At 32.2% G+C, this 72,089-nt stretch overlaps 2 protein-coding genes and 1 pseudogene across 2 annotated transcripts; 2 read left to right on the top strand and 1 right to left on the bottom strand.

Annotated features, from left to right (window-relative positions):
* The first annotated feature begins 7,208 nt into the window (after positions 1 to 7,208).
* Positions 7,209 to 9,411, top strand: LOC105804146 (UDP-glycosyltransferase 92A1). The gene has a single exon (XM_012636638.2). It carries the CDS (start codon positions 7,470 to 7,472, stop codon positions 9,009 to 9,011), a length of 1,542 nt encoding a protein of 513 aa, XP_012492092.1. The 5' UTR covers positions 7,209 to 7,469; the 3' UTR covers positions 9,012 to 9,411.
* A 22,191-nt stretch (positions 9,412 to 31,602) lies between these two features.
* Positions 31,603 to 34,583, bottom strand: LOC105804147 (protein PHOTOSYSTEM I ASSEMBLY 2, chloroplastic). Its single transcript, XM_012636640.2, has 5 exons — positions 34,243 to 34,583; positions 33,442 to 33,542; positions 33,083 to 33,248; positions 32,430 to 32,522; positions 31,603 to 31,941 (listed from the first exon to the last, which is right to left on the bottom strand). The coding sequence occupies exons 1-5, from the start codon at positions 34,316 to 34,318 to the stop codon at positions 31,811 to 31,813; spliced, it is 567 nt and encodes a 188-aa protein (XP_012492094.1). The 5' UTR covers positions 34,319 to 34,583; the 3' UTR covers positions 31,603 to 31,810.
* A 4,530-nt stretch (positions 34,584 to 39,113) lies between these two features.
* LOC105801102 (DEAD-box ATP-dependent RNA helicase 11-like) lies at positions 39,114 to 59,452 on the top strand (annotated as a pseudogene).
* The last annotated feature ends 12,637 nt before the right edge of the window (positions 59,453 to 72,089 follow it).

Below are 72,089 nucleotides of genomic sequence, written 5' to 3'. Positions count from 1 at the left end.
GTTGTTATTATCTAGTTGATGCTGGATACACAAATTGTGAGGGTTTCTTGCACCTTTTAGAGGACAACGATATCATTTGAACGAGTGGCGTCAGGGTTATCAGCCTAGTTCTCCGCAAGAGTTTTTTAATATGAAACATACCTCAGCACGTAATGTTATTGAAAGATGCTTTGGGTTATTAAAACTTAGATGGGGAATACTTAGGAGTCCATCATTCTATCCTGTAAGGGTGCACAATAGAATTATTATTGCATGTTGTTTGCTCCATAATTTTATTCGAACCCATATGAGTATTGATCCTATTGAAGCGGATGTGGAAGAAGGATTACCTTGTAATGTGGTGGATGACGATGAACCGAATATCGCAAATATCCATCCATCAGATGCTTGGGCTACTTGGAGGATGGAACTAGCCAACCAAATGTTCAATGAATGGCAAGCATCTAGAAATTAGTTAGGTTTAGGGACAAAATGAGTTTTAGTTAATTTGTTTATGTTATTTTATGTATCTAGTTTGTGAAACTTTGGTGGTGTTTGAATTGATTTTTGTATTGTACTAAACTTGTTGAATTATACTTTAATTTCTTTTCATTCAGCATGTGTTATAATTTTAAATTTAATATTGAGCTTTTGATTCATGATATTGAACTTAATTATAATTTTATAAAGTGTTCACCTTTTGATTCATGATATTAATAGTAATTAATATAATTTGTTTTTTTCTTAAGATAATTATGTCGGTGTTCCGAATCAAATGCTTCTTCTCAAGCTTCTCGAGGAACCAAAAGAAAATGGGTTCCGTAAGAAGATGCGACATTGGTTTCTGCATGGTGGACTTGCACAATGTTGGAACATTTAATGTCGATCTACGGGTTCAAAGCGAGTTATTTAAACGAGTTGGAAAAAATGCTAGAAAAGGCTTTACCAAATGCAATGTTGAAGGCGAAACCTAATATTGAATCGAGGATTAGGTTACTAAAAAGGGAGGGGTCAATCGTGTATGACATGCTTAATGGCCAAAACAATAGCGGTTTTGGTTAGGACGAGCATAGGCAGCTCGTTGTTGCTGAAGATGCCGTTTGGGACTCCCATTTAAAGGTAAGAATTATTTCAAGTCTTTATTATCTTATTTTTACCAAACTTATAACTAATATGATTTCTTCATTTTTTTAGAGTCACAAAGAAGCAGCTTAATTCAGACATCGTACTTTCCCTTACTACGACCAGCTTACTGCCATATACGCAAGAGATCGAGCGACTGGGAAAGATGCTCAAACAGCTGCTGATGTTCTTGAAGAAATAAATGCTGAGGGTCTACCTACTACAGATATGAATGAAGAAAGAAACTCATTTTATGACTGCGAAGCTGATGTCTCTTTGGATGACATGGATGTTTCTGCCACGGAGCCGCGACGAGATAGAAACCAAGGGGGTTCCTCATCTTCAAACAAGAAAAAGAAGAAATCTGATGCTCGTGATAATATGTCTTCTTCATTTAATGAGCCTGCCACTTTATTGGCCGAAAACATGCGGGCCATTGGCGAAGAAATCAGTAGGAGTATTGCCTCCGATGTGGTAGTTCAACAGAAGTCAAAAGAATTCCAGATCATCCAAGAGAAAGCTACAAATTTATATTCAACCTTATGGGAAATTGAAGGTTTAACCGTCGATGAGCGGTATCGAGCTTTGAGTAAAATTCCAGATCATCCAACTCAAATGCTCGTTTTCTTTAGTTTACCTTCTGATGCGCGATTGGAATGGGTTAGAAGATTTCTTTCTAACCATTAAAAATCAATGTTTAAACTTTTTGATGTTGTAAAACTATATAACATATGGATTATGATGTAGAATTTCATTTTCATCTAACCTTTGTTAATATAAGTTAATTATGTTTATGCAGAATATAATTCTCAAGTTATATTATGATTTTAGTAAATTCATATAAGAATATTTATTATTAAGAATTTTATGAAATTATATATCATTATTAAATTATTTTAATATTAATTATTTTAAATTATATAAATTCATATAAGAAAATTTATTATCAAGAATTTTATGAAATTATATATTATTATTAAATTATATTTAATAATAATTATTTTAAATTATACAAATTCATATAAGAAAATTTATTAGTAATATTTATTTTAAATTTTATTAAATCATATATTTTAATTAAAATATATTTAATAATAATTATTTCAAATTATATTTTATAGTATCATATATTATGATTTAGTAAATTCATATAAGAATATTGATTATTAAGAATTTTATTAAATCATATATTTTAATTAAAATATATTTAATAATAATTATTTCAAATTATATTTTATAGTATCATATATTATGATTTTAGTAAATTCATATAAGAATATTGATTATTAAGAATTTTATTAAATTATATATTTTAATTAAAATATATTTAATAATAATTATGTTAAATTATATTTTATAGTATCATATATTATGATTTGAGTAAATTCATATAAGAATATTGATTATTAAGAATTTTATTAAATTATATATTTTAATTAAAATATATTTAATAATAATTATGTTAAAATATGATTAAATTATTTATTATTGATATTAATAATCTCATTAAAATTTAATAACAATAACAATAATCATTTACCTAAACAAATTTCTGCTAAGGGTATTCTAGTCATTTTAGTTTTTTTTCATTATGCTATTACACCTCCATTCCATTCAACCAAACACAAGAATACTATTACGCCTCTATTCCATTACATTCAACCAAACAATTGATTTGCTATTACGCCTCTATTCCATTACAGCGAACCAAACGTGCTCTAAAAGTCTAAAAATAATTTAATTATGTAGTGATTCAATTCGGTTAATTTGGTTAATTTGGGTAATTCGGTTAATTCGGGTAATCCGATTAATTCAGTTAATTTTGGTAATTCGGGTAATTCGGTTAATTTTTAACCAAAAATAAAAAATATATAATTTTCGGTTAATTCGGTTAACCGACCGAATTAACCGAAAAAAATTCGGTTCGGTTAATTTTTTTTGAAAAATTTTCGGTTCGGTTAACGGTTAAAAATTTTGAAAGGTCGGTTAATTCGGTTAATATTATTTCGGGTCGGTTAACTGAATGAACATCCCTAATTGGCACCACCCAAAATTTTTTTTCACTTCCACAAAATACAACTAATACGGGTACAAGTATTTGGTATTTATGCGGGTGACGCCATATCCATTGGCACCACTCAAAACAATTGTTTTTTATTTTACTGGTCAATCATTGGCTGACGTGGCAGGGTGGTGGCGCCAATGAAATTGACACCACCCATGTTCACTATTCATTTCAGATTATTTATATACATAATTGTAAAAGCGGATCATTTTTATAAATAATAAATTTTTTTTGAATATTTTTATAAAAAAGTCGAGGTTAATTTATTCTCTTTTTTTAACTTCTTTATTTTCCTTTTTCTTATTATATTTAACTTCTTTATTTTTCTTATTATTTTTAATTTTAATTAATTTTCTAAATAAAATTTTATCATTTTAAAACAAAATTTGAAAAAGTATTTTTTAATAGTAACAATTAAGTTACTTTGTAAAATTATTAAAATTATAAATTAACTTCGATTATTTAATGGAAGGAAGACTTGTAAGTTTTAACATATATAAAAGAATACTTTATTTTTATAAATAAAAGTTTATTAATATTTAATATTATGTTAATTAATTATTTATTTTACTATTTAAATAAAATATTTAAAATATTTTTATTAAATTTAACTCAGGTTAATTTAAATTAAAATCGAATAGTGAAATTTAATAAAAATCGAACTTTAGTTTCAAAATTCATTCAAATAAAACTTAAGTGACAAAATTCAGTTAAAAAAAAAGTAAATTGACTACTAATTTAAGAGTACAATGACAAGTATCAACAAAACTAAAGCATAATAGTAAATTTTAATTTCTATCTAAAGTATAGTGACAAATTTGTATATTAATCCAGTTATAAAAATTATAAAAATGACATGGCATTAAAAATAATCCACGCGTTGCATGGTAAATGGTTCACGTCGTTACATAAGCCAAAAACTAATCGAGTTAACATCTTGAGTAATATGTATAGCAATAGTAGAGTTCTACAGTAAAAAGTATCATGAAGATTTTTGTATTATGAATTAGATTGTATTTTGTTCTATTTATTAAAAAAGTTGATAAATTAATCAATGTACATTGGAATAAAGAGTAAATTGGTTCTTCTGTTAAAAAATCCATCCATTTCTACTAGAAAAAATGGTCTCTATACATCAACAGAAGGTACACATGGTATGCTACATGTCACTTTTATTTATTCAATTAGTCATTTCAGTTCTTAATAATAAAATGACTGAAATTTTTAACAATAGAGGAGGAAAATGTAATTTGACACTCAATACAAGAGCTTTCATAATATTTTTATCCAATTTTGACAAAAAAATCATATATCAATTTTAAAAAACATTATTAATTTCAAGTAACAAATTTTATTCTAAGTATTTAACTTAAATCGATTTTAAAATACATCAACCCAATTATTTTAAAAATAATACTAAAATATATAAAAAGAAGAAGACGAAGAAGCTACATATCTCCTTTTTTATATGAATTTTTGCAAGTACAAACTCTATCATAATTTACTTTTCAAATATATTATTTATTACTGAAAATAAATAAAATAAAAATAGGCTAAATTTGAAAAAATACTGATTGAATTTTTAATATATTAGTTTTGTTGGTTAGATGGTTAAATGTTAGTAGTTTTGTCTTTAAATCCAGTACAATTCCTTTCTTGCTTATATTTGTATTTATTTCACGTTGTTTCAACCTTTACTTTTATTTTAATTATTATTTTTAACAACTCCTTTGGTTAGATGATTAACTAACAGTGATCTAATTCTTAAATCTTAGGTTCAATTCCTATCTTAAGCACATATGTATTTTTTTATTTCATGGTGTTTCAAGCTTTTCTTAATTAATAAATATATTATTTCCAATCTTTTTATTTTTAATTAATAGCTCTTTTATTTATAAAATCAAATAATTATCGCCAAATATTATTATTTTAGTAAATATAATTTTTATATGTGTAATATTTATTTTTCAATACATATCATGAATGTAGTAAATTTTAGTATTATATATTTTTGTATGTGTATTTGAAATAATTATTTGAAATATTTCACATATAAAAAATTATATTTGAAATATTTCACATATAAAAATATTTGAAATATCATACTCACAATGTAGATGAAAAATAATGATTTTTGAAATATTTTACATATAAAAATAATAATGATATTTGAAATCATTGTTTGATTTTATAATATTAGAAATCACCATACCCACAATATAAGTAGAGAAAATAAATATTTAACATATAAATATTATATAAAAAGAAAAATATATCAAAAAATTAGTAAGTATAAAAAACTTGAAAACAATATATTTATTAATTAAAAATAAAAAAAGAGCTTGAAACAACATGAAAGTAAAAATATAAATGTGCTTAAAATAACAATAATTAAAAAATAATTAAAAATAAAAGTAAAGCTTAAAATAACATGAAATAAAAATATAAATGTGAGTATGAGAGGAACAAAACTCAAACTTAAAGATAAATCCACTAATATTTAACCATTTAACTAAAGAAATTAATGTATTAAAAAGTCAAAAACATCTATAAAACACGTTTTCTGTTTCTCACACCAAAATCAAATTCTTTCTCTACATGTAAAAAAAATTATACATTCCCTTGAATATTTTTTAAAGGGTAAACTACAAAAATTGTCACTTTTGTTTGCCTCAGGTTACATTTTAGTCATTTATGTTTGAAATGTTACGTTTTAGCCACTTATGTTATTATTTTGTTACGAAGTGATCACTCTTCCGTTAAGTTCCGTTATCTCCCTAACGGTAATCCTACGTGGCAGTCTAACTAGATTTTAAGTGCCAACTTGGATTTCCTAATGGGATGAGAATAGATTTTTAATTAAATAAATTTATTTAATTAAAAATTTTAAACCCTAAATCTTAGTTAAAAAATCATTCATCTCCCCCACTTGGGTTTTTGCATCTTTAATTTCTTGATTAATTGGTGAGTTCTTTTCATTCTTCAATCACTTAATGCATCATTTTGTTTCTTTAATGTTTAATGTTATGTTGAATTCATTCTTAAAGATTGTTTCTTTGGCCTATTCTTTGAATGAGAGACACATGGATTTTAAGTTTTGAATTCACTGTTAAAGTGTCTCAAAAGCTTGAATTCCTAGTTTTTTTTTTTAACTTTACTGGGGTTAACAAATTTTTTTAAAGCTTGAACTTCTTTTTTTTGCCATTGATGTAGGGTGTTGGAATTTACTGTTTAACGGTTCCCAGTTATTAAAGCATGGATTCACTGTTAAAGCGTCTCAAAAGCTATGAACTCTTTTTTTGCCATTGATGTAGGGTGTTGGAGATTCATACTAATTTACATGTGATTTAAGTTTTTAGAAAAATGGGTAATTTTTTAGGGTCAGAATGGATCCCTCAAAGCAAGAAACAAACCAAAAAAAAAAAAAAACTTCTAAACCGATGGCTAGAAAGGAAACCCAAGAATTCCAATTTGTTGTTTACAATACCATGACTCAGCAAAAAGAGGTTTTCAAGCCCAAAACCCCGGAAAAGTTCACATGTATGTCTCACTTGTCACCGCTTATGATTTCATCACCTTGGCCATGCTCGTCTTTGCTTCCTTTGATGTCCTTTACAGTGCATAATTTATCTTAGAGAAACCCTTAAAGAAAATTAAAAAACACGGGGAGATGAACGGTTTTTTAACTAAGATTTAGGGTTTAAATTTTTTAATTAATTAAATTTATTTAATTAAAAATCTATTCTCATCCCATTAGGAAATCTAAGTTGGCACTTAAAATCTAGTTAGACTGCCACGTAGGATTACCGTTAGGGAGATAACGAAACTTAACGGAAGAGTGATCACTTCGTAACAAAATAATAACATAAATGACTAAAACATAACATTTTAAACATAAGTGACTAAAATGTAACATTAGACAAACAAAAGTGACTATTTTTGTAGTTTACCCTTTTTTAAAATCAACATTTTTTTTTTTGCATTTAGGAATATAATTATATATTTACTGAAATCAACATAAAATTAAATCACCACAAATTTAAAACACACACTCTCTCTAGATTGTGGAGTTTTCAAAGTCCACGTCTACCACTTTCCCAACAAGAAAATAGCTCTCCATTTTCTGCTTCAATTTTCTTCAGTAATTTGCAGTCACATTTCTTAGATTGGAAATTTAAATATACATTCCATATCGATCCTTGATGTGTATTAGCATGGGTTACATTCATAATCTAGAAATTTACACTGGCGGTGGCCATTGAAATCTTTGCTTCCAACAGCTTGAATCATTGCAGCGATTACTATGGGTTCACAGCAGATCGACATCGTAATGCTCCCATTCATGGCTCATGGCCATCTTATACCATTTCTATCTCTCGCAACACAAATCCACCACCGCACTGGCTTCAACATCGCCATTGCCAACACCCCTCTCAACATTCAGTATCTCCGTTCCACTTTTCTCCAACACCAAAACCCTCCTCCATGGATCCACATATTTGAGCTCCCATTCAACAGTGCAGGCCATGGCTTGCCACCCAACTCAGAGAACACTGAGAACTTGCCTTTGGATCAAATCGGTAAACTCGTTATTTCATCTGTTTCCCTCAAGACCCCATTCCATAACTTGTTGTTAGATATCATAAAGAAACAAGGAAAGCCCCCACTTTGTATCATATCGGATGTTTTCTTCGGGTGGGCTGTCGAGGTTGCCAACATTATGAACACTGTAAACATCACTTTTGCCACGGGTGGAGCTTATGGAACCTTGGCTTTATTTTCCTTTTGGTTGAACCTCCCACATCGTAAAACAGATTCTGAAGAGTTTAATTTGCCTGGATTCCCTGAAAGATGTAAGTTTCATGTTTCTCAACTCCATGAATTTATGAGAAAAGCTGATGGGAATGATTCATGGTCCAGGTTTTTAAAATCTCAGTTTTCAAGTTCTCTGCAGTCTTTTGGATGGTTGACGAACACAGCTGAAGAGCTTGAGCCTCTTGGGTTGGATTCACTGAAAAAATACACACAGTTTCCAGTTTGGCCAATTGGGCCTCTTCTACCCAAACAGTTGCTAAACAAGTCGCCATTATCGTCTTCGAGTTCTACAACACAACATGCAGGAAAATCGCCTGGAATTTCAGCTGAGAAATGTGTCGAATGGCTTGATATGCATGATCTTGCTTCAGTTCTATACATTTCTTTTGGATCTCAGAACACTGTGAGTCGATCACAGATGATGGAACTTGCAATCGGGTTGGAAAAAAGTTGGACATTATTCATTTGGGTGATTAGGCCTCCACTTGGATTCGACTTAAAAGCTGAATTCAGATCGGAATGGTTACCAGAAGGGTTTGAAGCTCGAATGAAAGAGAGTAACCAAGGCTTGCTGGTGAAAAACTGGGCACCACAATTGGAGATATTGTCACACAAATCAACTGGGGCATTTTTAAGCCATTTTGGGTGGAATTCAACAATGGAAAGCTTAAGCCAAGGTGTGAAAATCATAGGGTGGCCAATGGCGGCTGAACAGGCTTTCAATTCCAAGATGTTGGTGGATGAAATGGGTGTGTCGGTGGAGTTAACAAGAGGGGTTCAGAGCAGTATTTCAAGTGAAAAGGTTAAGGAAGTGATAGGAATTGTGATGGAGAAGGAAGGGAAAGGAGGGGATATGAAGAGAAAAGTTGAAGAGATTGCACACCAGATAAGGGAAGCTGTGAAAGATGAAGGAAACGAAAAGGGGTCTTCCATTAAAGCAAAGGATGATTTTATTTCCGCCATTAAAACAAGGAAACAGTGTTCAGTGCATCTATCTTGGATCTATCCGCAAACTAGTATTGTGTGGTAGTTTAATAATGTAAGTGGTAGTTCAGAGGGCAAGCAGATTGTAACGGTTCATCTTTGCTAGTTTACATTTTCTTCTTGTTCCATGGAAACTACGTGTTATTTTGATGATTTTTAGCAATTGAGAGCAAAAAGAAGTAAAATATAAAATAGGAGTTTAATTATTCTTTTTAAATTTTAAGAGTATTTTTTTAATGTGTTTTTAACAGTTTAATTATTATTATTTTTTAAATTGAAGCTTTCTACATCCTTAAACTTATTTTATTTGATATTCTTTTTTTTATTTAAAAAAAACAACATATAATAACACAGTATTTTCATAATTGCTTACAACTAGACCTGTCCATGGGTCGGGCGGCCCGGCCCGACGGCCCGCCCGAAATATGGGAGGGTTTGGGTAAAAATATAGGCCTGAAATATGGGCTTGGGCAAAATTTTAGGACCGTTTAAAAAATGGGCCGGGCCTCGGGCAAGATTTTTTTGGCCCGGGCCCGGCCCAAAAAATATTAAATATATATATATTTTAATTTTTAAAATATAATAGTTTTTTATTTTAAGTTTATTTACTTTCGTTTCCTTGACTAGTGTTACAAAATAATAATAATAAAACATCAAGTTTGTTTTACTAATCAAATGTTAGATTTTGTTACAACAATTAATACAATTAATACAAATAATAATTTGATAAATTTACTAATCAAATGTTAGATTTTATTACAACAATTAATACAATTAATACAATTAATAATTTGATAAATTTACTAATCAAATGTTAGATTTCATTACAACAATTAATACAATTAACAATTAATAATTTGATAATTTTACTAACAATTAATTTTAATAACAATTAGTTTTAATTTTATTTAAAAAATAATTTTAATTTTAATTAAAAACGGGCCGGGCCGGACTGAGCTCAGGCCCCATATTTTTTCTTCGGGCCGGGCCTAGGCAAAATCTCAGGCCCATATTTTGGGCCAGGCCCGGGCCTAATAAACGGGCTGAAATTTTTTGTGAGCCCGGCCCGAACCCGACCCGACCCAGCCCATGGACAGGTCTACTTACAACTCTATTGATAACTAACATAAGTAAAATCATGGTGTCTAAACTATTTTTCAACAAAAATAGCATGATGATGTGTGAGAAATAATGAAAAATTTTGTTTCTAAAATACTCGGCATTTGGTGTAGGTTTGGAAATTAGCCAAACTTGAATTTGAGAATTGGTTATGTGTGAGGAAAGTGGTATCACCCTCACAATGCCCAACAGATGATGTTGTTTTGAGTTTCAAATTTCAATATTTAAAAATAATCTTTAAACTTTTATTTTTATGTTTTGCTTATATTGATAGAGTGAATTTAATTTTAAAATTTAGAAATTAAAAAAGAAAAATTTTTGTTCACTAGTGTTTGAGAAGAACATTCCAACATTAAGAATAATATGTATCCAAAACAAGTAAGTTTGAAATGGCGGCTTTGAACAGTACTCACGCAACTTATGGCCGATTTTGCATTCTTCTTTCCACTATAACGGTAGCAACACTGATGCGACTGTCGTCAATTTCCGGTGCCGGAATCGCATGACAGCTTTGCTGCTACTTGTATTTGTGCTTTACCGTCGAAGTTTGCGGGAACCCACTAGGCCCCCATGAATGGTATTTGAGCTGGAGTCCGACGGTTGTACGTCCACGGTAATGGAGGGTCTCGGGTAAAGGGGTTAAAAAACAAATGGTACATAACAACCATATATTGTATTATTATTATAATACATGTATATATATATTTATGTTTTTTTACTAATAAATTATAATTATAATATATTAACCAAACTCAACCTAAACTTCACCCAATCCAAATATAAAACATATTTTCATAAAATTCTTATTTAGGTCTATTACCGTAATTGTTAACTGTAATATCTTTATTAGCCAATCTATATAATCTCGTCATAAAAATTAATACATACATATGTACGTATGCATACACATTTGTTTATATCATATTTAAGAGGTTTATTAAATATGTGTTACTCTTCAATTGGGTGTTCCTCAATTTGAACAATTATTTATAAAATAATAAATATTATTGTGGGAAATTATTATTATTATTTTAAATCAAGTGAAATTTACAAAATGTGCTTGATAAAATTCAAACCTAAAACACCATAAATTTCAAAATTTTTATCATTTCAACTAAAACTCCTTTTAAATTTATTTATTACATAAATATTTTCATGTATATATCATAATCTATTATTAATATACGATAAACACAACTATGTATAAATACATATATAACTATTCATACATAAATGGATTAATTATTAATATAAAATTAAATTTATTTTCTAATTCTTCAGCGAATATAATCTAATTAAAATTTATATTTTCTATATATGCGCATATATATATATGCAGCCATGTAATGAGTTACAATTTCACACCACAAGTTTTAAAATTGTAATTAATTTTATCCAAAGAATATGATAATAAATTATTACTTAAAAAGGATTAATATATAGATTAGCCTTTGAATTTGATAATTTTTTAGATTAATTTTATATTTTTTCTTAAATTAAATTGGTCATTGAGATTAACATTCGTTACACAAAGATGACACGTGGACAAATGAGAGAATAACAAATGTCTTTCTATATAATTATTCTAAATTAGAAAAAAACTTAAAAATTAAAAAGACAAACAATTTTAATATATATATATATATTTAAACAAAATTTAAAAATTTAGTTTAAATTTCATAAAATTATAAAATTGAAAATATATAAACAATTCAAAAGATATTTTAAAAATAAAAAATATAAAAATTCAAAATTTAAATTACAAAAAAGTTTAAAATTGATCGGCGTTGACTAGACATTCGTCAAGTGTTGACCAATGTTGACTAGACAATTTTTGGTTTTGAATTTCTACAATAATTTTAAATATTTTATATTTTTAGTTTTCTAAAATTTTAACCTTTTTTGAAATTTTCAAAATATTTTTTATTTTAATATATTCCATGTTTCTTTTTAACTAATTTTTTTTTTTTAATTATATATATTTAATTTTTGAATTTTCATAATAAATATATTATATATATTTTAAAGATTTGTTTATTTTTGAATATATATTTTAATTTTTAGAATAATTAAAAAGCAAGACATGTGTTGTTTTTCTGTTTGTCTATATGTCACCTCTATATTTTGCCACGTTACTCATTGTTGCTTAAGGTTAATTTTTTTTTAAAATATTAAATTGCATTTGTTGGGTTACAATGGTTCACGAAAGAAACTCGTACAAAAGTAAACATGAACATGCCAATTGCCTTTCAAGTAATATTTTCAAGGTTTATTCATAAAGATTAGCATGTTCATATTTACTTTTGTATGAGTTTCTTTCAGGTGTCAAGAAATAAACACACGTCCATTCGGAGCAAGACACTGATAGCCTTTATGATGAGAATTGTAGCCAATAAAAGTACAAGAGTGAGATCGAAACTTCAACTTATGTTGATTAAACGATCGAAGGTACGTATAGGAACAACACTAAAAAACACAAAGATGATCATATTTCGGAGTACCATAAAACACTAAATATGGAGACTAATTTTGAAGAACCGAAGTGGGCACCTGGTTTATCAAATGCACAGCACATGAAAAGGCATATTCCCTCATTGGAAAATGGACTTAAGCTAGTAATGTGAGCCCAACTTCCACTATATGACGATGCTTTCTTTCAACAATCCCATTTTGCTCGGATGTGTGTAGGCACGTAACACGATGGAGAATTTCATGCTGAGCCAACAAGGAAGTAAAGGAGAGAAATTCACCACCCTAGTCACTTTGAAACTGCTTTATATCTTTGTCAAACTGAACTTTAGTCATCTTCTAAAAATGAACAAAACAATCAACAGCTTGAGACTTCTTTTGGATAAGAAAGAACCATGTAAACCGGCTACAAACATCAAGAAATGAAACATAACACCAACTAGTCCCACAATTAATAGAAACAAGTCTCCATATGTCAGAAACAACTAAATCAAATTGATGATGATACACTGTGGTAGAAGTCAAAAATGGTAATTTGTGCGACTTCTCTTACTAACAATCAGAACATACATGCTACAATTTATTAGTATCAATAACAACATTACAAGTTTTTAAAACTGAACTGACAATACTCGATGACGGGTGCCCAAGTCGACGATGCCACAACTTAAACAAATTGCACTTAAAAGGCAAATAGGAACTAGTGCCCAATTCTACATTGTGAAGAGACATTTCAGCACCTTAAACAAAACTCATATTGACGGAAGACGATATCGAAGAAAACCAATACAATCCTTTATGTGTGTAGCCTCGAAGCAAAATTTCCTAGGTCTGTATATCCTTTATAAGATAATGAAATGGGTGAAACTCGAAAAACACATTATTATCCCGAGCAAATTAAGAAATCAAGAGCAAATTTTTTTGAATCTTAGGTACATGTAACGTATTTGTTAAATGCAATAATTTACAAGTAAAAATCGTGCTATGACCCAAACGCGCAATATGGGAACTTATACCATCAACCATAAGTTGAGGAATTTTACCTGAATATTCACTCAAACTATTCAATAATGAGGCCTCTTAACATACATGATTGGTGGCACCCGAGTCGGGCTACCAAATGGACGTCTTAGTAGAGGCATGGGGCAAAGATACTGGCTATTTAGACAAGGTATGGATGATCCCAGCAACATGCAGTAATAAGGGCCTAGTAGCATCATTCGGCTGGAATGCCCAGTAGCACTAGAAAGGCATAACCCAAGAACCTCAGTTGATAAAACAGGCCTAGTGGTAGGAGACAAATACGACCCAACAGCAATACTTGGTAGCACCGAAGACCAAGCTGCAGTATTATGAGGAAACATAGGAGTAGCATTATTCAAGAGCGCATTAACAGACCCAACAGACGAATCCCTAGTCCCGAACACAGCTAGAATTCCATACCCATAAGCAACATGATTTATTTGGGCTGTTGGTCTTGGTGAATAGATCGGGCCATGAGAGAAATGAGGAAAATTATTAGGGTTTGAAGAAACCCCTGAAATACCATTAGAAGGCAACCCCCAAGCATCGGTGCAACCACCGAAATATCCTCTGAACCTCGAGAGAAAGTAGGTGCTGAAAAACCATCAAAATCTCTGTCAAATCGGTAGAAACACCTCTGAACAAGGTGGCCAAGTTGACCACAAAGCTGACACTGAGGACAACCCCTAGAACTCCGACCCCGACCCTGAGAAAAACCATTACCACATCGTGAAAAATAACCACTGAGCAAAAATAGAGGCACAGAGTTAGAAGGAGAAACCGAAATAGGCAAAATCGAGTGGTGCACGAGATTGGCTTAAACTAGAACATCGACCATAAAACGCTTCTATCGATTCTCACATTTAAGAAGAATGTCAACTAAGCGATCCATCCTCAAAGGTTCTGACGCAAATGACGTAATGGTGACCACGACCTCAAACTCCATTAAAAGGCTTTACTCCACACTTCGTGCGTAGTGGTAGCACCTGTAAAATATGATAAGGTTTTGCCATTTATTGTGGATAAGAGCCAAGAGGCAAGAATTTTATCTTGCTGATGAAAAGATGCAAATTCTAGGTTAGAAACCAACTTCCCTTCTAGATCCGGCACAAAACAAGATGGAGTCGGAAGAGTGCCATTGACATAATCGGTAAGGCCATATCCATCTATAATGAGTTTTAGTTGGTATTGCCATTGAACAAAAGTATCTTCTCTAAGCTTTACTGTTTTGTCTAAAAAAGGATTACACCATTCAACATGTTCTTTCTCTATCGAGAAAGCATGATAAAGATGCATTGTGGACAAGAGCAGAGTTCATTGTGGACATTGCTTCATTTGCAGACACATCGGGTGAAATGGTAGCCATAGAGCACAGTACAAAATAGCCCAAGAATCGGTGATTGATACCATAAAAGAAACTCATACAAAAGTAAACATGAACATGCTAAACTTTATGAATAAACCTTGAAGATATTGCTTGATTGATTGAGTACATGAGGAGGGTATTTATACACATACAAGAAAGAGGAAACTGCTACAAAGTAACAAGCTGAATCTATTATAACAATCTAACTGACTCTAGCAGTTCATCGAAAAAGTTGGTGGTAAAGAAGCTCCTAGGCAAAGATGTTTTAAACCTGATGGTGTTGTATTTGATGGAAGAGACAGCGGTGCAACAACTGTGACGATCTCAGATTCAGGTTTGGTAAAGATGGTTTTTCGAAGTCAAAGGTGCTATGTTGAATTGAAATGGGGGGCTAGAAGCTTGGTGAGCTGAACGTGACACTGCAGGCAGTGTCAAGCTTGGGAGTTTATTAGGTGAAAATATTGAGTTTGATAACAATGAACTTATTAGCAGAGATGGATCCAAGGGGCGTGGGGGCAGTTGCCCCCTGAAATTTTTAGATTTTTGAGTTTTATATATAAATTATTATGTATTTTAAATTTGGTATCCACATTATATAACATTCGTCCCTTGGCCAAATTGTATTTCATATAATTCCCCCTTATGCTATAAGATTATTCTTTATATTAAGAAAATATTTTTCAGTTTTTAATTATATAACTTTAATAATAATCAAATATTAACGTATGATGCAGTTGGTGTCATCAACTAAAACGTTTCTCCAAAAATTCAGAGAACATGGGTACGATCCTTTCTTTAAGAAAATGAAGTTGTTTTGTAAAGATCATGAGATAAGTCCCCAATTTAAGTGTGTCGTACAAAGTTGGTCGAGGTTGGTCTCGCATCCAGAGAGATAACCTCATAATTGAGCATAATTATCGGTTTGATATATTTATTACTAGTATTGATTCATTGCTAACAGAAATGAATTCTCGCTTTAATGATGAGGTAGTGGAGTTACTTTTTCTTAGCTCCGCTTTAGATCCACATGAAAATTACAAAACTTTTCACGTAGAAGATATCTGCAAGCTTATGAATGATTTTTATCCGGACGATTTTACAGAGCATGTAACACCCCTAACCCATATCCGTCGCTGGAACAGGGTTTAAGAGCATTACTAGAGTTTACAGATCATATTCAGATATTTTATGTTATTTCACAATCGTATCGAAAATTAATTATAATTTAACCATATCTTCCCTTTTATGGGTCCTTGAGGCCCAAATCATACATTAGAAACGAGTCGAGACTGATCGGGAACTCAGAGAATTTTTCACAAAATTCCAAAAATTTTCCTAAGTTCAGGGGTCACACGCCCGTGTGGTCAGACCGTGTGAGCCATACGGCCAAGTAACATGCACATGTCTCAGGCCGTGTGGCATATGAGGTAGGGCACATGCCCGTGTCCCTAACCCGTGTAACTTTCTGACTTGTAACTTAATTAAGTACAGGGGTCACACGGCCAAGTCACACGCCTGTGTGCCAGGCCGTGTGATCAATTCCAAATACTCTATTTTGAAATTTTAAGATGCAAGGGACACACGGCCAGAATACTCGCCCATGTGCTAGGTCGTGTGTCATACACGGCGGAGACACACACCCGTGCCTCTGCCTATGTGGGCAAAATAAGGTCATTTCCTAGCCTTATTTCTCACCTAAACTTGTCTTTCCACCTACATAATTACTTAAACACATTCACAAATCAATTCAAGACATTTAATCAAGCCAAATCAAGTTTTATGCTTGACATGTCTTAACATATGTTCATGTATGCAAGCTTACTTATTTAATCAAATTCATATGTATGGATAATTTATCAATTAAGTTATCTCAAATCAACTCATCCATGTGATTACCACTACTTTACCAGTTCATACTCTCATACAACAAACATATTAAAGCTATATATGTACATCTCAAAATATACCAAACACAAGTCATACCAATGACTAGTTACATCTATAACATTTTATGTGCCATCATTGGCTAAGTTAGCCTATACATGCCATTATTACCAAAGTTAATTTACTAAATATACCGAGATGAACCGATGGATAGTATGATGATATCTCTACCGAGCTTCTAACCAATGAGCCTCTGAGTACTATAAAACAAAGAAAATAAAACAGAGTAAACACTTAGTGCTTAGTAAGTTCGTATAACGGGAAATAAACTTACCATTTATTTGTACATTAAGTAAACATACACATGCATCCCAAACAACTTGGCCATAACCTAAGCACACAATCTCATCAAATATGTTAGTTATTCATTTCATGTAAACATCAATAACAAAGATGAGCTCTAGTTATTCATATCATGTAAACATCAATAACAAATATGAGCTCATCAAATGCCAAGTTCCATGTATTTCTTATAATTTTAGATATTGGTTTCATTTTGATTTTCACTTGTCTTCGTGTTAGATTCTCACTTGTTGATTCATTTGAAATCTCGATGGATACGAGGATAGTACACATGAGTGTACAAATCAGAAATCCGTTAATTCATGTTCGGGAGTACTCATTAAAGTAATTAATCAGAAAGCACACTCTCAAGCCATATAACAGAATGCTGATATGAGCATATAAAGGGAAGCTCACAAAGAGCCTTTAACAGGTAGCTCCAAAGAGCACTTAATAGGAAGCTCCGAAGAGCACTTAACGGGTAGCACCGGGTAGCCATATATTAGGAAGTTCAAGCAAGCATTTACGGGAAGTTCCGATGAGCCTTTAACGGGAGGTTCATAAAGGGCCTATAAACAGAACGCTCATATGAGCGTGGGTGTGTTACAACATATGTAGATCACAACCAATAGGGATGCTTCGAAAAGTATTTAACGGGAAGCTCGCAAGAACTCTATAACGAGAAGCTTGAGAGGGCTTATATCAGGACGCTCTTTCGAGCTATGATATGTCCACAACAAATGCAGGAACATTACCATTTCGAGAAACAAAACCCTGTATCCAATTGAATTTCATTCATTCTAACGGAACTTAATATTTGTCGGATATTTTTAGATATGTGTATTCAAATTCCATATACAAGGCTATTACACAATTCACAATCACAACATTCAATTTAAGCATGTAAATATATAAATTTAGTTACACGAACTTACCTTGACTAATGTTTGTGAATTGATGTCTACTAATCCGTCACTTTTTTTACCTTGATCTAGTTTCGTATTTAATCTATCCGAATCTATACGAGTAAATTTAACTCAATTTAATAAAATTCATATTCAGTTCATCTCAATTCACATCTTAGGAAAAATTACCATTTTGCCCCTATACTTTTTATTTAATTACGATTTCATCCTTGGGCTTGGAAAATGAAATTAATGCAGTTTAATCCTTATTCCAAGCCTAGATATTTTCATATATATATATATATATATATATATATATATATTCATAAAACCCAATAATTCCAAGAAATTTTATAATTTTACATAAATTCAACACTTTTCAATTTAATCCCTAAATCATGATTTTCATCCAAAATTCTTTAATAAAATACCTTTAAACATCCATCAACATCTCAATTTCATCATTTAATAACTAAAATCATATGAATTCATCCATGGTAACTTCTAAAACTTTCAAGAAAATCAAAAACTAATGAAATAATAAGTTGGACCTAGTTGTAAAAGTCCCAAAACATAGAAATTTCAAGGAAAAAGCAAGAATAAAACTTACATGAAGCTAAAGTATGAAAAACCAGCATAAACTAGGGGTGTTCATTCGGTTAACCGAACGGTTAACCGACCCGAAATTACTATAACCGAATTAACCGACCTTCCAAAAATTTTAACCGTTAACCGAACCGATTTTTTTTAAAAAAATTTAACCGAACCGAAATTTTTTCGGTTAATAAGGTCGGTTAACCAAATTAACCGAAAATTATGTATTTTTTATTTTTGGTTAAAAATTACCCGAATTACCCGAATTACCCGAATTAACCGAATTACCCGAATTAACCGAATTAACCGAATTAACCGAATTACCGAAAAATACCGAATTACCCAATTTTTTATTTTTTATTTTAAAATTTAAAAATTTATAAATTATTAAAGTAAATTGGGTTTTAGACTTTAGTAAATTGGGTTGTCTTTTAGTTTTAGTTTTATTGGATTGGGTAATTGGGTAAACTTTAGTTTTAGTTTTATTGGGTTGGGTAATTGAGTTTGGGTTGGGTTGGATAATTTTATTTATTAATTTTTCGGTTAACGAAAATTTTGGTTAACCGACGGTTTCGAACCGAATTAACCGTTAACCAAAAATCATAAAAAATTAATCGAGCCAATCGAAAAAATTCGGTTAACCGACCGATTAACCGAATTCGGTCGATTAACTGAATTTTTTCGGTTTTACCCGAATTATGCACACCCCTAGCATAAACCCTCTTCAATGGCTGTTTTTCAACTGAAAATGGTGATGATTTTCTCTAGAATTTTTAATTTCTCTTTTATTTCATTTAATTTGGCAAAATTTACAATTTTGCCCTTATTTCACATAAAATCTCTGATTTTTCTAAACTTATGCCGCCTCAGCCATTTCATGTGGTCTATTTGCCCTTTTAGTCCTCCTTTATTTACTATTTAGGCTATTTAATCACTTTAGCAAGTTTTGCACCTTTTTCAATTTAGTCTTTTTTAATTAATTGACTACCAAAACGTTAAAATTTCCTAACGAAACTTTAATACTATCTTATTGACACTTCGTTAATATTTTTATAAATATTTACGGCTCGATTTATAAAATCAAAGTCTCGATACCTTATTTTCTGAACCATTTGACCTAATAAATCATTATAAAGCACAAATTACTAATTCAAAAATCTTTTAAAAATCATATTTAACTCATAAATTTTTAAATAATAAAATCTAGGAGATTACTTCCCGGATTTAGTGGCCTCGAACCACTATTTTCGACATCACCGAAAATCAGGCTATTACAGAGCAAGAAAAGATGCACATGAATATTCAATTAAAGCATTTTCAAGTTGATGTTCATCAAAGTACTGAGTTGCAGAAAGTTTCTACAGTTGTTGAGTTGTGTCAAGTGTTAGCTAAAATAAATATGTCAAGTATTTATCCTCTTCTTGATAGAATTATTCTTCTTGTATTAACTCTTCCCGTGTCTATTGCAATAACTAAACGAGCATTTTCAGCCATGAAAATTGTGAAGACAAGGCTTCGCAGCAAAATAGAGGATGATTTCCTTTCAACTTACTCAGTTGCATACAACGAAAAAGAGATAGCTCGAGAATTTTCAACAGATTCTATCATTGCTGAGTTCGATCTTATGAAAAAGTGGAGTGTGTAATTTAGAATGTCTAGTATTGAGAAATAAAACTAAGGCCAAGTTTTTTAATTTAAAATTTAAAATTATAATGATATTTTTGAAATTTTTAGTATAATATTAGTTATTCTTTTTGCATATTGGAAAAAACTATTTAATTTTATATAGTGTGATTGTTTTCTTTTAATTTTTTTATAGTTAAATTGTTCCTGCTTTTTAAAAAATATTAAATTGATTTGTTTGATAAGAAAAAAAAATATCCGAATAAAATTGACACTTTTCTACGTTAAAAAAAATTGTTTCAATTTATAAGTTTCGCCCTCTTAGAGTAAATTCCTGTATGTGTCTCTGCTTATTAGTAGGCGAAGATGGTGGAGTAGTTGCCCTAGGCGACATTACTGATGGTCCAAGCCTGGTGTTGAGCTTGAGTTTGACAGTTTTGATGGTTGAGAGAAACAATAGGTGCAATTCTCGGTGGTGTAAAGCTTTGTGTCAAGTTGGAGACCCACAAAGCTTTGTGTCAAGTTGGAGACCCACAGAATACCAGTAGGCAAATACGACGGTAGTAGAAGGTGATGTTGCAGGCAATGTCAAGCCTAGCATTTTATCAAGGGAAGATGATTTCAATGAAACCCATAGGTGCCTATAACAGGCTGTGCTAAGCTAGTTGTTAAAGTCGATGACGATGGATTATCAGTAGGCAACGACTGTTCGATCTTAGTGGAAGATGAAGTTACTGGCATTGTCAAGCTTTAGTATTTTATCTGGAGGATACGAATGATGAGCAGAAACCATAGGTGACATAACAAGTTGAGACTTAGCCGTAGTTGACATTGCAAGTTGCATCAAGCTTGGAGGCACTGTGGATCTGTTGAGCCCAGGCTTGAACTAGATAAAGATGGTTGATAAGGAGGTTTAGGCGGCATTACATACTGCAATGAGGTCGGCGAGGAACTCAAAACGGATGGTCGTAGGGAAAACGTTTAATTTAAATAAAACGTCAACCTTAAATGTAAAAAAAAATGAAATGGAAAAGCAATACTCATTATGATTCTTTTTAATAATTTATCTTTTATATATGATAACAATCTTAAAGTTTAACTATTATATATATTTAAATATTATTAATTAATTTAATTCAATTTTAATATTATTTTAATTGGTTATTAAATATTTTTATTTGTTTTAAGTCTTTTGTGCTGTTACTATTTCTTATTTTTCCTCCAAAATTTCTCTTTTCATTTTTATCCTTTCACTACACCAAAACAGGCTTTTAGCAGCGCTTTTGTAGGGCTATAGCGGCGTTTTTTAGCGCTGCAAATACTTTTAGCGGCGCTTCGCTGCCTCGCTAACTTTAGCGGAGCTTTTTTTAATAAACGCCGCTAAAGATGAAGACCTTTTGCGGCGTTTCTTTTAAAGCGCCGCTATAGACTATGGTCTTTAACGGCGCTTAGATAAAAAACGCCGCGATAGACCATGGTCTTTAGCGGCGCTTATACAAAAAATGCCACTATAGATCGTGGTCTTTAGCGGCGCTTATACAAAAAACGCCACTATAGATCGTGGTCTTTAGCGGCGTTTGGATAAAAAACGCCACTATAGACCATGGTCTTCAGCGGCGCTTGGACAAAAAACGCCACTATAGACGATGGTCTTTAGCGCCGCTTAGGCAAAAAAACACCACTATAGGCCGTGTTCTTTAGTGACGTTTACCCAAAAAACGCCGCTAATTTTGGCAGATTTGAAAAGTTTTTTTTATATTTTCAGCCCTCCTGTAAAAACAAATCAGAAGAAACCAAATCTAATCCAGCCAAAAGTAATACATCTATATAATATTTAAAATAAATGTCAATAAATAAAATAAAATTCGTATTATTCTTACAAAAATTGTAAAAGTTAAAATGATAATACCAAAGTCAAAATTGAAGTATATTTACACGATAGTCTAAGACGACGGTGGTTGCGACTGCTGAAACATCTTCATCATATTCGAAGTCACTGCTGGAGTTCATCGAACTTTTAAGTCGCTCGCTTCCCTCGTTCTGACCTTTAATTCCTCATTGTAGCCTCTGCTTCTCTCGCTGCTGCATCTGCTTTAAGCTACTGCTGGAGTTCTTCATACTTTCGTTGAACCTCAGCTTCTCTCGCTGCTGCCTCAGCTTCTCTCGCTGCTGCCTCTGCTTCTCTTGTTGCCGCATCTGCTTTAAGTTGTAGCTGGAGTTCTTCATATCTTTTTTGAACCTCAGCTTCTCTCGATGTTGCCTCCGCTTTAAGTTGTGTAATTTGTTCACTTGTTGTCGCTTGCATCTGAGATATCTGGTCTCTTAACCTCTCGAACTTCACTTGAGCTCGACTCCCAATGCATGTATCGTTATGAAATGGATCCAAAATATTGGGATGGGCTAACAAAAGATCCTTGAAATCGAACCCGACCATACCTTTCAGGACCCAAAACTTCAGTGATAATCCGGTTATCAATGTCGTCAATATGAACAGAACTATCACTTGAAGCAATCGCCGATACTCGCCTTTTGTCCTTCGCTTTTCCTAAAAATAAATGACATAGTTAAGAACGCAATATATTAAAAAACAAATGCAACATAACTTAACAATATTTGCATTACAAGAAATGAAATAAACCATTAGAACAGTAAAATAATTAAAACAAGTCAAATTGTATTAGCGAACGTACCATAATTTACGCAACTTCGAGAGTCATAGGGTTTCCATCTTTCTTCCTATGTGTAATGTCAAAAAGTTGAAGGCGTCCAAATTTTTGACCCGACAGCACTTCCTACAATACAATAGTAAAAATATTATTTGATATAAAGTAATAAATATCTGCCAGTACCTTATAAATCCAAAATACCTCGGCCTGAGCTACACACGCAAAACTTCTCGACCCAGCTGTGTGCGTGAATTTTTGTTTCTGCCTACTACTTGTTCCAACTCGTTCACGATCCTACGTTATGAAATTATTAGTACGTTAATTATTAAATACTATAAACCAAAATAATTACAAGATTTTTGTAGTAACACATACCTCTCCTTTCTTCGAAGTCCAAAATCTAATGACCTCTTCCCACTGGTACCTTAGCATTCCCGGCGGGACATTTTGTAATTTCTCGTCGAATGTTGTTTTTTTCTTATAATAGTCTTTCTTTAATGTGCTCTTATGGTCTCTCCACATTTTTCCTAATGCCTTCTTTAGATAAGCATCGGAGACCTCTAGAGCAAATCTCGCCTACAAAAAACACGTTTTGTTTTTTCCTTAAGAAAGTAAATGTAAACGAAACTTAAACACAAGTATTATAAATGACATACACGTTTTGTTACCTTAATGTTATCGAGAGCTTGGTTCTTGTTACTCTCGGGCACTTTATGCCATGACTCGAAGTTAATTGGCAATATATTTGGATTCCGTGCTAGAATGCCCATGTATCCTGCTAAAAGGCGAGCTTCTGATCCAACAGGCTGACCAAAGCTATTACTGGATACTTGGACACGCTCGATTGGATCTAGATCGTATAAATCCCTCAGTAGAGTACGTCCGCGAACTCTCCGCGTCCCGGCAGTTTCAGCTAGAAAATAAAAGTATTGTAATATAAGAAATTTAAAAAATAAAATAAATAATAAGTCAACACACATGTAAGTTAGATGTTAAATTACTTTGAGCTTCTATAGGTTCCTCATGTAACCTAACATTCAAGATCCAATAGCAGTTTGTTGTTCAGTGCTGTTTGTTTCGGTCGAGTTTGGAGTACCTTGAACAATGCGGTGCGCTCGCACGGGTCTTCTAGGCTATGTGTTATGTATGTAAATTATGATATGGTTGATAAATTTTTCAAGTATATATAAAATTTTAATAAATATATTAAAACTGTATATAAGTATATATATCAAAGATGTTTTAAAATATAACTTTGAATACATTTCATTTTAAATATAATTTTGTAGCTTTAATCTCCGGATAATTCAAATATCGTTACGATATGATATATATTTTGTAGCTTTTATTAATTCAAAGAACAAATTATGTCAAGAAAAAAAAACATTGACTTAGCATTACAAGATATAATTAATTTGTTTATATTTATGAAAACAATTTTTGTTATTAAAGAAATAATACTTTGAATTGCCATTACAAAATAAATATATTTGAAAAAGTATATTTTATTTTAATAGAAAATATAAATAAATATACAAATCTATTTGTATGTAAAAGATTAATAATCATTAACATAAAACCAAGTTGCAAATATAAGATCGATAATTAATCATTAATTTAAAGTAAAATTTATAATTGCAACACATAATATCGAAATCGATGATTTATAAATGCTAAACCGATTAAACGATTCGCCCATAATTTATTCAATTACTCAAATATATAAAGTTGTTTAAGAGTTGTATTCAATTTTAATAGTTTAAAACAATTGCCTTTGCGAATAGCAATTCTTAAATTTAAACATCAAATAATGTAATAAGTCGCAAAGTCAAATGGAAATTTAGCTAAATTGGTAATTGAAACTCCTTCTAAAAATGAGAAATAATAATTAAACTATACAACTAAAATATAACAAATTTTTTTTAACAATTTGACTTTTTTATAAGAAAACTAAATAGAGAAACATAGGAATAAATACCTTAAATTTCCTCAATTTCGAAGCAAATCCTGGAAAAAAAAAGACAGAAATACATTAGTACCGAAAAAACAGAAGTAATTAAAGCCAAAAAACTAAAAAAAACAGGAGTTTATACTCACAAAGTTAGCTAAACTAAAAAAACTAAAAAAACCTAAATGCATAAATGATTTAAACCCATATCATATAAGTCATACATCAGCTTATAACCTATCATCAAAGCTGATCAGCTTGATGAAGTAAAAAGGTACATGACAGTGAATTAGATGATATTAGAGGTTTAAAATTGAACCTATATATGAATATATGTTGAAACCTAACCTAACCAAATCATGCGGGAGAAATCACATTTTCTTCTAAATTAAACATAAAAAAAAGTATGTCAATTGGGTAAGGATATTAGACAAACAACATTACGCAAATAATTAGATGATACTCATTCTAAGTAATATGAAAGTAATATGAAAGTAAATTAAACAAACAATTTGTTTCAGTAATGGATTGAAGAAATAATACATTCCCCCTTAAATGGATGCTGGAATAACTCCATATCCAAGGATATTAAAGAAATCATGATTAAAACAAAACGAAAACCATAATTTTAATAATGATTTCTCAAAATAAATCATAATTTACTATATTGAATACTGTGTTTTGTATTTAAACGCAGCACATATAAAAAGCAGTTGTACGGCTTTTGTAAAAGACTTTGCGGATTGACACCAGAAATCCACAAATCGGGGTTTAAGGAACATATATATTTACCTCCAAAATTAATCAATCTAATATTAACCTCTTAAGAAACCCTAAACCCCGGCCAAACCCCTAAAACCTCTCTAACCCTTAAATCCCCCTAAACCCTAATTAACCCTGTCCCTAACCCATAAATTCACGTCTGTAACCCCTAAAGCATAACTCAGCCCCTAACTCCTAAGCCATAAATACCAAACCTTAAATTCATATATACCGGCCCGTACTCCTTAAAATACCATGCATCGACCAAAATATTCCCTAAATATTCTTTAATAATAAAAAAATATAGTGAAAATCTATTAAACAACAAGTTATATATATATATAGTTAAAAATGTTGTATAAAGTTGAAATAAGGTAGCAATATTATCTTTATGACAAAATTTCGTATGAAGCTTCAAATGTCCTATTAACAAATGGAAAAAAATTGTTATAATAAACTTGGTACAACAAATTTTGTCTCTTTATATAAAAACAATTTTTTATAAAATTTGGTATAGAAAATGCATTTTTCGATAATAAATTCAGTAAGGATGAGGACACGGGTTAAATGGCCTTTAAAGAAACGTAGCCGTTTAAATTAATTTTAAGTCACATTTATGGCATTTCAAGTAAAACGCCACTAAATTTTCAATTACGAAAGAAACGGTGGCGTTTTCACAAAATTGTTGACATATTTGCGGCGTTTTCCGAAAAACGCCAGATAATAGAGTACATCATTCAAACTGAAACGACGCCGCTTCGACGAGTTTCAATAATATTAGCGGCGCTTCCCTGTAAAACGCCACAATAGAAACTGATTCCCTAACACGTAACGACGTCGTATATTGCAATATTTGTGGAGTTTTTGACTAAAACGCAGGTAAAGACTATTATATTTATATTAATTATAATATAAACTATACTAAACTTCAATATATTAAATTTATTGATCTGGATTTATTTTACAAATATATAAGAACATATATATTTACCATAAAAATAATCAAAAACTTATATTAATCTAAATTAAACCCTAACATGATCGTTGAAACCCTAAATCTCAAACCCCTAAACCTCTAACCCCTAAATTAACCTTAAATCTCAAACCTTAAATCTATACCCCGTACTCCTTAAAATACCGTCCATAAAAAAAATTCCCTAAATCTTTAATATATATATAATCATGAAATATTTTTTGTAAAAATTGGTGTTTAATTTATATTAATTCCTTTGATTTATTTAGTCGAACAATACTACCAAAATTTATTACTCTTATAAAAGTTAATTCTATTTTTAATTTATTCTTTACAATACAAAATTTAAGTTTTATTATATTTTAATTTATTCATAATTTAATATATTTTCTCTCGTAAAGTAGTTTAAATCAACTGTGATTGAAAATTAGTAATAAATAGTTAGCTGTTATATACATATACAACTTCTCTTTAATAAAAACTTTTTGTATTAATCAATAATATTTGTTAATTATAATTTAGATGTAAATTGTACCACTATATAATAAATAGAACAAAATATTAATTATTTCAACTTATAAGATTTTTGTTACTATTAGCGGCGCTTCGGCAAAAACGCCGCTAAAGGTAAATGCGTTAGCGGTGCTTAGATACAAACGCCGCTAAAGGCCGAAAAATTAGTGGTGCTCAGATAAAAACGTCACTAAAGATCCGAGCATTAGCGGCGCTTAGACAAAAACGCCGCTAAATGCCAGAGTATTAGTGGCGCTCAAATAAAAACGCCACTAAAAATCCGAGCATTAGCGGCGCTGAGAGAAAATCGCCGCTAAAGGCCAGAAGTTTAGCGGCGTTCATATAAAAACGCCGCTAAAGATCTGAGAATTAGCGGCGCTCAGATAAAAACACCACTAAAGATCCGAGCATTAGCGGCGCACAAATAAAAACGCCGCTAAAGGTTTAAAAATCGCAAAAACGACGTCGTTGGTCTTAGGTTTTTTGTGGCGCTTTATATAAAATGCCGCTAATTTCTATTTTTAGCGGCGCTTCTTCGAAATCGCCGCGGATGCTCTACCTTTAGCGGCGCTTTGGCTAAATCGCCGCTAATGCTCGATTTTTTGTGGCGCTTTTGTTCCAAACGCCGCTAAAAGTGCTGCTAAAAGCCTATTCTGGTGTAGTGTTTTTATATAGTTCTAATTCATGTACAACTCCTTATATTTTAAAAATATATTAATTAATTTGGAATATAAATTTTTTATTATTATATTTTAATTAATATTATTTCAAATATTTTTATTGTTAATTAATGATTGCTATTTATATCTAATTAATTAATTTTAATTTTTTAAGAGTTATATTTTAGAGTCTTTTGAATTATATTTTGGAGGTTACAACTTCTCCATTTGTGTGTGTATATATATATCTTGGATTTGCCTATGAATGTTGATTAATCTCCTTTGTATTCCTCACTCATACAAACTTGATGATATGGCAACGGGCACAGGTTTAATAGTAGAGATTTAGGTGTGTTATACCTAAAAAAGTTTAGGGTTCTTAATTTAGAGTTTTAAGCATGGTTGGGGTCCTTGGGGTGAAGTTAATGTTGAACAAAATGGCAATGCGCAGCACAGTAGTGGGGTGAAGTTAAAATGTTAAGTTTTAACTTCTACTTGGAACGACGTTGGGGTGGGAGCTTAACGGGCAAGGCATAAAAATACACCTAAATCCAAAATAACGTGGTTTTAGTTTTTCCATTATTCGAATTTTAAAAATTCAACTCGATTCGAATTTAAAAGATTGACTCAAAAAATTAAATAACTCGAACAATTAATGTCGTACATATATATGATCGTGCATGGATGTAAATCCGAGGTTCAATGCAAGACCGAATGGTCATGTTCATCTTCTCTTTCCATGCATTCCCCCTTGAAGTCTTCTTGATGTTCATGAATGGTTGAAAGGTCACAACAGCTCCCTTGGACATGCATGAACTTGGGAAATGGATGAACCCATGAATGGACACCTTAATCCCCCCTTACCATACTTGAACTTGTAGATTCAATGTTTGCTTCAAAAGCCACATCCTTCCCCCTTGATGTGCATGAATTCGGCAATTCATGAATTTGACAAGAACAACGCATTTGTGAGCAGAATAAAAATGATCACTTGATGGTTGAAGAAATACATGAATTCTTGTTTACTAAGGAATGAATGTGCATGAATTTAAAAGGGAATACGAACAGTCGTAGGGTACCCTTTGTGACCGGCCATATACCTATAAAACACTATAAATAGAGACCATTAGTTCATTTGTAAAATAAATCACAAACAACAAATATTACTCAAGGACAAACACAATGCAAAATAGAAATATGCATGTTGTATGCAAGCTAAATCTTACAAGGACAACAAACAAACATGTGACTCAACATAAATGCTATGAACACAAAAAAGCCGTGGACAAAAATAAATATGACACAAGGCATAAATTAAAGACACACTTGAGACCTAAAAACACAAGACATTCTTTAAAAACGATTATAAATTAAATCAATGAAGTCTTGAACCCAAAAGTTAAATGGTTAAGTGTTAGGGCCCAAATAACTAACCCAAAGTAATGCTTCATCTTAGTATTGGGCTTCACGCAATGGGACCATTCATGAGTTCTTCTAGCCGAATTAATAAACATATTCACATTATTTTAATTGGACTCTCTATATAAATGCATCAAGCATGTGCAAATACGATATTTAATTTTAACTCTATCAAATTAAATTTAGTATGAGAGTATTTCTATAATTAAATTTAACTCATGTGATTGGTTAAATATAGTCACATTTCTTTTTAGTTCCTATCGTTTCAACAGTAGAGTGTGACCTTATAGGATCTTATAAATGTTTGCAATAGTATTAAAACATTCCTAATATTACAAAGAGCGTGTCATCTAACATTGCATCACTGCTACCCAAGTTGAGGGAAGTCATGGTTTGACATAACCTTTTTTTGATATTATTAGTATATATCTCTTTGTCCATGATATAGTATATATCCCTTTGTCCAAGTTGAGGGAAGTCATAGTCATGTCTAACATAACCTTTGTCCATGATATCCAGATTAATCACAAGTCATAGAATAATCAAACATGTATAGTCTAATATTTTATTTCTTGAATCCTAAGTAGACTAAGATAAACAAATGAGTCTGATATCTCATACCAACTTATTTGAGTACGATCATGCATTTCTAGTCTCACTCAATCAAAGAATCCGAGATATCCTTCTATTATGTAGGAGGGGAAAAACACTTCTTAACCATTCATATCTCACCACATAGTTTGTGGTATACCTAATAATAGTTTTTATAGTACAAGTTTGTGGTATACCTAATAATAGTTTTTATAGTACAACCATTTACGGAAGACATTAAACTGTGTCAAAGTATACGACTCCTGCTGCTGGAACTATGATAACTCTAGTTTAAGGATCACACACACTGTTATCACTATGAGAATTGTTGTGACTAATTTATAATAATTCAAGAAGCATTCTCGTGGTGGGTCAGTCCATTACACTGTTTTCTAACATGTACTCATGCGTTGACTTAATATTTCTTATCCATAAAAATACAATGTCATCTATCAACCACATATTAGCCTCAATGTATTATTATTGTCAAAGACCACAATAATATTTGACTAAGGACATTTTAAAAATAATCATATTATTCTCGAGATTTTATTATTAATCAATTTATTTAATATATAAAAATAGAGACCAAAAGTAATAATCGCATTGGCTTTTATTAATAAACTAAATAAATAAATATATTATTATAATTATCTTATGATTGATCTTTAAGCCTACTTTTCTAATTTGTAAGTTGAATAAAGCCTTATACGGTCTCTTAAACCTGATTGGAGAAATTGCGAAATTTTATTGTGTTTGGGATTTAAGACCTCTACAGCTAATTCCTTACTGTAAGTAAGAAGAGGTCAACGCTCATGTACCTTTTTCATTGTTTATGTAAATGATTTTGTTTGGATTGATTAAATAATTCTTTGACTAGAAAGACCTAAGAGACTGGAGTTAATTTCTTGGCATTAAAATAAGTCGTATTGGGGCAAATCAGTACCGACACCAATGGTTACTACACCAGTACTTCATAGCCATAGGTGATGAAAGCACCACCTGAAGCTACGAAATACAAAAGTACCGTTAGGGCTCTTCATAAATTTCTTTGACTCGATCTGACATCATATGTAGCATGAATAAAGTGAATCAATTCTTGCAAGAACCATCGATGAAACAATCGTCATTTGTTGGTCTTTGAAGAAAGAGAATGAGACGTGCAGGTCGATATTAGAAGCTGAGTACACAAGTGTAGCTAACACAACAGCTGATGTGACCATGTGTTGGGCTTTAAACTGATTGGAACACTTGTGATTTGGTGCCAGAATGCAAGTGAAATGCATATTGCTGCCAATCTAGTATTATATGTTACAATGGAGAATGTGGAATTGGATGTACATCTTGATGGGGAGAAATTAGTACGACAGCTTTTGAGTCAATAATGTACGAGCCAAGGAACAAGTTGCGGATATCTTTACAAAACCCTTGCCAGGCTACTGGTATGTTCTCCAGAACATTGCCAGGCAAATATTGTGTACAACAATTCGAGAGGAGATAGGTGACTGGGGGGATATTGGAATACAAATAGGAGTTAAGCTGATCAAGGTCAGCTTAACGTGTCAAGTCTGTTCAACTGAGGGTTGTTTTCTGAGCGGAAGAGCATATATTTTCTCAATAAACAAATATTTCCTGAGGAAAATTCTCTCAAGTCCTCCTTGATTTCTTTTCATTTTCGGCTTTGCTTCATGTTTTGATCTATTACTCGGTCATGCTTAGCAACTTAGCTAGTTATGAACTGAACAATAACATTTAAATTACAACAAAAGGAAGAAACAGAATCTAACAATGTGGTCTATTGTCCTCTCCATATTAAACAAAAATAAATCGGTTACAAAGATCAAAATTGTATTGTCAAAACAAACAAGATTGTAGTATTTAGGTCGGGAAATATTTTCCAAGTTTCACTAAAGTAACCGATAAGTTTTGTAAACTAAATTACCATGATGCCAATGACAATAACATCTGGGTCCAAGGGGCATGACGGGTCTAAGAACTTGGCAAAAGTCGACCGTTGTACATCTTGTCAAGCAATTTCTGTGCATCAGGCCTCCTTAGAAGACCTTTGTTATTCGGTAAACCGGTACCTAAACAAACAGGACACACCAGTTTCCCCCGACCTGCACACAGTAGCAGCCAGTGATCAGTTACATAAAAAATTCTTCTATATGGACAATTTGGAGAGGAACATAAAAATTTAGAAGAAAATTTCATGACAGTTTAGAATCTCAAGCTACACAATCAGTATATGCTAAACATAAAACAGACATCGTTCTATGCTACACGCTTATGCATCCTTGTTTGTACTCAATAGAATTGGCCAATAACAGCAACTAGATCACAGAAAGGTGCGTATTCAGCTTATTTGTCATCGAGTATCATAAGAAATGCAATTCCTGCTATATTCTGAGGTACTGACATGAACACATGTTCATGATTACCCATTGCTTTTAAGAGTAACCCCTAGGCAATCAACCATAACATGGAATAATCTTCAGATAAGTGCATGCTCGAGGCAAGTTGTATAGCAATCCAAAACAAGAAAAACTAAAAATATTTGGTGATATAGCAAGTTAAGAAGTAATGTTAGGGGAAGAAGACTGCATACCATAACAGTTTGGACATTCAGTAAACTCATAAACATCCTTAGCACGTTTCCTGTTGAGAGCCTTCCATTTTCCTGTACCACCACACATATCACCTAAATAAAAACAGATTAACATCTTGCGAATCAAAAGGAGGATTGACAATTTCACTACTGCTATCTGCAAGTTTTTTCTTCTTCTACTTCAGAAAGAACATGTTAACATGTCAACAACAGAAGAGACAATTATATGTGATGAATAAACTAAAAGCTAAAATCGAGCCAAAATACTTGCATTCAACGAGCACTTTCCCTAAAAGTTCAATATAATTTGATTAGAAAAAAAGGGTCCCATGACAGTCAGTCATGCAGCACAACTAATCCCCGCAGGACAAAGAAGAAAATAAACTACTCTAACCGGTTTGTTAGGTGGCTATTATCTAATACATAGAAATCAATAAATGGTGCCAGAAATTTTGCATCATTGAAGACTAATCTTTTTATCATACAAGGCAAGCAACCCGTAAATCAGAAACAAGAGTTCATATGTCTTTCGCCGATGTCAGAAAGCAGGGTAAAGGACAATCTCAAAAAAGATTATAAGATGCATACAAGGGTGGTTCACTTGGTTAGACAACAAAGTATCATACAAAAGAAATTGCAAAAGTGTCACTCACAAAGTACAGCACCACTCCCTGAACAATTCCGGCATACAGCCCTTTCATTCCCATCCATAGCCATTGCTGATACTGCAGAAGCAGAGCTGCTAGAACTACTGATTAAAGCCAGGCTTGAACATAAGCATGTAAGACACATACGCCGCGATGTTGGCAACTCAGCTGCCTGCAGAAAAATTTGGAACCTATTAACACTATAAACAAGGTAGCAAATAATGAAGATTCTACCCAATTAGTGCAAATCAGACATATAAATGGCTTTAGACTCTTTGGTTTCTGAAACAAATAAAAGATGCTGTGTGAGTAGTGAATTTGAAGAGTACTAACAAAATAGATGTTGGAAAACAAATAAGTGAAACCTTCTTCTTAGCAGGTTCTAATGAATCATTTGAAACTCCAGTAGTACAGCTCTCATTCTCCAAACTAGATCTTATCTGAGCTGAAACCAACCTTGAGCTTGCTGTCGTTAAAGCAATGAAAGGCAGGGTTTAAAACTCTTGTATTGTTAAAGAAAATCCATAAAAACAAAAATACATGCATTGGCAGCAAAAGGTGCAACACCTCAAATTCATAGCTAATTGGAAAATCAAACATGAATGGATAAATTCAATGTTTCTTTTCAAATAAATTGTATCATGATCCAGGAATTCAACAAAGAATTCATATTATGAAATTACTTTGACTTCTAATCCGATTTTCAGTTGCTAAAATGGAGCCATCCTTTACATCCGCACTCAAAGCATTTAACAGCACCCAATTCACTGGAAAAGAAAAATCATCTCTACAACAAACTTTCCATAAATTCTTTAGAGAAAAGATCAATGACACTCAATATTCTAATCCTTGAGCATCTTACACAACTTGCTACTCAGCTAATTCATATAAACAATGTACCAACTGTTAATCTTTTTAAAAGTTAAGAGAAAGGGATAAGATATCTTTAAGGAACTGACCTAAAATGGAAATAATTTTAATAACTATCTACGGTTTCAGAATTTGGATAAAAAGGTTTAGCCTGAATGTACAAAAAGAAAACCCCATGAACATAATATGATATGTGAAACTTCCACTGAAAGGAAATGAAAAATTAAAAACAAGGCGTAGTTCTATTTCACAAATATACATAACTAAATATATAGGCAAGGAAAGAAAGAACTTACAGTGAGGAGGGGAAGGTTTTAAAGTGAAAGAAGGAAGGTGTGGAATTGAAGAAAGATTGGGAGAAGAGTAAGCCATAACTAGGCTCTTCTCTTTACTTCTTTCTGTGTAAATTTTAGCACTGAAAAAGAAAAAGAAGAAAAGGTTAAAGAGTCCCCACAGCTACAACCGGCTGCTCGTACATGTCTTCAGAGAAAATAATTGACTCGTTAACTGGAGTACGAACGGGTGCACGATGCACCTTGATCAAGACCGTCAGATCAGGTTTACCTTTTCACCCTCAGATCAGATTGGGAGAAAATATATCTAAATTTAAACAATAATAAATCTAAAATGTCAGACTGAATTTTAACTCAATTATTATTGGTATGGTTGCTAACATAAGTTTAAATATGTTAAAATATATTTTATTTTTTTATTTAAGAGTTTAAAAAAAAAAACCAAAGAAAAGCTATAAACATTTAAAACAACCGAAATATTGGAACACCCAAATGCATAAAAATGAATTAGACATATTAGTATTTTAAACAACAACAACAATAATGATAAATGGCGTGGTCCCAAAAATGAGTGGGGAAATGAGGTTGTGTTCCTTGAAGCAGCTGATCATGCCATGCTGGAGCTACCCATGGATTCAAATCTTTGTTGCAAATGGAAGAAAGAAAGGAAGATTGGATTGGATTTCCATTTTTTTTTTCTTTTGGCTTGGAGAATTATCTGATACTCACCATGTGAAACTCAATGTTTCCTTCCACTAAGCTTCTGCCACCTCTGCACCATATCCATTTCTTTGGATATCTTTTAAGTGATTACATCGCCCAAAAATAAATAGGGTAAATTCCACCTAAGGTTACTAAACTATTAGTAACTTTACATTTTAGTCAGTCAACTTCAAAAGGTTACAAAATGGTCATTGGACTATTCAAAACTTTCAATGTTGTATGGCTTTTTCTATTCGCACCGCTTGCACTAATAGAAGCCTATCCTTCCTTTCCTATTCTATGATTCAATTTTTTTTTCATGAAACAATTTTGAACACCACAAATATGTAAATCAAAATTTAAACAGTTTTCTTCTTCGATTTTCGACACTGACTGTTAGATCGACTTGAATATAAGGAATGTTCTTCTACTTATTGATGGGTGCTGATCCAACGTACTGGTTATCAAATTGTAGTTTGGAGCTCACAAGTCAGACTTTAAAAAAAAATCAATAACTCAGTGACTTGAATAAAAATTTTCGAATAGTTCATTGATCATTTTATAACATTTTAAAATTGATTAGCCAAAATATAAACTTACTAATAGTTGTCACCATGAAAATAGTGTACCCGAAAAAAATAATATTATTGTATAGTAGATTATGGCATACCATGATGCAAGTGGAAAAATATTTATGAAAAAAGTATATAAAAATTAAATCAACTTTACTTGATAAAAAAACATAATAACAATTTACTTGGTTAAATAAAATTATTCTAATCATTATTTAATTAATTTAATATCTAATTATATTGTAATATTAACTTAATCAATAATTTAATATATAATATAAATAACACAAAATTATATAAATATAACCTATTTTAAGCATGAAAAAAAACATATTAACATAAATATTACAAATACAAAAATCGTCCTATTTAATTCCTGCCCATCTTTGCAATCTACGGGTAGAAAAAATTATATCTTTGAAAAGTCTAATTAATTATAGGAAGTTAGTGGATTGAGTGTTAACTTGATTGGCATGAGTATTGTTGTTTCTATATTGTTGTCAGGAGATAGCAAAGGGTAGAGGGGTTGAATTAACAAATAAAAAAATATATATTTTAGTTTCCATAAATTATAAATTTATATATTACTTTATTCTTTAAATAAAATAATTATTTAAATCTTTAAAAAATAATTTGATCATAAATTAATATTTTAATGCCTTTTTAAATTTCTTTTCCAAATTACAGTGTTTGCGGAAAGCATGACTTGACAAGCATTTAGAAAACGAATATAAGATATTGCCCTAAATTCAAACTCCTGGACTTGTTTGATTTTTACGAAAACAAGCCTTGATTGTTATTGATTGAAGGGCTAGTGTCTTTATAAATATTTTTAAAATATAATTAATTTATAATTTCATTGTTTTTTAAAATATTTGATATATTAATAGTAGAATTTTTAAACTTCGTAAATGATGACAAATGTTTTATAAAATATATTAAAAACTATATATATATAATATAATATAATTTACTTGTGAAATCAGAAAGAGGCAGGGAAGGCCAAGATTTTGAAACATACATGCATTATTTACAACTTTGTCTAAGTAACAATAATGTCCAACTGTTAATTAACTTCTTTGAAATTGATTTATTTATTTTTCACATTTTTGGTGCGTGAATTATAAATGGAATTGGATTCTCTGTCCTTTCAGCTGCTCAGAAAAGGCAATACTAGCTGTAGTACAAACATATAACCCATACAATATCTTACTACAATGACCACAAAATGTGAGGCATTATCTTAAACTTTAGTATATTATTTAAAATCAAATATAAAATATAATTAATTATTTTTAAATGTGATTTTTAAAATTTTAAATATTAAAAGAAATAAAATAAAAATAATTGATTTTTTTACATTAATGCAACATTTGGTAAAAGTATTTAATAACAATGGTAAAATTATCAAAGAAGTACCAGATTTAGGAACAGATTACATTTCGACCTCTCTCTGAAAAAAATGACTAAATTAACTTTTATACATTTCAAATGTGCAAATTAGCCCTCTTTTAAATGATAACGCAGAACGTTAATTATTAATTTGGTCTCTAAACTATAGCTAAAATATCATTTTGATTTTTAAATTTTTTCTTAACAATAATTCTAAAAATTTTAAAAATAAAAATTTATAAAAATTCAAAATATATATGTAAAAATTCTACACTTTTTACTAACATATAGTAATTGGTTGGATAAATTACTAATCATTTAGTACCAAAAATTAATTTACTTAATCCTATGCGAAAATAGGATTTAGCTGCCCACCGCTATGTTAATTGATGGAGGACCGAAATCCATGCTGCCACACCTAAAAACGTCACTTGGACCTTCAAGATTAGAGATTATTATGAAACTATAAAATCATTAATATCAACCTTAATCAATATAATTAAAATAGTATTAAGTAGTAAAAATGTAATTTCAAACATGAAACAGTTTTGACAGATACGGATGTTCAAACTGCTGTTGGAACAGAACAGGGTGAGAAAATGGTAGCATAAAATATTTTTGCCAATTTCTCTTGCTGGTTGTCTACTGTGATGCATTCTCTTAAGGGGAGTGATTTTCTTTCAAAGTACAGCTTGGTGTTTGGAGTCTTTTGGCCTTTTGACGAAAATGGGAGATAAGTTGATGTTTACCCGCTGCTGATGTTTTTTAAGGAGAGCATGTTGATTTATGCTTGCTGTTGGCTTTTATGATTTTGTTGCTATGTTCTTACTACTGGTGTCTTGGACAACATTTGTTATGAGTTACTTATGTTGATTTGTTCTTAGTATCTCATATGTTTATATGGCATGATGACAATGGAGTTTTGATCATTTGCTAATGTTTTGTAAAAAAAGCCGAAGGGGGAGATTGCTGGGACTTTATTTGTCTCATTGCTAATGTTTCATCTTTTGTTAAAATAATTTGCTGAACTATTGGTGTTCACTCCCATGTTTAAACAAATGTCCAAACAGACCTTTAGACTACAGTCTAGACATGACTCTTGGATAGCTCAAGTCAAGTTGGATGTTGGTATTTTTGACTTTAACCTTCATGATTGCTATCTCTACAAGCAAATGATTCACAAAGTGTATTTTATCTCGCTGGAACAATGGTTATCAAATTTGCCTATCGAAGAGTTAGAGATCAATAGGCCTTATCCCATAACGTTCATACTTATCTTTTAAGCTATTTATTTGGTGATTAAGCTGTTGATTTATCTTGGTGGATAAGATTTTATTATGTGATAGTTATTGGAATTAATTCAAGAGATAAATTTAGATTATAGTGGAGAGTTTTACTATAACACCCCTCACTCTAACCGATCGCCGGATTCAAGTTACTAACTCGATCATCAGAATACAAGGTTTTAGAACTGTTGTTTCCGGTACACTAGCAATTCGGTGGGAGTGCCCATTTCACTGCTTATATGTGTGGAGACAGTATTCATATTTAGGTGTTGGCAATTTATTGAACCTTATATTTGGGCTATATTGATTACATGGTGAATATCTAGCCCATTATGGAAGATTATATTGCTTGCGAAAATAAATATTGATAATTGATTTGGATCGAAATCTCCCAAGATAACCCCTTGGATTATGAACTTTGGATTGCATCGTGATCCTTCTCATGAGCTGCCATTGAGTCTATTTTTCATTAATATGTTATTATTATATTGTATTACTTATGCTCTTACTATTTTGTTGGGATTGTATTAGATCTTCTATTGTAAGCAAATATCGAATCAATGTCTATATATTTGAGAGACTTGCCTAAGAAAATGTAAGAAGAGTTAGGCACTTAATTTGTTCTTAGGAGAATAATTTTGTAAGAGTGTTATTATTTATAGCAAAACGGTTTGTTGTGGTTTTACTTGCTATGATCACAAAGGGAGGGTGATTTTGTAATTGTTGAAGAAAGGGTATGTTTCTCGCTAAGTCAAGTTCTACACATATAGGGAAACTAAATTACGTAATTATCTTCTTGTGTCTTGTGTGTTTACTGCTCTTTATTTAATATTTGGAGTACCCACCTACCCGGGCTCCGATTTGGTTGTGCAGCTTTTAGTCTTAGCAATTCCCATTTTGATAAAAAGATACTGAGAGCCACATGGATGACACTATCCCAATTGAAGCTCCTGGTGCTAAAGAAGCTGGAGAGGACATTGTTAATACTTTGTCTCGTGCACAAAGAGTTGGGCTTCCTGAACTCCTTCCTTGTCAGCATCAACAAGAGGAAGGTTGACGTACGACAATACATTGGAGATGTAGAAATTGAAGAACCTTGAAGACCGTCTTTTGATTTTTGCCAAAAAGGGGAGCAGCATTTTTAAAGTTATTTTATTCTCTGAACTAAATTTTATCTGGTTTTGGACTTGGAATTTTGTAAGGGATGATTTAATCTCTCATTATTGGGAGATTGTTACCAACATTAATTAGAAGGAAATGATGGGCTTCCTAAATTTTAAAAGTAAGGGATTTCTTTGATTATATTTGAGAAATCTGTTCATTTTTTAATGACGACGGTACAATTTGGGAACGAAAGGGTTATACTTAAATAATTAGTTCTTTTTGCTAAATTGTTTTTAATGGATTAATTATCTGAATAAGTTTGAACGATATAAACAATTGTTACTATTGTTTCTTTCATTGACGTCACAACTCTTATTACAACAAAGCTATACATGATTTGGTTGTGCCAAAACGTCACACAAACTATAATAATTTATGTATTGTGTAACATAATTCATTTTACACAAAACATTATGAAAATTAAAATAATATTTGTAACTGAATAATGTTCGAAAACAATGCCAAAGCTTGTTAACCTTGTTATACAAAATATTATATTGTAGTAATAATTTATAATAATTTTTGTAAATGTGATTAACCACTATGTATAAATATTAAAAGTAATTTCTTTTGTTATTTTTCTAAAATCGAACTTAATATATATTTTTCTTTGTTAATAAAAATCCCATTAACTTTGTGTATACTTAATAAATCACTACACCAAAACAGGCTTTCAGCGGCGTTTGGATAAAAAAACGCCGCTAAAGATCGATCATTAGCGGCGCTTAGCGAAAAATGCCACTGAAAATAAGCATTAGCGGCGTTTTTTATCCAAACGCCGCAAAAAACCTAAGCCCAACGACGCCGTTTTCTGGGCATTCAGGGATTTAGCGGCGTTTTTTAGGAAGCGCCGCTAATGCTCAGGGCTTTAGTGGCATTTTTGAGAAAGCGCCGCAAAAAAACCTAAGCCCAACGACACCGTTTTTTGACCTTTCGGGGATTTAGCGGCGTTTTTAAGAAAGCACCGCTAATTCTCAGGGCTTTTGCGGCGTTTTTGGTAAAGCGCCGCAAAAAAACATTAGCCCAATGACGCCGTTTTCTGACCTTTCGGGGGCTTTAGCGGCATTTTTAATACAACACCGCTAATGCTCTGGGATTTAGCGGCGTTTTTGGGAAAGCGCCGCAAAAAAATTATTTGTCTATTTATTATTTTATTGATTTATTTATATTAATTATAATTAGAAATTTTCATTTAAGTTACCATTAAGCTGTTAAAATCGATGCCGGCCATATGGCTTTCTCAAAACCCTTAAACCCTAAAAACATAATCCTTAAAACCCTAAACCCTTAAAAATTTCATATGGATATTGATGTACATGTATATACACATAGATATATATTAATGTAAAAGCTTATATATGTTTATAAAAAAATGTGGAAGCAGTACTTAATATTGATTAAAAAATTTTGGGGTTTAGGGTCTAAAAGGTTTAAGGGCTATAGTTTAAGGGGTTTTATAGTTTAAGGTTTAATGTTTAGTATAATTTTAAGTTTATGGTTTAGGGTTTGTTATATTGGGTTTGGGATTTAGTGTTTTAAAGTTTGTTGTTTGGAGTTTAGTTTTTATAGTCAGAGTCTTACAGCACGTTTGGTTCGCTGTATTGGAATAGAGGCGTAATGGAATAGAGGCGTAATGGAAAATCAATTATTTGGTTGAATGCAATGGAATAGAGGCGTAATAGTATTCTTGTGTTTGGTTGAATGGAATAGAGGTGTAATAACATAATGGAAAAAAACTAAAATGACTAGAATACCCTTAGCATAAATTTGTTTGGGTAAATGATTATTGTTATTGTTATTTAAATTTTAATAAGATAATTAATATCAATAATAAATAATTTAATCATATTTAAAAATAATTATTATTAAATATATTATAATTAAAATATATAATTTAATAAAATTCTTAATAATCAATATTCTTATATGAATTTACTCAAATCATAATATATGATACTATAAAATATAAATTAACATAATTATTATTAAATATATTATAATTAAAATATATAATTTAATAAAATTCTTAATAATTAATATTCTTATATGAATTTACTCAAATCATAATATATGATACTCTAAAAGATAATTTAACATAATTATTATTAAACATATTTTAATTAAAATATATAATTTAATAAAATTCTTAATAATTAATATTCTTATATGAATTTACTCAAATCATAATATATGATACTGTAAAAGATAATTTGAAATAATTAATATTAAATATATTTTAATTAAAATATATAATTTAATAAAATTCTTAATAATTAATATTCTTATATGAATTTACTCAAATCATAATATATGATACTATAAAAGATAATTTGAAATAATTAATATTAAATATATTTTAATTAAAATATATGATTTACTAAAATTTAAAATAATTATAACTAATAAATTTTCTTATATGAATTTGTCTAATTTAAAATAATTATTATTACATATAATTTAATAATAATATATAATTTCATAAAATTCTTGATAATAAATTTTCTTATATGAATTTATACAATTTAAAATAATTAATATTAAATATAATTTAATAATGATATATAATTTCATAAAATTCTTAATAATAAAATGTTCTTATATGAATTTACTAAAATCAAAATATAACTTGAGAATTATATTCGCATAAACATAATTAACTTATATTAAGAAAAGGTTAGATGAAAATGAAATTCTACATCATAATCCATATGTTGTATAGTTTTACAACATCAAAAGTTTGAACATTGGCTTTTAATAGTCGAAAGAAATCTTGACCCATTCCAATCAGCATAATGTAAGGTAAACTAAAGAAAACGATCATTTGAGTTGGATGATCTGGAATTTTACTCAAAGCTCGATACCGCTGATCGTCGGTTAAACCTTTAATTTCCCATAAGGTTGAATATAAATTTGAAGCTTTCTCTTCCATCTTTTGATATTCTTCGACTTCTTGAACTACCACCCTGAGGCAATACTCCTCTCGATTTGATCGCCAACTACCTTGATGTTTTCGGCCAATAAAGTGGCAGCCTCATCAAATGAAGAAGACATATCACGAGCATCGATTTCTTTTTCTCTTGTTTGAAGATGAGGAACCCCTTGGTCTCTATCTCGTAGCGGCTCATGACGAAACATCCATGTCATCCAAAGAGATGTCGACTTGATCATAGAATGAGTTTCTTTCTTCATCCATACATGTAGTATGTACACCCTCAAGATTTATTTCTTCAAGAACATCAGCAATTGTTTGAGCATCTTTCCCAGCTTGCTCGATCTCTTGCGTATATGGTAGTAAGCTGGTCGTAGTAAGGGAAAGTACGATGTCTAAATTGAGCGGCTTCTTTGTGACTCTAAAAAATGAGGAAATCATATTAGTTATAAGTTTGGTAAAAATAAGATAATAAAGACTTGAAATAATCTTACCTTTAAATAGGAGTCCCAAACCGCATCTTCAGCAACAACGAGCTGCCTATGCTCGTCCCAACCAAAATCGCCATTGTTTTGGCCATTAAGCATGTCATAGACGATTGACCACTCCCTTTTTAGTAACCTAATCCTCGATTCAATATTAGGTCTCGCCTTCAACATTGCATTTGATAAAACCTTTTGTAGCATTCTCTCCAACTCGTTGAAATAACTGGCTTTGAACCCGGTATCAGCATTAAATGTTCCAACATTGTGCAGGTCCACCATGCAGGAAACCAATGCTGCATCTTCTTCTAGAACCCATTTTCTTTTGGTTCCTCGAGAAGCTTGTGAAGAAGCATTTGATTCTGGAACACCTGACATAATTATCTTAAGAACAAAAAAAAAACAAATTATATTAATTACTATTTTAATATCATGAATCAAAAGGTGAACACTTTATAAAATTATAATTAAGTTCAATATCATGAATCGAAAGCTCCATACCACAAAAAATTTAAAATTATGACACATACTGAATGAGAAGAAATTAAATTATAATTCAACAAGTTTAGCACAATACAAAAATCAATACAAAAGTTTCACAAACTAATTTCTAGATGCTTGCCATTCATCGAACATTTGGTTGGCTAGTTCCATCCTCCAAGTAGCCCAAGCATCCGATGGATGAATATTTGTGATATTCGGTTCATCGTCATACACCACATTACTAGGTAATCCTTCTCTCACCTCCGCTTCAATGGGATCAATACTCATATGGGTTCGAATAAAATTATGGAGCAAACAACATGCAATAATAATTCTATTGTGCACCCTTACAGGATAGAACGATGGACTCCTAAGTATTCCCCATCTAAGTTTTAATAACCCAAAGCATCTTTCAATAACATTACGTGCTGAGGCATGTTTCATATTAAAAAACTCTTGCGGAGAACTTGGATGATACCCCTGACGCCACTCGTTCAAATGATAGCATTGTCCTCTAAAAGGTGTAAGAAATCCCTCACAATTTGTGTATCCAGCATCAACTAGATAATAACAACCTATAAAATAATTTTTTTTAAAATGATTAATTCAGCACAAAAAGTTTTAGTCCAGATGAACAATATCAAAGTCCTCTAACTATCCACTTTACCATGAGGAACTTTTAGTCCATGTCTTCTACTAATGGCATCTCGAAGAATCCGTCCATCGGCAACTGAACCTTCCCAAGCAGGAAGAACATAAATAAATTGCATCTCAGGTGTACAAACACCTAGCATATTTGTTGCTATGTCACCTTTTCGCGTTCGATATCTAGGTTTATCAACTGTTGGAACCCTAATCTTGATGTGGGTTCCATCAAGAGCACCTAAGCAGTTCTATATGACATGATATAAAACCTTGAGTTAGAATACTAATTTAAATCTAAATCAACTAAATGTTGTACAAGCTATATATAAAACTCAGTCCAATACCTTAAACCATTTCCACCTTGTGTCAGAAGAATCAGCTGTAATTGGCTCTGGCTTTTTAAATAACACATCTTGTAAGCGTATGACAGCATTTAAAACACTATGAAATACTCTGCTAACAGTTTCCCCGGACCTCCTAAAGTGATGCTTGATAACTCAATTTTTCAGGTGATGGGAGATGATATGTAAAAACATTGCTAGTTGCTCATCAACAAGCATGAACCTTGACGACTTCAATCCCCCTATCGATTCTAACATCTCACATAGTTTAAAAAAAGGGAGTTCTATTCATCCTAACTTGTTCAATACAGGTCTCGTCACTAGCATATACAAGCCTTTTCACATAATCCCGTTTGCATAAAAATCTAAGGTATAGGACCTAATCCTTGGTCTATGTAGGCTAAGGCTGACACTCATTCTAAATAAGAACCAAATCGCAATTCTACAGATTTCCAACCATATTGTCAATGCAATACCAATTCTTTTACGCCTCACACTTTGTGCAATTAAAGGCAGACGAGCCATTACTGCAACATATTAAAATTAGAACATAGTATCAAAGAATTGAAGTTGCAATTACACACTTTAATTTCATTTCTTTATCAATCACCAAAAAAAGTATCTATTAAATGATATTTAAATACATTTTAAATATATTAAAATTTAAAGGTATATGTAGTTTTGCATAAAATTAATTGTTGGTATTTGTTAGATTATAACTAAACTCATTATAATTTAAAATTATAAAGCATGTTCAAAGTTTGAACATTGATTAGTATATTTATTGATGATTAGTTTAATTAAGGTGACCTAATTTTAAAACAAATAAAATAAAGAATGAGGATTTGGTTTACTAAAGAATGAAATTGAAGTTTTAAAACTTTTATAACATTTTAAATTTAAATTTCATTTTGTAAAAATATATATAACTTTTATCTCATTTACATGTACAAATAATTATTAAAAAGTAGTATTGTATTTGCAATTATGATTGGAAAAGATTGAAATGTAGTATTGTATTTACATGTACAAATAATGGTGATTTAAGCCCATTATTTTAAAAAAAACATACATATCTTCTAAATGCGCCATTTTCACACACATACCATGCTATATAACTACTAATTAGAATTTAAAATCTTATTTAAAGAAAATTAATTCTTGTATTACTTGATAAAGCTCTTGTAATATTAAATCGAATCCAAAATATTACTTAAATATATCAAATTTCTTATTATTATATTTGTTGGAATTAGTCATTGGACTTATTAAATCAAAAAATGATCGATTGGTGTCTATCAAAATCGTTCTTTTTTCTTTTTCTTTTCTTTTATTATTATTTCACTTCTTTCATTTTGCTTCGTACAGTAATGCATTTTGTTGTTTTTGGTATTCATTTTGTTGTTTTACATAGCCTTGCCTGTGTTTCATCAATTCATCTATCATCTGTTGCCATTTTTCTTTTGTATCAAATTTCATTTTCAAACTCATTTTATTATTATTTGAATAATATCAATTAAAGGTTATATATTAGTATCAAATGGGCAACAAAATCTGAACTTGATATTTTTCGAATAAACGTTGCTTTTTTTATTTACCAACAAAACCATACAAACATGCAATAACCATAACCATACAAACAAAAGCTGTAATGAGCAATACAAACAAAACCATACAAAGGAAACAACAAAAGCTGATACAACAATACAAACATGCAATCGGGGAAAACATACAAACAAAACCATGAATACCAATGGAAAACTAACCTGTAATGAGCAAATCGAGGACGACTGCGATGAAGAAGTGTTGGAACAAAGAACCTATAATGAGATAAGGGAAATCGATTAAGTCAAATTTATTGTCTTCAACTGAAATTATATCAGCATGCAAGCAAATATTTTTACTAGTTTATATTAAATAAAAATTAAATTGATTCAGTCTGTATTATAGTGATTTATCCTGAAACCTGAAAAACAACGAATCGATTTAATAAAACCATATGGAAGCCGCGTCGATTTGGCTTTCGGTCTTTTTGCTCAGCTTGCTCGAGGGAAAACATTGCTCCCGAAAGATGCATCGACCAACAACAAATGTTTTTTTTACTGTTTTGTTTTACAAGTATGAGGCATCAGCGAGACACCCACACGAAAGAAAAAGAGAGGAGAGCGTTCGTCAACGCCAATCAAAACAGGCAGATTGGTTTATGGTACTTCACATCCACAACCAAATTCACTACTATAAACAACATTCTTTTTATCTATTAATTTAACACGTCTTAAAATTTTGGTCCTACAAAAAATACATGTCTTATTGCTCCAAAACCAGAATTGGGGGGTCATCACTTCATCACACCACACAATCTTCAATGCATCCTATTTGCAAAATCATAGTTGCTCAACCAAACTACTCTTATGGGATTCACCCAAACTAACTGTGCTTGCCTACTTCAATTCAGATATTACAGGTTGGCTTGCCACATGTTAACGGTGTTAAAGTCAAACCATAACAATACACGCACTGATACTTTTAAGTACCAAAATAAGCATTTTAAAAGTTTAGGTGCTACATTAAACATTCAGCTGAAATACATCTACCATTTATGCCATTATCCCTTAAATATATTACCAAATTAACTCCGGGACAGGGGAATCGTATCTGCTATAATCAGCATATAACAAGTACTGGAATTGAAGATTGAATCTCATGCAGCACGAAATAATTGCTCAACCAATAAGGAGAAGCAGGAAACTAATAAACTGATAAAGTTGTAATGGGAATATAAGAAACAGATTGTGTGTATTGAAATTCAAAATCGAAATTAGATGTCACCTCTTAAAATCGAGTCCATGAAAAGAGTGAAAAAAGGTGAAAGTTCAAACATTTAACTATAATTTGTTTATGGTTTAAGCTTATGCTTAGTTCTACTATCTTTTTCAGTGTTTCAAACCACATATCAAACATAATACAGTTGGTGAATCCGATTGAAGAATACAGACAATGGCCTCTGCTGTTTTGCAATATGTTAAGGAGTTTTCAACTGTCAATACACCAAATATAAATCCTAAAACTATGTCGTGATGTTGAAAAGCACACTTTTTGACATATAATGCATGAACAGAGACTGCTTCTTAAGTTCCTACTGTTTTATTTCCATGTAATCTCTCTTTACTTCTGTGTTAGCCCATCTCATATAATCCTTTTCTCATATTTCAAGATCAAAAGTAAAGGGCACACCGATGCTTCCCATGCAATGGAAATGATGATTTATAACCCTTTCTAATCATGCTTCAGAAATACCAACATAACATGAAACACAAATCAGCATGCAAAACAGAGACCGAGAGAAAAAATGAAGAAATGAAAAGACAGACAAATCAGCATGCAAAGCAACCATAATCCAAGGCAAAGACAGAAAACTAAAATGAAAAGTTCAAGATTCATACCTCACGCCTAGACCGAGAGAAAAAATGAAGCAGCGGATTTCAAACGTGCTGCAACAAATGAAGGGGAAAAAATGACCGAGAGAGAGAATCGGTAAAGGCAGACGAGGAGAAATGATGAGGACAGAAAAAATGAAAGGGTCGGGTAGGGAGGGAGGGTAAAACAGAGACTTGGGAAGGGAAGTCGGACGTAATAGGGTAATCCTCGATTTGGAAAGGGAATAGAAAAGCAGAGAATTTTGGGATTAGGCCGGTATTGTAATCACGCGTAATACCTATTACAGCGAACCAAACGCCGGAATAAAGTCAGTAATGTAATAGGCGCGTAATCGGGGCGTAATGGATTACCTATTACACTGAACCAAACACACTGTTAGTGTTTAATTATGGTTTTAAGGGTTAGGGTATTAGGGTTTAAGGGTTAGGGATTTTGATAAAAATATAAAAAAATAAAGTTATTTTAGGGTTTAAACAACCAATAAGATTCTTTTTAATTACTTTTAATTTTAACTTATAATATATATTTATGGTTTAAAGTTTAGGGTGTTAGGGTATATCATATTAGAGTTTAGGGTTTAATGTTTAGTATTTTAGGTTCAGTGATTAATGTTTGTTATTTGGATTTGGGGTTGACGGTTTAGGGTCTGGGTTTAGGGTTTAGTTTTTTATAGTTAGTGTCTTACTGTTTATGGCTCTAAGGGTTTAAGGTTAATAACAAATGACAAAAATTAAATTTATTTTAGTGTTTATGCATTAGTGGCGTTTTAGTAAAAAATGCCACAAATATGTCATAGTATGCAAAACGATGACGTTTTATTTTGTGTTCCTAGTGGCGTTTATAAAAAAAACGTCGTAAATTTGTTTCAGAAATAGCAAAACATTGCATTTTGATCTGTGTTCTTAGTGGCGTTTTCTACCAAACGCCACAAAAGGATAGAAATTAGTGGCGTTTTTCTAAAATGCGCTGCAAATTTTGTGCCTAATACTGCAAAACGTTACGTTTGATGCAAAATTTTAGTGGCGTTTTTTGTAAAATGCCGCAAAAGGACTATACTTAAGCACGAAATGAGAATATGTTGCCTATCAACTACGAGTCATGGCATCAAATGCCCGATAGTAACAAAAACCAAGCCCTCGATAATATTAAGGTAACAAAACGTTAATGTCATCTGTAACAGATGGGAATTAGTTTCATTTATATTTACTTTCTTAACTTGTGTTTTTTGTAGGCGAGGTTTGCTTTAGAGGTCTCGGATACCTATGTAAAGAAGGCATTGGGAAAAAGATGGATAGACCATAAAAGTACTTTAAAAAGAGATTATTATAAGACAAAAACAACCCTTGATAAGAAATTGCAAAATGTCCCGCCGGGTATGCTGAGGTACCAATGGGAAGATGCGGTTAGATTTTGGCATTCGAAGAAAGGCGAGGTATGACGTACTTCTAAACTCTTGTAATTATTTTGGTTTATTGTATTTACTATTGACGTACTAATAATTTCATAACGTAGGATCGTGAACTAGTTGGAAAAAGTAGCAGGCAGAAACAGAAATTCACTCACACAGCCGGGTCGAAAAGTTTTGCTTGTGTAGCTGAGGCCGAGGTATTTTAATTTTTAATCTTGTCAAATATGTATTACTTTCCATTAAATAATATTTTACTACTATACTTGTAGGAATCGTCGTCCGGTCAAAAAGTTGGACGCCTTCAACTTTTTGAGATTACACATAGGAAGAAAGATGGATCTTCTATGACTCCTGAAGCTGCAGAAATTATGGTACGTTTACTTAATACGATTTTCTAATAGTTTAAATTCATTGCTTGTAATTCGACTATTGTTATGTTGCATCTGTTTTTTAATATATATTGCGTTCCTAACTATGTGATTTATTTATTAGGAAAAACTAAAGGATAAAAAGGCGGAGTACGAAGCGATTGCTTCTAGTGATAGTTCTTTTCATCTTGAAGACATTTATAACCGGATTATTACTGAAGTTTTGGGTCCTGAAAGGTATGGTTGGGTTCGATTTCAAGGATCTTTTGTTAGCCCAACCCAATATTTTGGATCCAAACATGAGAATACATGGCTTCGGGGAGTCAGGCTCAAGCTGAAGTTCAGAGGTTAAAAGACCAGATGGCTCAGATACAAGCGACCACAGTTGAGGTTCAAAGGAAATATGAAGAACTCCAGCTACAACTTAAAGCAGAGGCGGCAGCGAGGGAAGCAAAGGCTGCAGCGAAAGAATCAGAGGTTCAAAATAAATATGAAGAACTCCAGCTACAACTTAAAACAGATGCAGCATCGAGAGAAGCAGACGCTGCAGCGAGGGAAGCAGAGTAGAGCAGAAAGTACGACGAACTCCAACAACAGTTTCAGAATATGATGAAAATGTTTCACCAGTCCCAACCTCCGCCATCATAGTGTATTGTATAAATATTTTTATCATTTTAACTTTTAACATTTTTGTGAAAATAATATGAATTATATTTTATTTATTGATATTAATATTATATTATTCGTTTAATTTAAAATATTATATAAATTTATTGCTTTTGGCTGGTTTAGATTTGGTTGCTTTTGATTTGTTGCTACAGAAGGGCTGAAAAAATATGAGATTTTATTTTACAAAATTCCCAAAATTAGTGCCGTTTTTAGAAAAAGCACCGTTAAAAGCAACCAAACAAATAACGGCGTCTGTGTAAAAACGCCGCTAAAAGAACATGACCTTTAGTGGCGTTTGAGGAAGAAGCGCCACTAAAGAACATGATTTTTAGCGGCGTTTGTGGAAAAAGCGCCGCTAAAGAACATGATCTTTAGCGGGATTTGTGGAAAAAACGCCGCTAAGAACCATGATCTTTAACGGAGTTTGTGGAAAAAGCGCCGCTAAAGAACATGATCTTTAGTGGCGTTTGTTGAAAAAGCGCCACTAAAGAACATGACCTTTAGCGGCGTTTGTAGGAAAACGCTGCTAAAACGCCGCTAAAAACCTGTTTTGGTGTAGTGAATGATTTTAACAATAGTTCTTATTATAGATATTTGTATTATTATAAACAACAATATTTCGCCTCATCTTACTATCAGCGTGTCTGAAAAATATTAAAGAGTTTTTTTTAAGAGTGTAAAAAGCCTTCAAACTTTAAAAAAGAAACATTAAATCTTTTTTTTTTGCACTCAATTGGATACTTGAACTTTCAAAATGTATCTAAAAGGTCCTCAAAGTTTTCCAGAAAAAGTAATTAAGCCCATACTCTTTTTTTTTTTTACTTAATTGCCCACTTGAACTACCAAAATGTATAAAAAAGATCCTTAAACTTTTTTTAAAAAAAATAAAGTGCATGTTTTTTTTTACTCAATTATCAAAATGCATGAAAAAGACCTTTTGACTGTTAACTTTAACAGTTGATCGTTAAAGCTAATCTCCCCTAATTTTTTTCAGTTAAAGTCTCCATTTTTCACAACCACCACATGACATGTGACAAAAAATAATAAAAACCAATAAAAATTATAAAAGTTGTTAAATTTTAATAAAAAATATAAGAAATAATTAATTTTTATTAGAAGTTAGAAAAAAATTATAAAAAATTGTAAAAAATTATAAAATATATAGAAATATAGAAAAATATAAAATTTTATAAAGTTGTAAGGAAATGATAAAATATATAGAAATATAAAATTTGTAAAATAATTATAAAAATTATCATACCAAAAGAAACATTTTATAATTTTTCTATAATTTTTATTGATTTTTATTATTTTCGCCACATGTCACGTTGTGTTGCGACACGTGATGGCTTTAATTGAAAAAAAATTGGGGGTCGTTAACTTTAACGGTCAATGATTAAGGTTAATGATTAAAGGGCTTTTTTGATGCATATTATAATTTTTTATGATTTTTATAAAATTTTACAATTTTTTATATTTTTTTATGATATTTATATATAGTTTTTCTAAGTTTTAGTAAATTTTAAATATTTTTTATAATTTTTATTAAAGTTTAATAACTTTTATAACTTTTATTTGTTTTTATTTTTTATAATTTTTTTACCACATGTCACACCGTGGTTGTGACACAGGGTGACTTAAACTGAAAATAATTAAATTAGGGATAGTTAATTTTAATGGTCAAAGGACATTTTTGATGCATTTTGGCGATTGAGTGCAAAAACAAGCATTAATTGTTTTTTTTTTAAAGTTTGAGGGTCCTTTTTATATATTTTGGCAGTTTAAGTACCCAATTAAGTTTAAAAAAAACAGTGACTTCAATTTTTTATAAAATTTAAGATATTTTTGATGTATTTTAAAAGTTTAAACATCCAATTAAGAGAAAAAAAAAAGTAGTATCTTAATTTCTTTAAAAAATTTTGAGGGTTTTTTATGCCCTCAAGTCGTTTTTTTTTCTTTGTTGGTGTTGGGATCTTCCTTCGTTTAACATTAGATTTTAGGCTTTTCTCGTGCTTAGGCTTTCGTCCCTCTTCATTCTTTCTTTGTAAATGAAACTTCAATTCATCAATTCATTTGAATCTTTGATGAGTAGTAGCAAATTTTTTTGTTGGTTCCTCGTCTTAGCATATCAATTCTCTTTCTTTTCCCTGTTCTTTTTGGATTATATATATTGTTCATAGTTTTGCATTTGGACTGCTCCAAGGAATAATTATAACAACCGATTAGGGTATTGTAATGGTAGTGGTTGTTGACACCATTTTTTGTGAAAATGGGGTTGACTCGGATTTTAAAAATGAAAACGAAAATGGGAGTCGCCACCAATCCCTTTTGATGAGGTGTGATCGACTCACCTCGAAAAGTGGTTGTTTTTAATAAACGATTTGATTTTATTAAAACAACAATTTTTGTCCACGAAATTCAAAAAAACGGGTTTGAGAGTCGGTTACGTACGAGGAAGGATTAGCACCCTCATAACGCCTAAAATTGGTACCTAGTTGATTAATTAATGTCTTAGTGTCGAAGATTGAAAACTTTAAAGAGATTTAAAATACGATCCTTTATCAAAATTTTGAAAAATTTAGAGAGAGAAGCATATTTTCACGTTAATCGAGAAGAAGAATCACATCCCGTAAGTTAGGACACAATGTCTAAAATTCCCGATACGAGAATGAAAGCCGAAAAATTTATTTATTTTGAAAGAGTTCGATTATATCGGGTTTAAAAAAGAGATCATGTCCCGTGAGTTAGAACACGGTCTTTTGTTAATTCTCGAGAACATTTAAAAATTTTGTTTGAAATGATTTGTGTATTTAAATTTTTCGAGAAAGTCGAAACCCCGTAAGTTAGGGTATAACTTTCTTGAGTTTCTAAATACAGAATGTTGCCTTATTCTTAAAGTTTTTCTTTTTTGAATTTGAGTAAGAATTAATGTAATATAACGAGATGCGAGTTTAATTTATGCAAATTTCGTGTGAAGGCAAACAATTATTTCATGCAATGTATAGTACAATAATAATGAAATAACATAAAATAACTATATTAGTAGAATATTTAAAGGGTAAATAATAAATCATACAATACAATAATAATCGTGACATAATTATAATAATAATCACCAAATAATAATAACCATTACCATATTAATTACTATTCTAATACTAGAAATATAAAATGAATTAAACACTAATAAAATGATAATAATAATAATGATAATGAAATGTATAAATAAAGGAATAAATAACAATATAAATTCTAAACACAAGAAAAGTAAGGAAATGGATAAATACATGAATGCATAAATGATGAAATAAAACAGAACGAAAAAGAATAAATAAAGCTTGAAATTAAAAGGATAAAGGATCAAATCGAGGTTAAAAATAAACTTTGGAGTCTAAATTATAATAAAATGGATGAATAAATATAAGAGGGACTGGATCGAAATTTGGATGGAATTTAAAGGTATAAATTATAAATAAAAAAGGGCCAACTGAAATGCGCTGGAAAAGGGCGAGGACTATATGGGAAATTATTCCCAGCCCTTTGGAGCGCACCGTTTCCATCTGGACTGAAATGAAACAAAAATGAAATTATACGGCAAAATGTAAAAAAAAAATTCAGGACCAAATTGCAAAGCCCCGCAAAAGCGAAAGGATCATATGCGCAAATAGTCCCTTCACCGCAGAAACACGCGGATCCTGAAGGCCAACGGGTCGGTTCGCGGGTTAGGGCCAAAACGACGTCGTTTTGGCACCTGACCCCTATTGCCAAAACGGTGCCGTTTAGATATCATTATTTAAACCAAAAATTTTCTAATAACTTCATTTTCCTTTCTCCACTAAAAAAAAAGAAATATCTCTCCCCCTTTTTAATATATCCAGAAACCGGCCATGGTCACCGCCGACAGATGGCCACGCCTCAGCCGAGGCTCTACCGTAAACGGTGGTCGGATAGGGACCAGGATGGGATTTTTTAACCCTCGTTCAAGATCCTGTTCGGAGACCCAACTTTCCCGACTAAAAAGACCGAAAAGATGGGATTTTTCAAACCTTGTCTGATTTCAACGTCCAAAGAGGACTTCCGACGAAGAGCCTTCGGAGCCGGCAAGTATCCCTTTTCCCTTTTACTTCGTTTTTGTTGAAAAGGTTCGTAAAAAGGAAATAAACAAACAAAAATAAATAAAAAGAAACAAGAACACGAAGTAAAGAAACAGTAAAACTTGAATCAACCTTTTAAAAGCTTTTACTCTGCTTGTTTTTTTATTAATTGGTCGTAAAAAAAGGGAAGAAGAAAATACAGAAGTGGTGCTCGACTTTTATAGCCGATTTGTTTCCATTTTTTTCTATTATTTTGCTGCTTGCGTGTTTATTTTTCTCTAGGTGATTGATAGGCGTCGGTCGACGTGACAGCGGCGGTGACAGACGCGCGGCGGTGGCGGTTGGTAGGTCAAGGGTCAGAAGACCCTAGGTGCGGCACACCTAGGGCTAGGGTTTTCAGACTCCCCCCTTTTTTTGCATTGGGCCATTTAGGCTGTGTTGGATTTGGTTGGGTTAAGGGTATTGGGCTAAGTCTTTTGGTTTGGGCCCTAGGTTGTAATTGGGTTTTGGGTAGATTTGGGTAATTTGGTTTTATTTGGGTACTGGAGTTGTATAGGGAGGAAAGCCAATCCATTTGGAAATAATGACGATGTAGAGCAGGTATTTAGTAAGCAAGAGAGTACCGGGATCAATTTTGATGCCTTTGAAGACATTTTCGTGGAAACATGAAGTGATAATGTGCCGCCATCTATCGGTACTTTTTTGGAGATTGATTAGGGCGAAACGTTAAATCTAAACATCCCAAAGTGCATGTATATGAAGCCAACACCTGTTCTGCGGTATGCCGTCCCCATTTGACTTGCAAGGTGGGATTTGATGGCATGTCCGCAGATTATTTCTGAAAAGAGATACGTCTTTTGTTTTCCAATTATTAGTGGAATTAGAAGAGGCCAGGTTCCTCAAAGACTATTATAAGGGCACGTACAGTATACCTACTACCTCTTATTCTCTCTCCTATCAGAGACCTCTCAATGCAAGTAGGTGTCATATTTTTGAAATTTATAAGTTGTGCTTCTATTTATATCTTGGAATTTATGTTTTATGACTATTATTGCAGATACATGATGAAGGCTAGAAGTTCTCTTATAAATCGGTGTTACGCTAGTTGTTGTTTGTGGAGGTGCTCCTATTAACTAACAAGTACTTTACCATCCCTTCCTATTTCCTTTCATTTTACCCCTCATTATTATTTTTATTTTAATTACCATTATCTAATATAGTAGTGCGATAATATCAACTCCTAGACAAGAAAAATATTGCACTCTAATTTTGTTGGTCATAGTGAAACTATATGTTCTATTTACTCTTAGGGAAAAAATGATTTCTTTGGCATACTTTTGTTTTTTAGTTTGTTGGTTTTCAATCATGTTTTATGTTCACTCTTAACTTTAGGGTCTAGACTGCTGCTATTCAGGCTTTCGATTTTTTGTGCATGCAGAAAATGGCCTCTGATTTTCTTGCAAAATATATTTTCATGGCTATGAGCCGAGTGGGATCTAGTACTGATTTGATTGTGCATAGAGTAGAATTTGTTCTTGAATATGAAGAAATGTGTCTAGGGCAAGGTATTAGTGATTTGTAATTCTAACACTCATTTTAATGATGTTAATAGAAATTCTTGTATGACTCAGATCAAATGTACTTGTAAATCATTTGTCTTCTCTATGATTTTGTGAATTTGACTGTAGTTTCCATTTTGTTTTAACATTTTAATATTATTCTTGCAGCAAGCTAGTACATTAGTTTTTGTTGAAACAGTAAGGGAGCTGATTTGTTGGAACATTGGCTATGCATGAATGGTTTTCCTGTAACTACCATTCATAGTGATAGAGCCCTGCATGTAAATATGCATATTTCTGTTTTATTTTCCTATTCTTTATGCACGCTACTTATATTTCATTGAATTGTAAGTCTTATGGATAGAATAGTATTTAAACCATAAAATATTTGCTTTTGGCTTATCTGTTTGCTTAGCTTTATATTTGTAGTTAGGACAAGTTGCTGCTGATATGACATGGTATATAAATAAATGGTTAAATTTACATAAAACATTCAACCAAGGAAGTAAAGATTTTGTGGATGCCTGAGTTGGAGCTTAGCATTTTTCTATGCTTAGAAGGGAAGATAAGGCTTGGCCAGAACAGAAAAAGGATTACTGAGTAAGTTCATAACCTTTCGTATGTAATAGACATTATTTTGTTTTTTTGTGATTGTTTTAAAAGATTAAGCTTTCTTATTTTTATCTTTACCCATGGTGTTACAATCTTGAGTTATGAATCAAGTCACCGGACAGTTTGTACAAAAATCGTTTGACCCAGCGGGCTTTTCCCCTTATTTTGTTTCTTTTGTGTGAACCTATGAACCTATAATGAACAAGTGGAACTCATCGAAGGCAATTCCAAACTTGTTAAGAGAAATTCTTAAACCTTTGAATATTGGAATAAATTTTGACTTAATTTTATTTCTAGCAATCAACCTCTTAATTAGAGGTTACATGGGTTTACTTGTTTGAATGAAAGACTTATAAGCTAAGTAAATTAAAACAATGACTTTAAATAAAGAAAGACTCCTAATATTTCTCTAAAATATTTTCATTAAAAAAGATATCTTAAAGATATAAAATACGTATAAATAAAATCTCCTAATAGAATAATAACTAATCTAATAATTAATTGAAGTTTAACACATGATTCTTTTCCTAATTTAGAAAATTTGAGATGGTTTTATTTTCATACATATGGTATTCTTATTTTATCAACTATTTTGGGGACAGTGAGGCTTTGGGTTAGGTCACTCTTTCAATTTCTCTCAAATGTTTCATATAGGAGAAATGATATGATATTTTGTTACAAATATACCCCTAAGGGTTATCCACATTGATACCCATTGTTATTTATATCTTAGAAGTCTTTTTAGTTTGTCATGCCTCTGTGCTGTATGGTGGTATTGTCAAAGCAAACTTCCTTATGTTCCAGTTACTGTGGAAAATCTAGAATGGCAAACTCTTTTAGGTTTTCTTTCAATTAATGCAAAAGGATTCTCTTAAAACATATTTAAATAATGAGTGAAAGTTCATAACTCGATTGACTATTCATGCATGCAAATGATAGGCAAAAATTGTGTTTCTTCAAATTTCTATTGAATGAAATTTATATAGAGTACACTGTTTATTGCATTCGATTTTTGGATTTCTGTCAGTTGCCTTATCAACCAAGAAATGCTTTAACTTTGTGAATTACCGAATGAAACTTATTGTTTCATTCTCATAAAATTTTTGTGATGTTGATAGTAATTGCAAAGAAACTTCAGATGATTATCAGGGGAGAACTTTCTTAAATATTTGCAAGATAGTTTGTTCTCTTCTATAGTTGTATTACTTTAAGGTCCCTATTACCAAAGTTTACTTTTCTCTAGGTAATATAAGTTTCCATTTTTCTCTAGGTAACTTTGTGAACTACCCAATAAAACATGTAGTTTCGTTCTCTTTTACTTTTTGCAATGTTGATAGTAATAGCAAAGATACTTCAGATTCTTTTCAGGGAAAGACTTTTTAAATACTCGCAAGATAGTTTTTTTTTTGCTTCTATAGTTGCATTGCATTAAGGTCCCTATTACAGAGTTTATTTTTCTCTTGGTAACCTAAGTTTCCATTTTTCCAATTGTGTGAGGTTGTTTTTGTCTTAAAATTTGCCTATGCCTTTATAATGGCCTTGTTGCTATAAACTTATATTTTTCATCATCTTGCCTTTGAATGATTATTAAAGTTCTGTTTTCCTTTTGATGTCTCACTAAGGGCACTTATAGAACACTCATTTGGTTGAAAATTTTATGTTTTCACAAGTTTTAACATTCGAATCTTTCTTAAATTAGTACTTTTGTATCATCTGAGATATAGGAGTCAAATTTTCAGACATTATGAAAGCTTATTTTGAGATTGTTGTTAGGTTGCTTCCAACCTAATGTTTGTTAGATTGCTTTGTTGAGCAGTTCTTATGTTACATGTTTGTATTATTAAAGATTAAATATAATCTAAAAATTAGAGAATCCTATAATTATTTAGTCGTATCATATGGGTAAAAGGAAACTCTTTATTTATGTATTTTTTGTGAAAGTTGAATAGTTACCTTAGAGGCCATATCAACGTATCTTTGGCATGGGTCCCTGCTTAATAGGATATAGGAGTACACTGAAAGAAAGGGGCCTTGCAAAAACCTGAGTAGCGTTTACATTGGTAGAAGTAATACATAAAACGACTCGTGCTTTAGTTTGCTTTTTGCAACTTATTGCATTTTACCTGTTACTTCCTACTCTTGGAAGGTGAATTACTTTAGTTATTTGGGCTGACAATTATTGGCATGCTATTAAAATTCCTCCATTATTGTGCAGTTGCAGGAAAGAGAGCAAGCGCTATGCTCATTTAAAACTATTGCTACCCCAATCTTGGTAGCAACTGATGTTGTAGCCCGTGGCATTGATATACCACATGTTGCACATGTGGTGAACTTTGACCTTCCTAATGAAGTTCATCGAATTGGACAAAAAGGGTGAGCAGGCAAAACTGGTTTAGCCACAACCTTCTTTAATGATAACAATGCTTCTATAGCAAGGTCCTTAGAAGACCTAATGCAAGAAGCAAATCAAAAGGTGCTTGCTTGGCTCACTCGATATGCAGCTCGTCCATTTGGAGGGAGGAATCGTTGACTTGGGAAGGTCGATTTGGTGGGCGTGACTTTTAGAAGGAGTTATCTTTCAGCAGTGGTGGTTTAAACTAGTATGGTGGGGGTCAAAATTAGTGGAGGTAGTATAGCGGAGACACTATTGGCGCAGATACTGCTAGTGCATGAGATTGAATACTCAAAAAGGAAAATTTTGAAGTACTTGGAGTGTGTAGTAGTTGAACATCCCTTTTAAGAGGGACAAACTTTTTGTCATTTTGGTATTACTTATTAACTTGTTTTGGTAGTAATGTTAGTGATTGTTATTTTATAATTTAGAGTTCTAGAAATACAATTAGAAGGTGAGGGGGATAACTGTGATCTAAGTTTGGTATTGATGTGGAAGGGGTAGAAGAAGGTTGTTTTTATTGTGTATTACTAGTGGTGAAGAAATTCTAACCAGGAAGGGATTCTTTACTTCTCTTTTACCCATTTACAGTTGTCAGTATTATTTGTTGCTTCATTTTTTTTTGGAATTAATGCACACAAATAGACCTCCAATAAGAGAAGTAGAGGTTTTTTTTAGCAGGGACATCTATTTGGAATTAAGGTGCAATTTAATAACTTTTCCATAATAAGATTTTAAGAATATGATTTTTGGAAATTCAGGAAGGTAAAACTACAATGTGTGGTGTGCATGGTAAAATCTTAAAATCATGAGAAAGTATACTAATTAAAATCTTGAAAAATTTACATTAATAGGTTTGTTGGGAATGTGACAATACATTTCGAAACTATCTCACAAAATAAAATACAAATTTTATTTTTTAATACAAATTAGGAATTTTAACTTTTGGACGGCTTTCCTCAAACAATCATTTTCTCCATGGTTTTTTAAATGTTGACAACGATAAAATTTTTTAAAGGGCCCAACGGTAATTTTTTCCTATAAATATCAGGTCATTTTCATTTTTTTCACTCAAATTCAACTCTATCAATTTTATCAATTTTGTTTAAAATTTTGCTATACACTTGTTTAAAAATACTATAGTTTTATTTAATTATTTAGTATATTCATTTCGATTAAATTTTCACGAATGACAAGCTCTTTGATTTGTTTCGACGACAAACACATTTCAGCCACTCAAGCGATAATAGTAAGGAGAAATTTTAAAATTTGTTATTTTCAATTAATTTAAATTTAAAATTTTTTAAATCTTAAAGAATATTTAACTGTTTTATTCTTTTTCAACATAAATAGGTGTATGAACGTGTTCTGAAGGGGTTCATACATAATTTGTCAAAGAGCCCAGACACCGAAATTCATGGTTACTTGCAAGACGTAGGATTCTTGCATGCGTCTCGTATGCTTGAGGGCTACAAACTCGGTCCTACACTTATCAACGCGTTGGTGGAAAGATGGAGGCCCGAGACACACTTTTCATCTTCTATGCAGTGAGTATACAATCACACTCGAGGACATAGCTTTACAACTCGGTTTACCGGTCAATGGGCCAACCATTGCGTGGTCAGTGGTCGTTCTCAATAAAGAGGACCTTTGCAAAGTTTTTTTGGGTAAAGTGCCGAACAAGTTTCAAGGTGGCCGAATAGATATAAAGTGGTTGGAGAATAATTTCAAAGAAATTCTTAAGGACATGCCCAACGTCATCAAAGAACAATACGCTCGAGCATTCATCCTGAGGTTAATCGGAGGCATTCTAGTGCCCAATAAATCTTGAAATTTGGCACACATAAGGTGACTACTACACCTACAACTTTAAAGAATGCGGATGACAGAGTTAGGGATCGGCCGTGTTGGCCACGTTGTACCGGGAGTTGTGTCGGGCAACAAAACCAGATAAGATGTCAATCGGTGGTTGCCTGCTCCTACTACTGTCATGGACGTGGTGGCAGTTACCATTTCTATGTCACCGAGTGAACGACCCTTATACGTTCCCATTGGTGACAAGGTAAAAGTAATTTGAGAATAATATGTAGTTAATATAGTAAATGTTGTTTATTTATTATATGTTTGAATTAACATATCCCTTGAATAGGTGGAACTATGAGCCGAGTTATGTGGTACCATCAAAGCAGCTAGAAGATATCCGATTGTTGTTAAATCAGCACTTGAAAGCCAAGGTTAGGAATTGATTTTTTCAAACCCATAATATTTATACAATTATTTGAAATTCAAAATTCAGTACATAAAAAAATTTATAATTCTACACTGTAGTTTTTATGGATGCCATACGCTGATTCAGATATCATAGAATGTGTCTCGTTTGATATGTGGAATACGAAGGTGCCATTGATAATGTACGCAACGATGAAGATGCATGAATCAGATCGAGTGATGCAGAAGTTCAAGTGGAGGCAAAAAATTTCACCGCCACCACGAGACATGAAAGCACTGCACAAGCTTGATCTACGGGGGAAGATCGACGAAAATTGACAAGATTACCACAAAGATTTCATCGATATTCAGGATCGTAGGATAAAATTCTTACCCATCTACGAACCTTTTTCTCATCAAACACGACGGCCTGTTTGGAGTACATGGCTTGGTTCAGAGTTGTCGACAAGTCATATCTACTGTCGGTGGAGGAGATGAGTAGGCAACTTCATCAAAAGAGGCCACGATGACTGCCCCAGTAGCATAAGTCCGGAGGAGGTGCCATGATGGGTTTGTCCTCGGATCCAACCCAACAAGCACCACCGATATCTGCACCATATCCTGATCAGTTCACTCTATTTATTCTTGTTCATTCGCTAACCCCGTGTTTTTTTCACAAGCACCACACTACGCAACACACTATGCACCATTGTAGCACCCTGTATCTATACCTCCCGTAGGAACTTTTTTCGGGGCTCCTCTGTTCCCAGCATACTATTCCCCGATGTCGACGTCGACGTCGATGCCGATGCATGTACCAACACCGATGGCGACACCAATACCATCATCAATGCTAACACCAATGCCCACATCAATGCTGATGTATTCGAGTTTTACGATATCATATGATTATTCACCGATAGTGTCACAAACATCCACCGTGTCGTTGTTTTATCGAGGTAGGTCATCGGTGCAACCACCTTCTTGTGGAGTGGAAGACACATGATGGGAGGGTAGGACGGCATTGCATTGAAGCACAGAGGAAGGCAATGAAGACGATGATGAAGCCGAGGGTAGAGATAAAGACAAAGTTAAGGGTGGAGATGAAGATGAAGATGATAGTGGAGATGAAGATGAGTACGAGAGTCGAGGTGAAAACGAAGAAGATGATCACAATCAAGAAGAAGAGCCAACACCACAACTAGTACACAAAAATCCTACACGCACCCGTCAGTCACTGCCCTGTGGCACATATTTGGTCCAACGATGTCGTTAGTGTATTTTTCATCTACTTATTGTGATGTAAATGTAAATGAAATCAATAAAAAAAAGGGTCAATTTTTTTTTATATTTCTGTTGCAACTCATATTTGTCTTTGTTAAATTCTAATGTAAATTATAAATAATTTTGCATATTTAATTTTTTATATGAATTATGTAACTTTGGATAGGTACCTTCATCGAAATTCTGATTAATAAAGGTACAGAGACTAAATTGTAAAAATCGTAAAAGTTCAATCGCCAGATAAATTGTAATTAGTAGTTGAAGTAGCGCCTAAAGTAGCAAATTTTCCATTATATGAATGTTAGTAGACGATGGCAAATACAAATGAAATATAAAAAAAATGAACATATTTTGTACACAAAAAAGAAGCATTGTAATCAATTTTATATCGCAAAAAAAAAAACAGAATGCTAGCGATATTGTAGACCCAATGTATCTATCAATACAGAACATGTTGCTTTTGTATGCCTTAAATTGCTACAATACTCGCATAACTTCTGTTGATTGCCCCTCTTTCGAACATCCATATTGGTGTGTATTTGAGTGAAAGCTGAACGACCTTTTGGGACGTAATGGAAGTTCATGTTTAGGGCAAACTCAAATGGGGCACTAGACAGTGGCAGCCACATACTCTCATCTGGTACGAGTGGGAATTCAGGTCTCCATACATTGTGCATGCATTCCAGTCTATACACATCATTAATATAAGGTGTGTACTCAATTTGTACATTCACACATGCGGTAATTACATGTGTGTATGAGAGTCGAAGTGCTTGAAATCTCCCACAATCGCAAGTCCCTTCCAGTAGGTCAATACAGTATGATGGCCCTGACATGTCTTGGTCGGGACTAGCGTACTCCGTGACCCAAAATCTCAGGTTTCGATGAAAGTGACACACTACATTCATAGTGTTTGCTCTCATTACATTTTGTACAATTTCTTTCACGAAATTCTCACACCAAACGTGACCACCCACTATCTGCCCAGCATATTCCGCCACCCACTTTAGAAATAACACAGCCAGGTGAAAGTATATTTCTTTGACAACCGAGGTTATCGGCAAATGATGTGTCCCCTTCAGTATAGAATTGATGTATTCAGCTAGGTTCGTTGTTATGTGCCCATATCGTAAACTCCCGTCAGACAATTGTGTCTAATGTTTGAAGGGTATGTTGGCGAGGTAGTTCGTACCAGCGCTATTGATGGCGCACAAGTTACCCAACATCTCATGGAAACGATGTTTGTACGAGCTCGTACCTTGTTGAGAAAGTATATTGATGAATGCAAACAATATATGATGATATATGGTTTAGCATGATTACGAATAAAGTGAAAACCACGTACCCATGCCAATGCATTGATCTCATTCACTTTCCAAAGGCCATTTTTAGTGGTAGTTGGAACCAACATGCCTTATACAATACCTATAGTGCATGCATTCCTAAAAGTTACCATGCTGCTTTATAGTGGAGAAGATTTTGGTTTCCCTGTCAAATATGACACATATGTTGGGCTGCGGGAAAACATGACGATGCAATCGATTAAGGAAGAAATCCCAGTCATCTGTATTTTCAGAGAGAGTTATTGCAAACGCTATCAGCAGAATCCTCTGATTACCATCCTAGGCTATGACCATCAACAATCAATGCTGATACCTCTCGTACAACCAAGTACCATTAATTTACACTAAAGGCTTACATTGCCGAAAAACTTTCCTACATTGGTCGAAGGTCCAAAAAAATCGGTGGAGTACTCTTTTCCTAAGGTCCAGATTATTGTCGAAGTACATTAGGTGCGTTTCTAGATCGGTTACGGAACCTGATACGTACCATCTAATACCTGACACCATTGCCATAAATTGTTGTACGACTTGTCCCAGTTGTGATGCAACTTATCCATAATCTTTTGTTTTGTGACCCATGCCTTGTAGTACGATGGTGTATAATCATACTGGCTACAGATGTTGGCAATCAACACCGGGATGGGATCCTGGAACTCACTTTTTCCATAGGTAGAGTAATGTCAGATATCATGTTGGAGTCTAGCCTCGAATGATACTGGTCTACACCTGTAAATTTTGAGTTAAAGTTACGTTATTGAAAAAAAATGAAAACCTCGATCATGTCACGTTATGTCAGAAAATCGAGTGATCATATCACGCACCTACTGCAACATAAGTATGTGGACTGGAATACTTATTTATCGTCCAATAGCTTCTTCTAAAAAGATTCCATGATTTTCCATTTGCACCTTCCGTCACGTGTTGCACGCTTTCCCTCAAATTTCTTCGAATAAGATTTTGTGATATTATAGTTCAAGCCATTTTTAAAGCTGTACCACTTCATTGCAGTAAGAAAATCATCTTTGTTGGGGTCTTCCATGCCAACTTCCAGTACCCAGACATCTAACAAAGAACTTGCATGGCTAGGTATTCTGTGCGATAGCTGTCAAAACTCTAAACCATCAACTATATAAAGGTTGATGTTGGTTATGTGGGGCAAATGTTCATATGCCTTGACATGCGGATCTAGATCCGAAGCACTGTCTAAACCGTCATCGTTATAACTGCAAGGTTCTGGCTCAGTTGGAACCTGTTCTGGTTCAGAAAAAAGTGCTACTTCTGAACCATCCGGGTCGGACTACCAAATTGGATCGAGGTTTGACTATGATCCACCAATTGCATCTGCTACCCTTTCTTCTTTAGCTGCGCATTCATTGTCATTTTCAGCCAAAGGGTTTGATGTACCCTTGCAGGACTCAATCATAGGGAGTAAGTCATCAATTCTTCTATACCCCGTGTGCTTGACAAAGTCTGCACTGGATTGTGAACCGGTGTAGGTTGATGACCCATCAGTAAAAGTGCTTCCTCCCCAGGATATCGAACCACCGAAGTTGAAATTAAATGCATTGATTGAATGTCATGCCCGGGTGTCAAGGTTAGGGTACGCTCATACCCAAAACAATAGTGGCAGTCAAAGTTTAAATCGTTGTTGGAAACTAAAGAATGTCTACCCATTAATGCTTCGCGGAAATCATAATATGAGCTTTACAACAAACCAGACCCACCGCACAACTATGTAGTAAGACTTTTTATTTCAACTTCGATTCCCACATTAGTCACAACAATAGTTGAAGATGGACGAGCTCCATCAGCCTCGAAAAACTTGAGATATAACTGTATTACAGCATTTCTGCTTGAGCATTGCAATGATATGACCGCCTCTAGCTCGAGCTCTCCTTTCACATCAAATAGCTCATACTTAAAGGGGGCAACCGATGCCAAATATTTACATTGTAAGCTCAAAATTCTTCCACGGCTCGAACCCTCAACTTTCCTCCTGATTCTAGTGCATAACTCAAGTAATTGAATGGTACGGTTGAAAGCCAATTCCACGGAATGGGCTCTTCTAAATACGACCCTAAATTTCATATTACAGATTTGACCGTCATAGTAAGTGACAGATTTCACTAATCGTCTCATTTCAATTTAAAATGAATTAGACATTTAGAGCAAAAAAGGTCTTTAGATGGTTATCTAGAGAAATACAAACGACACTTGCAGTGTAACTCTTCAATGTTTGGTATGAATTTGCTGCGTGTCTAAGTTCTGAATATTTTGATACTTTAATAACAAAATAGAACAAGAAGAGAGGGAATGCATGCTTTAAAATGTGTTTCAGAAGATGCGCTTTCGTCAAATAATAGTAATGAAACGCTCTTCAATGCTCAAAAAAGCATTTCACAGATCAAATAATTTCATCATACGCGTACTTCAAAACGTGCTTCAAATATTACCCGGGATTCTCATGATTAAGGTATTTTTGGTAGACCTTTAGTGGAAATGGTAAGAAAGAACTCGGAAAGCGCATCCAGCTAGGCGCACTTTCTTGCCATGTCAACAGGAAAGCTCGCTTAGCTGAAGAGTTTTCTTACCATTTCCACTAAAGTCTGCCAAAAAAGTACACTAATCTTGGGAATCTGAGGTAAGATTTGAAGCACGTTTTGAAGATATTCGATGAAAATATTGGTCTTGCGACGCGTTTTCGACCACGAGGATTTTTTCCATTGCAATTTCACCCTCCCCCGCGTCTATAAAATGGGGTCCCCCTCCATGCTTCATCATCCCTAAACCCATCATCTCTCCCGGCCTTTATCCCTCCACTTTACCATACTTCTTTCTCTCGATATTTGTAACACCCCTAACCTAAATCCGTCGTCAGAATAGGGTTACAGAGTATTACCAAATTTTACAATTTAAACGGATAGAAAAATTCAAACATTTAATAACATATATCACTCATGTCAGAAACCAATCATAATCATGCATTTTGTTTCTAATACGAGCCCTTGAGGCCCAAAAAACACTTTAGAAACAAATTGGGACTAAATTTGAAACTCAGAAAATATTTCAGAAACATTTTAAATTTTCAAAGCTGCAGGGGTCACACGGTTGTGTGACTCACACGACCATGTCTTAGGCCATATAGGCATTCAAAATAGGGACTCACGGACGTGTCCTAGCCTATGTTCGTACCCGTGTAACTCACTGACTTGTGCCACATGGCCAAGCCACATGCCCATGTGTTAGGCCGTGTGAGCATACTGAGTTGCACTCTATAAAAGATACAGGGGACACACGGCCGTGTCACTTGGTTGTGTGTCACACACGGTTGAGACACATGCATGTGTCTCTGCCCGTGTGGACAAAAATAGGCCATTTTACAAGCCACATTTCTCACCCAATTTGGCATCCACCTACACTCAACATTTTGCATATACACAAGTCATAATTAGGCATAAAAAAACAAGTCAAAATAAAGCCTTAAACATGTAAAATCATCACATACAACTAATATGTCCTTAGGCACCTCAAATGAAAATACGCAAACATGTCAACCATGTATCGAAATTTACCTAAGTAACCAAATACATTTATGCATAATTTTACCAAAACCTATCATGTAGGTCACTTATCAAGCTCACCCATTTGGTACCCAAAATACCAATTCTAAGTAACATCAATATACCTATAAGTTTTCCATAACAAAGCACTATATCACACCAAGGTATATAACATATCTTATATGCATATTAAAACTACATTTTACTTTCCATCATTCTACCATATCAAACACACATCAAATATGATAAGGCCACATTTATATACACATCAAAATATACCAAACACAAGGCATATAAGTGGCTAATCTCAACAAAACACTTATATGCCAACATTGGCCAAATTAACCTATACATGCCATTATAACTGAAATTAAATAACCGGAAGTACCAAAAGAGCTGATGGATAGTGTGATATAGCTTCGACAAGCTTCCAACCCGAACGAGCTTTCGAATCACTATAGAACATGAAAATAACACAGAGTAAGCATTTAAACTTAGTAAGTTCGTATAACACAGAATTTAACTTACCATTTAACCACAATTTAGGTAAGTAAACATAGCATATCCCAACCAATTTGGCCAAAAGCCTAAACACATGTTCACCAAAATATTAGCCATGTAAATTACATATAAAATCCAATACACATGGATGATTTCAACAAGTAAACACATTTTATATACATGTATTATTCATTTCATATATCATTATATCATGTAATATCACTTTCATGTATTTCATGTAAGTATCTGTGATAGTTCATATCGAACTCATATAATCTCATAACAGAACTGCACCCGTTGAACCATTTAGAATATCATTAGATACGTGGGCAATACACACGAGGTGTACTGAATTGTAATCCGTCAATTCATATACATGTCTGCTCATACAAGCTTTAAACGGTAAACTCTTTCGAGCTGAATAATGGTAAGCTCCTCCGAGCTGAATAACGGTAAGCTCCTCCGAGCTGAATAACGGTAAGCTCATACGAGTTGAGTATCGATAAGCTCATAAGAGCTGAAATCGATAACCCTAATGACATGTCATTTGTATCCTACGAATTTCTAAGGTTCAAACGGGACTCCGTAATCGACGTATGTCATTAGATATGCAATCAGTAATTATACATAGCAATTATACTATCCACATACATATATTCCAATTAAAGCTTATAAATACGTAATTTAATTACACGAACTTACCTTGACGAGTGTTCGCAGATACAAAGGCGACTACTCCAAGATTTTCTCTTTGCCTCGATCTAGCTCCGTATGAGGTCTAACTGGATCTATGCGAATGAATTTAACTCTATTCAATATAATTCATATTTAATTTAGTCTAACACACATTTTTGGAAAAAATACCATTTTGCCTTTATACTTTAATTTTTTACAATTTAGTCCATATCTCATAAAAATGGAAATTTGTACAATTTCATTACAACCCATCATAGCCGAATTATATACATGCTTATAAAAGCTCAAATTTTTCAAAATTTACAATTTTACCACACAATTTATGACATTTTCAATTTAATCCTTAATTGATAATTTCATCAAAATTTCTTTTACAAAAGTTATTTATCTAACAACAACCATCCATTTTCTACAATTAAACTTCAAAACCCTAACATGTTCATCAATGGAAAAAATCAAATACTTTAATAGTTTAACAAATTAGTCCCCGGGCTAGCTAGATTAAGATATAACGATCCTGAAAACATAGAAATTATCAAAAACGGGACAAAACACATACCTAATTGATGGAAAAAAAGCTTACCGAACTCTAAAGAGAAAAAATGGCTTTCTTCATTCAGTATTCGGTTGAAAAAAAAGATGGATAAAAATGATAGCAAATTTGGTTTTATTTATTTTATCATTTATTACTTATTTACAAAATTAACCTTAATTAACTTTAAAAATTACACTAATGCCACGCCATGTACATCCACTATCCCATTTAATGGTCTAATTACCATATAAGGACCTCCACTTTAAAATTCTATAGCTATTAGACACCTTTAGGTATTAGAACACAACTTTTGCACTTTAAGCAATTTAGTCCTTTTTAACAAATTGAGCATGTAAACAATAACATTTCATAACAAAATTTTTATACGATATTTCTATCATGCAGTAGAGCATAAAATAATAATAAAATAATTTTTCTAACTTTGGATTTGTGGTCCCAAAACTATTGTTCTGATTTCACTAAAAACGGGTTGTTACAGTTTTCTTCCCTGCTTCAGTGTTACAAATTTTTGTCGCTAATAAAATTTCCTGTTTTAGGTATTCTTTAGTCATCGATGATGCAATATTGCTTCGAGACTCACATATTTCATATATCATGTTGAGATAGGACCACTACCTAGGAAACCTATTTTGTGGAAGTCGGGTTCCGAGGTGATTTTTCTCTATACAGTTACGAGTGGAAGTCTGCATAGAGGTCTCGATCTATGATCGTTCTGAAGTCATAGATCAGAGTATAACGGGGGAGCCAGTTGGCGGTAGTTATGCGGGCACGAGCTCAAACTTTTTGAATGCGTAGATATGTTGCATTATAAATACCATACAGAAGTTTGATGGCATAATCATAGGGAAAAACTGTGAGGCTTCTTGCCATAATCAGCGTAATTTTTTTCTCCATTTTCATGCGGTCGGTATCTTTAACCTTTCTTCTTATTCGAAGGCTAGCACCGCCATAGACGTAGGAGAACTCTCAAGTAGGCATTGACTCTGACGTTGGAGTAAAGGTGATACTCCTTTCGGGGTGACAACGGTTTTCGTTATTAAACAACCCATTAATAACTACAACCGTTGCTACATCGACCCAAGTTTGACCTCTACTCGGACGAAACATCCGCTCTCCACCTAAAAGCCCTTTTGTGTCCACCTCGGTGTTAGCCTTCGGATAATAATGACAGGTTAAAGATATTGGCCGCCTAGAAATAGAAAAAAAAATTACATTGATTATACCAAAAATCCTTTTGTTTTTCCCTATGATTATGACCTTAATCTTATGTATGGTATGTATAAGACATCATTTGCGGGTATCCAAAAAGCTTGAACTCATGATCGCAAAATGATCGTCAACTGACCCCCAGTTATACTCAAACCTATAACCGCATCATGACCGTCGAATGGGACATCCACTTAGACTTCGACCTGTGACCGTATGAAGCACTGCCACCCCTAAACTTGACTTCCATAAGATGAGTTTCTAAGGTAATGGTCCTATCCCAATATGACATATGGAATATATGTGTTCTGAGACACGTTATCGCATCTCAACCCCTTAAATATACCTATAAACTTTCACAATTTCACTCCTAAAATCCTAATTCCTAAAAAGAACCCTAACCCTAACCCTAACAAAAATTTTTAAAAAAAGGTCGGGGAAAGAGAGTGTGAAAGTGCATCTCTCTAAAATCAACTTGTTTCCCTAATTTTAAAAAAAACGACCTAAAAGGTTGATTAAAAAAAAGGCATATACTACTAATTTAGCCTTTCCAGTGATATTTATTATTAATAAAACTTAGTTTATTATTAAAGAAAATTTTATTTAATCTATTTATTTCTTAATAATAATATTTTAATTTTAACTAAAAATAAATTAATGCATTTCATTGGATAATATTTAAATAAATTGAAAATAAATTAATTTAAATATTTAATATGCACTTAAAATAGAATATAATTTAAAATTTTAATTGGATAATATTTAAAATAAATTGAAAATGAAATAATTTTTATAGCTTATGCCATAAGTCCATCCAACTCAGACACATAACGCATTCCAATGTGCTTCCTTCGGCTATCGCCCCATCAAAATACTCCTACCATCATATTAATCTCGTGAATCAAGGTGCGTCTAAATTTAAAAGAATTCCTTCCTTTAGCCTTTAAGTATTTAGATTTTAAAATATTCATTTAAATTTCTAAATAATATAAATTAAATAGTAAATTATTTAGAAATTTAAAATATTTTTAAATATTAAAATTCCGATTTTTTATTCTCATATCTTTTAATATAATCATTATTCGCTTGTATTTAAACCCTGTTATCATTAGGGTTTTTATAATTTATTTGATTAATAATAAAACCTATTTTAAATTATATTATATTAAATAAAAATTTATTTGGAACATCATCGACTCCAGGTTTTAACTTTTAAATTGATTGAATATTTTTATTTCAAATATAATATTTAAAATTAATATAAAATAATTTTTTAATTTTTAATTTTTTTCTAATTAGTCGAATAAAATTTTTAAATTAACTTATGAGTTAATGTACATGCCAGCTATTTTAAATACATCAATTTAAATAAAAGCTATCAAATACTAAAAAGAAAATATGTGGGTATGAAATATAACTTTTTTAAAACTCATACTAAATTACTTAAATATATATTTCAAAAATAATATCTTAAATAACTGAATTCAAAGTTAAAATGAAATGATTATGGTAAATTTTATAAATTGATAATATTTGGTACTCTGTCAGTAGAGTTTTTAGACTCCACAAGCAGGGTTAGAGGGTTGACAAGTGTCCTATAAGGTATAGTAAAATATTTAAAAAAAAGACACATGACAATTTTTTAAAATTGTGAAATAAAAAAAATACAATGTTAATATACTAAATACTAATCCTTATATAAAATATAAAATTAAATAATACACCGTCTGTAGAGTTTTTTAGATTCCACAAGCGGGTTGAAAGTGTGACAAGTGTCACATTTATTTATATATTTAATTTTTTATTTTTTATTACACCCTATAATACATTTGCCAAACCTTCAATCTATTTTTAAAATTTTTGTTTTAACCAAGCGCAGCCTCTCAATTTTCAAGTCCAAGATTCAACACATTTTGAAGTCCAAGATCCAACTTCAAATGTAACTACTTATTCAACTAGT

The sequence above is a fragment of the Gossypium raimondii genome, chromosome 11, assembly GCF_025698545.1.
Source record: "Gossypium raimondii isolate GPD5lz chromosome 11, ASM2569854v1, whole genome shotgun sequence".
NCBI lineage: Eukaryota > Viridiplantae > Streptophyta > Magnoliopsida > Malvales > Malvaceae > Gossypium > Gossypium raimondii.
Note: the sequence above shows the minus strand (reverse complement) of the source record. Positions and strands in the feature narration are given on the sequence as shown.

Bases quoted from the DNA above. Each gene is read 5' to 3' on its own strand.
- LOC105804146 (XM_012636638.2), top strand. From the start codon at position 7,470: ATGGGTTCACAGCAGATCGACATCGTAATGCTCCCATTCATGGCTCAT.
- LOC105804147 (XM_012636640.2), bottom strand. From the start codon at position 34,318: ATGGCTTACTCTTCTCCCAATCTTTCTTCAATTCCACACCTTCCTTCT. The intron at 33,543-34,242 runs GTAAGTTCTTTC...CTTTAACGACAG, and splicing joins AAAACCTTCCCCTCCTCACT to CAAGCTCAAGGTTGGTTTCA. The intron at 31,942-32,429 runs GTATGCAGTCTT...TACTGTGTGCAG, and splicing joins TGAATGTCCAAACTGTTATG to GTCGGGGGAAACTGGTGTGT.